The sequence below is a fragment of the Chiloscyllium plagiosum genome, unplaced genomic scaffold (genome assembly GCF_037043375.1).
Source record: "Chiloscyllium plagiosum isolate Xiang-an unplaced genomic scaffold, Cpla_swu_hap1 HiC_scaffold_48, whole genome shotgun sequence".
Taxonomy (NCBI): Eukaryota; Metazoa; Chordata; class Chondrichthyes; order Orectolobiformes; family Hemiscylliidae; genus Chiloscyllium; species Chiloscyllium plagiosum.
The window spans coordinates 3,360,052-3,420,999 of record NW_028270186.1 but is presented as its reverse complement, the minus strand read 5'-3'; the positions used below and the strand labels follow the sequence as shown (position 1 = coordinate 3,420,999).

Below are 60,948 nucleotides of genomic sequence, written 5' to 3'. Positions count from 1 at the left end.
GAGATGCAGAAATGGCATGTCCATTTCCTCCCCCCCCCGAGTAGGTTGTAGTGACACCAGTGAATGAGTCTTGACCTCCCAGAATAGGAATGATCGGGAAGCAGAAATCAGCAGGAGCTGAAGGACTTCAGCATCGAGTCCACCTCCTTCTCATTCATTGCCACGCAACAGGAAGGTGGGAGGGACGCATTTAAATGTACTTAACCTCGGCAAGCAAACATTCGGCCTGCTCCTTCCTCACACTTCCAAGCAAACACAGTTGTTTCCTCACGGATGGCATGTTTTAGCCCAGTCCAAAGGTTTCGGCCAGGTGGAGATGGAGGAATTATGCCGACAGCAGTGCAAACAGGTAGGTCCAAAACCAATCAGCTTTCCCATTACATTCCCCACTGGCAGTGACATTCAGCTCACTTCCTGGATGTTATCCTAGTGCCAGAGGGTGTGGGGAAATGGTCACCATGGCATACCTTGTGGCTAATTCACAGACCACCTGCTCTCACAAACCCCAACAGAGAAGGAACCACCCTCCTTTACCAAGGCAGATTGGTTCAGGGATAAAGATTGGCCCAGAACGCCAGGGACAAGTCCTCTGCTCTCTGCTGTTGTAGTGCTGAGGGACCCATCTCAACAGGCAGAGACCCACTACCACCAGCTGGTGGTGGGAGGTACTGAATTGCTTCTGTGGCAGTGGGAACTTCCAAAGAGATTGAACACTCACTGGAGTTTACAAACACAGAGGGGAGATTGAATTGATGGTCTAAAAGATTGTTGTAGATGCAGAAACGGTGTTTCCAAACCCGAGGCCCTCTCACACAGGAGCTCAGGCGTCTGCTAAACAAGGGTGGCCGGTTTTGTACAGAGCTGACAAGAAATATTTTCTTGAAGGCTGAGGGAACTGTGGCATTCCTTCACATAGCTATTAGGGACTGCATTCATTGTGAGCAGACAGACAGAGCCACCTTTAAATCAGAAATGGATTGAAGGGTTATTGAGAATAAGCAGGACGGTGGCTTTGAGGCTAAATGAGATGAGCGACTGGTTTCAAGTTGTGGAAGAGGTGCCAGGAGCAGGTGTGCCAATTCCTTCTAGTGCTTACCGTGTTGTGTTTTTCCCACCTTGACAGGTGGTGAGATCCACATTCCCACCACCCTTTACATGAAAACTTTTCCCTCATATCACCTTTCGCCCGCTGCCCTGATCTGAAACGTGGATCCTCCTGCTTATCGATTCCTCCAGTAAAGGGGATCAGTTCTTTCCTGACTGTACCCCTCATACATTTGATACATCTCAAATCATGTTCTGTCTCAAAATATTCTGAGCAAACAATTTACAGCCCAGAAACAGGTCCTTTGGTCCTCCAGTCCTGAGCTGATCCAAATCCACTGTCTAAACCTAACTGCCCAATTCCTAAGCATCTGTATCCCTCTGATCCCCCACCTACTCCTACATCTGTCCAGGCGCACCTTAAAACTCTGCTCCAACACACAACCAGAGTCTTGCCAATCTCTCCATGACTGAAATTCTCCAGCCCAGCTAACATTCGGGACAATCGCCCTCTGTACTCTCTCCAGCTCAATCACAGCCCTCTGATAAAAATGGAATTCCAGAATTGCACACCCTACTAGAGCTGTGGCTGCCCAGGTCCAGCGTTACCACCAGGCTCTGAAACACACTGCCTTGCGTAATCAAGACCAGTGTTAGACACTCCTTCCTAACCACTATCTCCCCATCCCCTACCTCAAGGCATTGGTGTACATGAACACCAAGGTCTCCAGGATATTCTGTGCTTCCCAGGGTTCTGCCCTTTACCATTAGTCCTGCTCAGTGCCTCACTGTGGAGGTGCCAGCGTTGGACTAGGATGGACAAAGTTAAAAACATCACACCACCAGGTTACAGTCCAACCATTCATGTGCAAGTACAAATTTGAGATCAGTTGAGCTAGGAACATTGCTCATCACAGTGGACATTTTGGCACTGTGCACAAACATCCCTCAGCATGACAGCATCACTGCAACAGTCTCAGCACTCAATATCACTGACCACCAAAGCTCCAGGCACCATCCTACAACTCATCCTTTATCCTTGACCACAACGACTTGACCTTTGACAACCAGCTCTTCATCCAGACACACAGAACAGCCATGGGGACCATATCTGCACCCCAAATAGGAGGAAAGCTTGTACTTCCAAACAAACCTGTTGGGCTGTAACCCGGTGTTGTATGTTAATTTTTAAACCTTTCTTAACCTCACACCTAACGGTGTTGGATTCCATTTGGCTCTGATCCGGTCCATCTGCTCAGTCTGTCAAATTCCTCCTAGTTATCCATAAATCCAACAGAAAATAGAATTGGAAAGACTTGAACCCTTTTCAGTCAGTGTGTTTTGACTTGGACAGTCAGGTTGGCACAGACTCCATGCCTCAGCCTGACAGGACTTGGGGATAATTTAGATCACTGTGTTGACAGCAGCTAAACACCACCAATATAGCATTCCTTGATCATGCCAACACACCCAGCATCAGGCCAGCTTGGCTGGTCAGAGAACAGGGCCTCACCTAACCACAGCCTCTGAAAGCAGCTTCTTGCTTAGAGTGTTTAGACAGGGCAGGATGCCATGCCCACCCCTAAAAGAGGACGGGTAAAATGTTTTTGAAACGGCCCGAGAGCATCACAGCTCAGTTCCAACATTCCCACTCAGTGACACTCCAGAATTTGTCACTGACTGCAATGGACAAGGGGAGGGGGAAGGCACCCAAACCATGGAGACAGCACCAGGGGCGCACATGATTGGTCACCCAAACCACGTGACTGAACCAGAATGGGAGCAAATCGCCCTTATGGCTGAGGCAGAGATACAGCTTGCCCGAGAGGGGGGGGGGAGGGGGGGGGGGGGGGGGGGGGGGGGGGAGGAAAGAGGGGAAGAGGAGATGGTGTGGCTACAATTCACCTTCAGGATGGATATAAAATCCCTGAAGTATGGAAGTAAACCATTCAGCCCATCATATGCTGTGAGAGGCACTTGCAAATGTTATTATTTCTGCTGAAATCACAAGGCTGAATCATGAGGATGTATACCAAGAAATAACTAACCGAAAAAGGGAGGTGGTTGACTGGTAGAAACAGATGTATTGACATGACCATTGCAATTGTCACGCACATAGGGAGGTTGTATGAACAAGATAACCAAATAAGACGGGGGTGGGGTGGGGGGTTGCATGCTAGCCACAGGCAGATATGTAAGGTGATTTGATTAACAGCTGCAAGGAGCAATACAACTGTCACAAATGAGGTAAAAGGGGGAGGTACAGAGAGGCTCATAGCAAACTGTATAAATGTGCAATAATATTATTCAGAAGTGCGCTTACTTTGTGGTCACCTGGGCTTGCAAGAACACATTAAAGACAGCTTCAGAATTTGACTGACTTTAATTAATAATCAGTGAGCTTGGTTTCTCACATATGCTAAAGAAAGGGGAGCTGTATCTCCTGATCCCACTGCCACCCACCCACCCACACGAACAACTCACCCACTTGGCCCTTTTAAACTGTGTCATCAGCTGCCAACAATGGCCCACATTCTGACCCAACACCACACTAAAAATCAACACAACATCAAGCCTTGGTTTTCCATCACAGAGAAATGTTTTCATGCAAAGTTGGTTCACACACAGTCTGTGCCTTGGCACGGTGTCTAATGGAAAGTAGCATTTCAATTGGAGAGCGCTCGGAAATCACACCAGGTCGATTGCAAAGACAAAACAGCATGTTGCCATCTTCAAAGTGGAACACAAGCTCACAAACATAGCTTCAAGGTTTTTAGGTGGAATGAATCCTTAATGAATTATCCACTCAGAGCTACTCATTTAAGACAATTCCAGTGATTTGTCAGTAAACCATCTGCTCACAGCATTCTCTTGTTTCAGATGTACTCTACACTTTGATCATTGAATCGTACCATCACTTACTTTCATCATTCTCTTCTTCACTGATCTTGGGCTCAGTATTCAGACTTCAAAAGAATCTCCAACCTCTCAGTGCTGAAGCAAGATGACACCATCCCAGAGAGTTGCTTCCTTCCCACCAGGTTCTTGATGCCGAATGGAATGGCCACAAGGAACACACACCGACAGAACCACCAATCAAAGCCAGCCGGCCTCACTCACTGCAGTTGGGGGAGACAGCATTTCACCAGCAATGTATTCTCAACCTATAGTGTTTCTTAAATAAAAATGCACCATGAGAGGAGGGTGTCACTGGCTCAGCCAGCATTTATTGCCCATCCCCAATTGCCCAGAGGGTAGTTAAAAATCAACCACATGGCTGTGGGTCTGGAGTCACATATTGCCCAGACCAGCTCAGGATGACAGATTTCCAAGGACAGATGGTTTCTCCTGCCAATGCACAGTGGTTTCATGATCATTATTAAACTCTGAAATGCAGTTTTACTTTAAAATTATATAATTCAAATACTACCATCCATTATGGTGGGATGAGAGTTCATGTTCCCAGAACATAGAGCTTCATGGATTCAGTGTTGAGCAATGATAACATGAGGCCATCACTTCTGCAAAGCACTAAGGATGACCAAACCTGACACAAAACTGTAGAAATGGCAACGGAGGCATTTCACATCAGAACGCATTTCTTTATTGGTTCACAAATCGGACTTTTATTTCTCATTGCTACAGAGTGCATGATTCAGTTGCAATACTGATTGCTTGGTCCACTTCCCTCCCCCACCAATAAAAACAGAAGCAAAAACGTTCCAGCGATCCAATTACAAACCAGAGGAAAACTGATTCTTGGTGGAATGGCTGGAGCTCGGTCTCAGAGCCAGAGCCAGATGAAGAGTTGCTCCTGTGCCCATCAGCTGTTTCTATTTGCACTGAAGAGAAAATACATTCATCTCACAAAAAGAATTAGATTTCTTCAAAAGGTAAGAGAGACAAGAGGCATAGCTGTCAGCCTGCATGTGATTAACACCAAGCAGCAACGAGGGACACATCCAGTGACAAAAAGGTGGGACAGGTTTCCAATGGTTTTCCCCTTGGAGATGGTACTGCCCTGCTGGGTTCCTTATTCTCCACCGCTAAGCTCCAGCAGAATCTTCTTATAATCACCAGAGCAATCCCCCTAGAAACAAGATTAAAAAAGGTTCAGTCCAGCTTGGCAGCAATGTCTGTTGGTTCCAGATAAATGAACACCATACCAAGTGGAACCATCTCCTTCCCACCATCCTTCTTCAGGGTATTGTGCATCCACCAATCAGCCAGACAGTTCCCAACTCAGCAATGTCGACACAGGAGATTGGAGAATCCTGACAGTGTGAAAGCGGGCCATTCAGCCCATCCAGGCCACACTGACCCTCCCAAAGAGGATCCTACACCAACTCAGCACTACCTCTCCCAACCCTGCAATTCCCATGACTAATCCACCTAACCTACACATCTTTACAATGTGGGAGGTAACCCACACAGACAGGGGGAGAATGTGCAAACTCTACTCAGAGGGTGGACTCAAACCCGGGTCCCTGGTGTTTTGAGGCAGCAGTGCTAACCACAGAGTCACCATGCTGCCCAGGTGAAGTGTTTTCTGCACATTTAAGCAAGGTGTCCCCCAGAAATGTCACCACCCTCAATCTGGTGGTCAAAAGATTCAAAGCTGTCCTCTCAGGACTGGAGATTCCAGACCAAGCTCAAAATACTGCAAGGCCTACATTCAGACCGCAGTGTGCACAACCCAAGCATTTGATGATTTCAAATGACTCAGCAGAACTGCAAAGTGCCACTTCCCACAGTAAGAGCGCACAAACAGCCATGTGATCGTGGCCATCACCGTTCAACCAGGGGAACATGTGATAAAGAGACCAAACAGACACCACCCCCAGCTGCTCTCTGAAAAGTGCCAAAATCTGCTAAACAATTCACATGACGTCTTTAATTCACACATTGAATGGATTCCCTCCCACAAAACTAAAAGTGGCACGGATTTAAAAAAAAGTAGTGTCATTTTCTTCTGGTCACCATTGTTACCTTGGAAGCTAACAGATGCTGGCCACTGTGCAAGTGGGTCAAGCTCAGTGGCTGATGGGATATCAGGAATCGATCACAGAGTGACACACACTGTTCTTGGACACTTGCTCACCCATGTTCATAGCAAGCCAGCCCAACTCGGTCAGGTTAGCTATGTGAATGGGGAAGGAGGAGAACATATCTTTTTGCAAAGAGGAGTTCACAGTTAGTGCCCTGTGGAGTGGGAGGCAGAGTGGGAGGCAGAGTGGGAGGCAGAGTGGGAGGCAGAGTGGGAGGCAGAGTGGGAGGCAGAGTGGGAGGCAGAGTGGGAGGCAGAGTGGGAGGCAGAGTGGGAGGCAGAGTGGGAGGCAGAGTGGGAGGCAGAGTGGGAGGCAGAGTGGGAGGCAGAGTATACAGTTTAGATTTTAGATTACTTACAGTATGGAAACAGGCCCTTCAGCCCAACAAGTCCACACCGACCCGCCGAAGCGTAACCCACCCATACCCCTACATTTACCCCTTACCTAACACTACGGGCAATTTAGCAGGGCCAATTCACCTGACCCTGCACATCTTTGGACTGTGGGAGGAAACCAGAGCACCCGGAGGAAACCCACGCAGACACGGGGAGAACGTGCAAACTCCACACAGTCAGTCGCCTGAGGCGGGAATTGAACCCAGGTCTCTGGTGCTACGAGGCAGCAGTGCTAACCACTGTGCTACCGTGGGAGACCTGAGATGTTCCAGGCTAGCAGATGGTGAGCGGAGGGGGTGGGGGTGATGTTAGTGGGAGGGATGGGGAAAAATGAGGCAGTGAAGGGGTTTGTAAGAGCATTTTTGTTGCGTGCTCAGAGAAAAAAAAAAGAGGAGTCTGTCATTGTCACTCAGCAAGCATGAGGGACACGAACTGATTCCCCAGCACTAGGCAGTTAAGCCTGACAAAACCTGGTCAAGTCCACATGAACGGTATCCAGCACGGAGGGGTATCTGCCTCATTGACAGCTTGGTTATTCCATCAGCTTCCATGTCCAACCCAAACCAGTACAGGTTACGGATCATTCCTGCTGTGTCTGAAAATTCATCAAGTCAGAGCTGAAAAATGCGTTGCTGGAAAACGCAGGTCAGGCAGCATCCAAGGAGCAGGGGGGGGAAAAAAAAATAATAATAATACAACATTTTGGGCATGAGCCCTTCTTCAGGAAGCCCTAATTCATCAAGTCAGCCAAGTGTATGGAAAATGAACAAAACCACAGTGCACAACGTCACAGTCCAGGAAAATTGAAATGCAGAACACAAGACCTCAAGACAAGTCTGGAATGAAAACTGTACAATTCCAACACAAAATCAACCAAAGAAATCAAGACCTTAATAATTCCAATTCCATTCTTCACTGAAAACTCGAATTGAATTCTTTTTTCTCCACACTGACTTTTTTTTTTAAAAAAAGTCATCTCAATGGTCTATTAACTTCAACCAGTGGTTACATTCTTCTACAATGTTCCTCATGAAACCTCTATTCCAAACACTGAGGCTGGCACTTGTACCCACATTCTAACCTGGCATTTGCCCCCCATGTGCAGACTGTCCTCTGCAAAACACAAAAAATGAGTTGAGATGGTCCCAGCGGCCACACCATAACCAGTCAAGTGTTGGGGCTTCGTCTCCCTCTCCTTGGCCTGGACAGGATTCTGTTACCAGACACTGAATTAGGTCACCTGTTTCTGGCTCAGCTCAGAGCCTGTGCTGTGGCAAGCTGCACGCCTGATGTTCTGCGCCAAATGCCTCCCTGTGCCCAGCCATACTCAGCCAGATCAACATTTCAGCTGGCTTCCCAACCACAATGGCAAACTGCTAACCCGAAACAGACTCCACATCCTCCCGAAAAGATCAAAAACACTATTTTGCTCCCAGAAATCAATAAACATTCCTTTCAATAAGACCACGCTCACGTGATGTTACAGGTCTCAGGCTAAGTTTCATGACACCCAGAGGGTTATCTAAGGAAGGACTCTGAAAAAAAAAGTGAACCAGTGCAAGCTGAGAAGTTTCGTTAACTCAGTGATGACTCTGTTAGTACCGATATTCCTGACTTGTCAACCCAACTTCAAAATGTTCACTTTCTGGCCTATACTGCCTTGGCATATTATACTCAACGGGTCATGATTCACCACCAACAGGTTTTGGTTAGAGTTACAATCACAAGAGCCTTCCTTCAGCTCCTTACCATTTTACAAGAACACTGTGCACTCACTCAGTCACATTCCACTCCACAGCAGTGAACACACAGTGTGCAATTGGTCTTCCTAACTGCAAGGATTCAGGGCGAGACTGCCTGACTACTTCACAGAGCACCTACGTCCTGTCTGTAATCCAGACCCTGAGCTTCCTGTTCCCTGGCCAACATCGCACAGTCTCACGCTTGCTGCAGTACTAGCTTGAAGAACAGCACCTCATCTTCCGCTTGGAAACTTTGCAGCCTTGTGGACTTGATATTTTCACGTTTGATGATCTTTCCCAGTCCTTTTCCCCATCTCACACACCAGGCCTGGTTATCACATGGGCTGCTCCTACAGACTCCCCATTGTCCCCGAGTAGCTACTCATTCTCCCAGGCTGATCTGGAACCTTTTCTTGGGCTGTCCAATTGTTTTACCCTCTCTCCAGCTTCACCTAGTGTTTACCCCTCCCCATCTTCTGCAGAGAAAAAAAAAATTGTTTTCCTCATTCCCAACAGTTCTGAAGGATCATTCAACCCAAGACATGGTTAACTTGGATTTGTGCCCACAAATGGTGACAGACCTGCTCAGCTTTTCCAGCTATTTCTGTTTTGCTCCGAGAAAGGATCGGCCTAGCGTTACAGCAAGAACTGAGTGAAGCTTGGAATCCAGGAATGGCTGGGCCCATCTCCATGCTGGAGTTTAGAATAGCAGCAAGGGGCTGCGATGGAGAGGATAGCATTCTGTACAGGCTTGACACTGGAGATTGGTTCCGTGTGGCTGTGGAAAATAGAGAACGCAGGGACCTGGGCTCAGCATAAAGGAGGGTCGCTGACACCCATTTTGAACAATATGCTTCCCCCAACTGCCCCTCTTCCAATGCTCTGAACCCCCTCCAAACATAATAAAGACAGAGACCCCTTGTGCTCACCTACCACCCCCCTCAATCTCCACATTCAAATCGATCACCCTTAAACACATTGGCCAACTCCAACTAGACCCCATGACCAAGAACATCTTCCCCCCTCCCCTCTCTGCCTTCTGCAAGGACTGTTCCCTTCACCAATCCTTGGTTTGTGGCACTCAGCAACCCCCACAACCCTAGTACCTTCCCCTACAAACAGAAAAGATGCTAAACCTGCCAGTACACCCCCCCCCCCCCCCCCCCCCCCTCACCTCCATGCAGGGCCCCAAACAGTCCTTCCAGGTAAGACAGAGGTTCACCTGCCTCTCCCCCGACTTAGTTTACTGTATCCAGTGTTCCTGATGTGGTCTTCTCTACATCAGGGAGCGTGAATGTAAACCTAGGGAACGGCTCACTGAACATCTCAGCCGGGCCTGCAGGAGCCAACCTGACCTCCCAGTCACCACCCATTTTCATTCTCCCAACAACTCCCTTTCTGACATGACCATCCTTGGCCTCCTCCATTGCCGCATTGTACCAAACTGCAAATTAGAGCAACACCACCTCATCTGGTGTCTGGGCAGCCTACAACTCGCAGGAGTCAGAGTTCTCCCGTTTCAAATAAACTCCCCTTCCTCCCTTACACCAACCAGATTCATTGCTCCCACTGACCTACCCTCCAAAAAGAGTATCCCAACCAGACCCATTCCCCTACCTTATTACTCGACATTTACCCCAGACTAAGTGCACCTAATCTACACATCCCTGGACACTATAGGCAATGAGGATGGCCAATCCACCTGACCTGCACATCTTTGGACTGTGGGAGGAAAACGGAGCACCCGGAGGAAACCCACACAGAAATGGGGAGGATGTCTGTGTGGAGTTTGCACAGTCACCCAAGGTTGGAATCAAACCAGAATACAATCCATTGGCAGTAAGTAGGTACTGACTTGTCAGAGCACACACTTACCTTGATGAAAGAATACAGGGACTTGCCATACATCCTGTGAAATTCATCTTTGATGTCCAGCATATCCACTTCACAGCGAGAGACCATGACTCTGATCAAGGTATTGTCATCTGTTCCCATCCCCTAAGATCAAAGCAGCACCAGGTTAGACAGTTAGAGCTCAATGTGGGGGATGGGGGAAAATGGGGGATGGATGGAAAAACAGACAGAAACTCTCCAGGAATCTAAGCTGACCTTTCAGGGCTATCCTGGAGGGAATGCCACAGTCAGCGAGGTCAACTTGGAGACCTGCTCTGGCCTCTAATGCTCATCTCTCACCATCCTGGGTTATTACATTGAAGATTCAGGAGTTATCATATATGCTGATTAGACCAACGTCATTTGAAGGATCTTGCATTCAGTTGTCTGTCAGGACAGCAGTGACTACAACTCAAACTTAAGCACAGAGACTGTGAAAGGGTATTACGGAAGTATAAGGCTTGGGTTTATTTTTCTGCATGCTTCAGCAATAACCCCATCATGATGGAGTTCAGAATCCTACTGAGTGCAGCACTCCCTCAGCACTGCACCTCTGACAAAGGGAAGCTCCCTCTGCATTGCACTAAGGAGGTTAAACAGACCGAACTTTCTGACTTGAACCCACACTTGGCCAGAGGAGAGCTGTCCACTGGACCCGTGTAGTCACTACCACCGTCCACGAACCCTTGACCTAACCAATACCAAGGGGTCAACTCCTTTCGAAGCTGTTGTCATCTGGTGCCAAGATGCATTTTTATATAAAAAAGTGTCCATTTGAACAGAGTCCCTCCTAAACACTCCCCACATGAGCCTCAGCAGAGGGACTGTCACTTGGCAAACTCCAACCCAGCTTCAGCAGTGTGCAGGGAAAAATAAGTTAAAATCAACGAGCTGGAAAGGCCAGTTGAGCCATGGTCATGGGAAATGCTTTCTGCAGGCAGAAACAACTACAGTTTCTCACTGACAGTAGCAGCTCAGTTTTAGTGAAGAAAACCCATCAACAGAAACATTATAAGCTGCACACTTTTAGGCAGAAGCACTTGTGCCTTCAAAGGTCCAGGCAGCCTGTAATCACATCGACCCAATCACCTTTCATATTCAACCTGCATTTCACAGAACCAGGGACAACCCAGCCACACAGTCCTTGTGTGTAGGGGAGTTGGTCAGTGCCTGGAACATGGATGGTATTGCAAGGACAGGGATTGGAGTCCAAAGTTTATCATTGCTGTGCTGTGCTGGCAATCTCCTGCAAAATTAGATAGTAAAGCAAGTTGCACAACTCCGGGATCAAATGCTTGCGGGTTTGCAACCGACATTGGGCTGTGTGGAGTGGGCTAAACTGCATACCAGCCTGGAGCACTGTAAGGTACTGTGCCATGTAGAACTGGGCAATGCCAGCGGAAAGAATCGACTTTATTTACCTTCATGGATTTGTGCAGCCTCTCAGCAAAGTATGCTGGTCGGTTCCTCATGTTCTTCACTGGGAGAGACAGAGAGAGAGATGAAAGCCATTAGTCCTGTGAGAAAGTGCACAGAGGGCAAGTACAGTCAGAGAGGGGGGAGAAAGAAAACAAAAAGATGCGCTAACTCACCGACTGCTAATAAAGCACTCTCCAGAGAGCCAGACATCTCTCCTTTAATGCTGCTCTCAATGTCTTTGTTTGCAATGGTCTTGTATTCTTCAAAGACTGTTCAGGAAGAGAGCACACGAACGATGAGCAAGTGGAAATGCCTGTCGACAAATTAACATCAATCCTACACAGCAGGCAGGAAGCCACTGTGCTGGTCCTTCCACATAGGGAAGTGGGCACTTTACCTGCCTGCCTTCTCTCCCCAGCTCACCCTGCATCGTTACACACAGTCTTCAGTTCCTGGGGCCTCACACTAACGCTGTGTCCCAATGGCAGGGTGGCAGCACCTCATGGTGATGCCAGTCTCTCTCAGACACAGACAGGCAGAGGATTATTCAAAAATCAAGAAGAAATCACATTTTGCGCTGATCAGTGTCCTCAGGGAGGAGGCAGTGCTCTGCAGGCTCAAGGGTCATTCAGGACTGTTGATCATGGTGTGCTGGGTGTGCTGGGGACCCCCTCTGCCCACCAGGAGCTAGGCTGGTATAGAGTCCTGAATATCAGTGCAATTCAGGATGGCAAGTGCAGAAAAAAAAAAAACAAGAACAAAAACCCCCTTTCGGACCATCCCTCTGGGGTAGTGTTCATGTGAAAGGCACTAACAGTGGTCTGTGTCTGTCCACACTGTGGAATTGTGGGAAACACAGTTGCTCGATTGGAAAACTGGCCAACCCCCGATTATAAAACACAAGCAAAGACTAAAGCATTACTGACCTCAGCAGGATATGACACAGGCCAAGTCCACATAAATTCTTTAACCTTGGTAAACCTAGTCAGAACTTGATTAGTTGGCTCCACATAAATTCTGGAATATTAACTGAGCCTAAATAAGGACATTCCACAAAATCCTGAGCTCCCAACAAGGACTAGATTATAGGATGACGCAAGTGACACAAGGTTTGTGAAGACAGTACAGTACACATCAGAAATTGTAACAGATCATAATTCAACATACAGGTCTAATGGATGACCAATCTAGAGTGATAATTACTGATTAATAGCAGTAACATTTACACACAAGATTCCTGCTTTCTCTCTGTAAGCACCAACTTGAGAGAAATTGAGAGCTGCGAGCACCTCCAAGTTTAGCCGTCTGCATGGAGTTCTATTGTCAATCGACAGATTGGCTGTTGGAACAAGCGGTGCTGAATTTTTGTTGACTTTGTTTAGCTCTCAGTCTCAGTCTTGTTGCTATTTTTAAAATCCACTTCTACATCGTGATCCAGCATTGTGGAATAAGACAGTGGCTCAGAGAGAGGGATCACCCTTTACCCCAGTATCCCTCGGGAAAGAGAGGCCATCCCTCACCACCATCCCATTGCAGAATGCGTGCCAAGAGCTCTGGACCTTCCTTCAGAAATTAATCCAGCCCACTAGGTCCGAAAGACAGCCTGAGGGAGTGATCAGGATTCCCAGGAAGAAACAAAGCCACGTGTCTCCCTCCTGCATTGTTGCTCCTTGGGGAATTTGAGAAGGATATGAATGAGAAGATTCCAAGCTGACAGTGACAGGGAGGGAGTTCAACCCTATCAAATTGCTCAGCTTGTCCAAGCTTGTGTGTGAAATGCCTGCCCTCAAACACTAAGTGGCTTGCCAGACATTTGCAGCAACTGTAGAGCCCATGAGCAACGATCAGGGGGGAGTTAAGGGAGGTGTCTGGATCAGGGCTTTGGCGGTCTGAGATCCCAGGAGCCAGCCCAACACGGTGATGCAGGTTCCCGGTGAGAGAGCAGGGGAGATGGACTCAGGAAGGGGAAAAGGATACTCAAGCAATGGAGATGGGATGTGCAGGCCCCACATGGTCCATCACTTAAACTGCCAAGTGTGATATTCTGGTTTGATTTATTTACTTACTTAAAAACCAGATAGTCAGGTGACTGTAAAGTTTAAGTTTTAAACTTGGTTCTTTCTCTTTTCTGCCTTCTTGTTCAGTTTTTGTCCCTTGGTCCTTGTACTCAAGATTGTGCAGTGTCACCACATGTAGCACTTTTCACCACACTTTGGTCCTGGAGTACAAGTGACAATAAAGTCTGTATCTTAAATGATCAGTGGGCGAGTTGGGACACAGATCATCATTGAGCTCCTCAGGCCAATGAAGTGACAGCCTACTGACGTAGCATTACCCCTCAGTTCCAATCTCCTTTCCAGTCCAACGTTCACCAGCACCAGCCAGTGGAGTCGGCTGCTCACCATCACTTGTGGCATTGTACCGTGTCCAAATCAGAACCAACAGCTAAAGCCGCAAGAAACTCCGGCGAGGACGATAGTTTCACCGTTGGCACAGATACTCCAAACAAACATCACAAGAATTATAACAGTCAGTCAGTCATTGCTGGTGCTGCTAACTGCTCAGGTGAGAAGCCAAGGAGTGTGTGTGTGCGCGTGGCATGGAGAGTCAATATTCCCAGGAAACTCAATCTAATGTTCCATTGGGACCCCACAACAACATGAATCCCTTCCTTGGTACGGTATGGTGGAAAAGACCCCTTTCTGACTGCAGGCAATACCTGGACATGCAATTTTTGTTCAATTACACTTCATGATGTGAAGGCTGAGCTGTGACTGCCTCAAGGCATCTGATACAGCTTTGCAACAATGTGAACAAACTCTTAAACTGACAAAACCTTTTCTATTCAGACAGTTAAAGAAGAGGTTGGTGTGTGACTGGCCACTCCCAGCTCCCTTTGCCAACAGGCACAGATTTGGGATTTGTGCCCCTCCCAGCCAGTGAGAGCTGCTCTGTGTGGTGTTCTCCTTGAACACATTTGAAGATGCAGTCCTATTTCTAACCAACAGGCTGCGATAAAGCAGCAGATTTGGTCAGACCTTCAAGGACACAATGTGAGATTCACACCGGGAGTGAGAGTGAGTCAGTGTTTCGCTGCCATGGGAACACAGTACAGCAGAGTCAACAACTGCCACTCGATACAGAAAACTCAGCGGTGGCCCAGTATACAGCACTCAGGCCTCAGAGTCAGCAGGTTGTGGGTTCATGTCCCACTCCAGACAGACTCATGCACAGAATTCACAAACATAGCCAGGACTGGACTGAGGCACCTTTCAGATGAAAGGTACAGATTCCATCACATGACTGATCGCTGCCCTGAACACATGACCCCCTGGAGGCTGCAGGCTCCACACCCAGCTTCTGTGGGAATGTCTGTTTTTACACATCTAACTGCTCTTAAACACCGTGGGCGGCACGGTGGCACAGTGGTTAGCACTGCTGCCTCACAGTGCCGGAAACCCGGGTTCATTTCCCGCCTCAGGCGACTGACTGTGTGGAGTTTGCACATTCTCCCCGTGTCTGCGTGGGTTTCCTCCGGGTGCTCCGGTTTCCTCCCACAGTCCAAAAGATGTGCAGGGTCAGGTGAATTGGCCATGCTAAAATTGCCCGTAGTGTTAGGTAAGGGGTAAATGTAGGGGTATGGGTGGGTTTCGCTTTGGCGGGTCGGTGTGGACTTGTTGGGCCGAAGGGCCTGTTTCTACACTGTAATGTAATCTAATGACTGGATTTATTTGTAATGCACATCCAACAGTATCTATGCCAAACTGGACAAATAGATTTCCCAGACATTTTTGTTACAATTAGCACTGCTGCCTCATCACACCAGGGACCTGGGTTCAATTCCAGCCTCAGAAAACTGTCTGTGTGGGGTTAGCACACTGCCCCTGTGTATGTGTGGGTTTCTTCGCGCAGATACTGAGATGTGCAGGTTCGGTGGATTGGCCACAGCAAAGTCAGGGTTACAGGGATAGGATGGGGTGGGACACTCTTTGGAAGGTGGGCTGAAAACAATCCATTAAGTGGGAAAGCAGGGCTATGATTCGGTGTAACCCAGTGGACAGCCAAAAAGGAGCACAAAAGGGGAGCAGACACCATAGATAGGGAAGGGATCGTCTGTCAGCGGGGACACAGTGGCAGCATCACAGCCTTCAGATCCTTGGCCTGTTTCTGTGAAAGAATAACCCAACTGGCAGGACAGGACTTCCCAAAGGATTCCCTGGGTCAGCACATCCCCCATTCTCATCAACACCAGCAAAACTCTGCTGTCAGTGCCTCTTATCAGAAAAGATTCAAGGGTCAAAAGCAACAGAGAGAACAGGAAAAGGCTTCTCTGGTTGGATGTCAGCACCACATTGGTGTTGTCAGGAAGAGACAAGCTGCGTGGAAGCACAATCAACTGGGTTGGAGGCCCAACTGGTGTACCCTGCAACTCCAGCACAACCTCCTTACTCAGATACTCCTGGTCTCCTTTCATACGCGAGAGGGTCTAACGTGGGAAACAAAGGAGCATGCAAGCTCGGGAAAGGAAATCGGCCATTTGGCCCCTCAAACCTGCACCACCATTCATTATCATGGCTAGCATAGAGCTCAGTACCCTCAATCTGCATCCCCCCGATCCCACACCTCCGCAGCCCTGCAGTCCCAAGAGCTGGAGCGGCCTCCTTTTTGATAACAATGTTCTGGCCACAACATCTTTCCAGTAGGGAATTCCACATGCTGAGTACTCTCTGGGTGAAGAGACACCGGAACATCCTTCCTGTGTTCACCCTGACTGGTCCGGTCAGAATTTTCACCATTTCTAGGCAAATCACCCTCTGCTCAATCTTTCCTCATCTCCAGTTAGCAGAATTCTGACTAACTCGGTCTCTCCTCCTCGGTCAGTCCCGCCACCAACTGCACTCCCTCCATCACCAGAACATCCTTCCTCAGAGACCGAGACCAAAACCCCACACAGTATATCAGGAGTGGCATCGCCAAGTGCAGCCAGACATTCCTGTTGCAGGAAATCGAACCCTCTCACTATCAAAGGCCCATGTGCAGTTTGGCATCTTCACTGCCCACAGTACCTGCACACTCCCTTTCAGAGACTGGAGTACCCCGGGCTCACTAAACATTCCCCCATCTCAGTATACAGCCAAATAATCATCCGAGTCTCTATTTTTGCTACCCAACTGAACCACCTCACATTTATCCACATTAACAAGCACTCGGCCTGACCAAGTGACACTGCATCATGTCTGCACCCTCCTCACAGCTCACCCTCTCACCCAGCTGTGAGTGAGTGCGTTAAGAATCCCTTCAGCGTGGAAACAAGCCCTTCAGCCAAATACATCCACACCAACCCTCCAAATCTATTAGCTGCAAATCTGGAGAGCTTCCCTTTACTTCCCCCATCTAGATAGTCAGCATAGACTGACTTGGGATGGACCGAGCACTGATCCCTGTGGGACGCCTGTGGTTCAGAAACAGACTGGATTTATTCCTGTCTGCTAACCAATATTGTAACTTCTCTATGCCCTACTCCCAATCTCACAGGATTTAAATTTTACACATTCATCTCTTACTTGGGACTTGGTCAAAACCTTTACAAAAAAAGTCCAAATAAACAACATCCACCCCTAGCTGCCCTTGATCAATTCTACTCGACAAAATCCTTCTATTGATTTGTCAGGCATGACTTACCTGCTGACTGTGAAACGGTCTCCGAAATGCTCTGCTATAAAATCCTTCCCCATGGACTGGAGCATTATCCTCACCACCAGCATCAGCCTCATTAGTCAACAATCACGTGTTCTCTTTGCAAAAAGCGGGGTTATGTTTGCTACCCTCCAATCTGTCTGCACTATTCCAGAGTCCAAATCATCTTCGGAAGGTGAACACGAAGACATCTATTACTTTGTACAAACGTTTCCTGAACTATTGTGGGATGATCAGGTCCTGGGGATTGGTCAGCCCTCAATCCCATCAATTTCTCCAGGACTGTTTCTCAGCAGCTGCTCGATGGCCTCCAGTTCCTCGCTCCCCCAGGAAACCCTGTGTTCCCCGTCATTTCTGGGACGTGACTCATGTCCTCCTTTTGTGGAGGCAGAGGCGAAGTACAGGTACACAATCTTTTATCCAAAATCCTTGGGGCCAGTTGTTTTTCGGATTTTGGAATAAATGACATTTTCACAACAAAGTAAAATAAAGGTGACCAACAGCAGACCCACGTGTCAATAGCACAGAATTAATGCCTGTCAGTGCTGGGCCGTGCTGCCATGTCACATCGCAGTGGTTTGACTCGGTGTGGAGTTGGCTCACCTGTTCCTACGCCAAAATGACCCTCCACGAGAAACATTTCCAAATTTGGATAACGAATCATGTACCTGCACAAATTCACTTAGTCAGCCATTTATTTATTCTCCGTGATAAATCCCCGGACTGTGAGACATCTGCACTAACTTTCACAGAGGTTTTTCGCGTCAGGAACTTGTCGATCAGTTCATATGTTCCCCACAGGCTTTTTCCTCGCATTGTTTTCCCCTTCTTAAATGAATCCCTCCGTGGCTGAAATCTAAACGGTTGTCCATTGTCCTGTCAGTTGTCCATGCTTTCCCAGTTGGTATGCCTCTAATACGGTGTCTCCCATCCCTCCGCTGCCATAGTTTAAGTACCGCTCTCTCCACACTGTTGTGCCACACAGAGAACCAAGTTTCAACTTCACTCATTCCATCTTTGAAGGTTTGCTATTGCCTACCCATGTGTGGTCATTCCTTTCAGGAACATCTCCCAGTCAGTCACTGCTGACTCAAACCTCAGACCATTTTAATTTCCCTAGAGATTCAGAATCAGTCTCTGTATCAACTCCCTCCCCCACCATCTCAGTGAAGAATTCTAATCAACTTAGAGTCATTCCTCCCCAAGGCATGTCTTACAGCTACATTACCAATTACTCCTTTCTCACAGTATCACCCCCCCAGTCTGTGACAGCCTGTTCTCTAGCTGGTTCCTCACTGTATCAGTCCCAGTGAGCTATCCCTGTGTACACTCAAGCATAGTGATTCACTCGGTTCATCCAATCCAAATGCAGATTAAAAAGTTAATAATTTACCACAGGTACCTTGGATTTGCTGTTTAATGCCATTCCCCACTTCACTACAGACTGGTGGTCTCAATGTCACCCACACAGGTTTTTGGCTGTTTCTTACTTCCTCAATGCTACTCACACAGTTTTGACACTGTTCCAGTGTTTTCCATCTGACAATGTTGTGTTGCTATCTCCTCTAACTGGTAATCCAACCACACTGTCTCTTCCTTTGTGTCTGTCCTTCTGAAATACTGAGAATGCCTGGATGTTGGGTTCCCATGCCGACTCACCTTGCAAACATCTCCATAATCCCTATCTCCTATCTTTTTGCAGAATGAATTCATCCAATTTATTTCAAATTATCTGTACATACCTTGCCCCATTTCCACTTTATGAAATGTGGCTTTGTTGGATGCTGGCCTTTTATCCCTCTGCCTAGCACATCTCTTATACCCTTTGCTGTTTTTTTGTTTTAGTCAGTCATTCCCCTTCCTCCAACTCATTGCACAGGTCACCAACCCCTTGACAGTTTAGTTTAAACCCTCCCTAATCAATTCCCTAAACCTCCCCCCACCACCTCCCCTGTAGTATATCAGTCACAGTGCTGCCCTAGTCTGACTTGTCCACTTTACACTACTCCCAGTACTCCAGGAACCTGTAACCCTCTGCCCACACCATCTGACATCTCCTAACCTCTGTCCAGCAGCAGTAGCTGCAGCACCCTCAGCTCACGACTTTAATAGGCCTCATTTTCAGCTTATTTCCTAACTCCTTATGTTCTGTTTGGACATGATCCTTGTGTCATTGGCACCAATTGATATCATGGCCAATACCTCTTCATGCAGGACGTCCTGTAGGCTTTGTTAACTGCTCTCTCCATTTGTCCTTCCACCTTCCATGACATGTGCACATCTTTATCCAGGTCCCTGCAATCCTGCACCTTGGATGTAATACTGTCTCTCCGGGATCTTTACATTGTGAAAGAATGTGAGGTGATACATTGGCAATGAACCTGATCCACCACCTGGCCCAATATGCCCATGTCCCTCTGAAATACTATTCAAATTACAACACTTCAACTTATCTGCAAGTTGGCGTTCCAGCTAGTGAAAGGCTTACCTCTCCGCAAATGGACTGGGTTCCGGACACACAGAACACTCAGGAAAGCAACTTCATCTGTGCCCCACTGCTTCTCTCCTGCTTCATACAGCACCTGGTTTACAATCAAAAGCAACACAAAACACATTGCAGTGAGACAGTACAGAGAATTAGCCTTCCTGGTCAGAGGTCACCCACTGGAGAACAATGGCTGAATAATGTCTCTGAAGACAGCAAGAGGCCCACAGTCAGGCACACACTCGTGAACAGGCTTTGGAAGTGCTCACGATAACGTGGAGGCATTGTTTTGTTCTTAACAAAACAGGCATTTCATTTGGCATTTCAGAAGGGCCCACTGGACGAGTTAAAGTGTGGGAAGCCACTGTCAGACAGGAGTGAGTGAGTGAGTGAGTGAAAAAAAAAATGAAGCATTTCTGCTCATTCTGACTGGGGAAGGAGGACACACACACACACACACACCACTCAGGTCCTGTTTTAAACCACCCAATACCAAGATAATTGGACACAGAACAGTGGACTCAAGGGAGGGAGGCAGCTTGTCGACTCAGACCCTACAGAACCCAGATTGTCAGCTACTGACATGATCGGTGTTCACGGTGCACAGTGCTGTTCCAGATGTATTGATTGCTCTGTGCTGCTGCTTCAGGAAGTAGTGCAAGGCTGGGGGCAGGGTGGTTGCATTAAATTAACACGCCCCCCGAGCAGTCATTCCTATCAGGCAGAATACAACCACATTGCTGAAATCAGAGCCACAGTCATGCTTTTCAAGAGCAAAAATGTAGATAAATTAAATTTGTAGCTCACAACATTAAACTCCAACTCAGTCAGTGTACACAATTCCTCAAGGCAACAGCTCTCTGCATCCCATTACAACACCTTCCAGTGGAACAGAGTCTAGTGGAGTTGCCAGCAAACAGGACTCATCGCACCATGGACAGTGCTTTGACCTTTTGGGACTGCGTGCTCCTGCCAATGTCTTAGCTGCTGTGATCAAAACCTTGCAAAGAGGATTATGTCAGAGGGGGAGCGGGGTGGTTGGAAACATAGGTTAAAGAAACAGCACAGCACAAGATTCAACTCGGAACAATATCCAGCTGTTGGGAACAGGACAGAGGCAGAGGGAAGCGAGAGTGCAGAGGATCAGGACATCTTTGTGCATCAATCACACGTGGGGATGCAGCTACACTATCTGGAATTAACACAGTCAAACCATGACCATGAATCCACTGTCCATTATCAGAAAAACCAACCTGAATTCACCAAAGTCCTTTTGGCAAGGAAATCAGCCACCCTTCTGGGTCTGGCCCTTAATTGCCCTTTGGCTAATGCAGGATGGGCAAGTGACCCCCTTGTCTCATGATTGATCATTAAAAAAAAAGTGTACAGTAGGAAAAGGTAAATGGAATCCTGGCATTTATTGCCCATGGACTGGATTATAAAAAAAGTGTTGTTACAATTATATAAGATATTGGTTAGACCACACCTGGAGGAGTGTGGACAGTTTTGGTCTCCTTATTTGAGGAAGGATGTGGTGACACTGGAGGCAGTTCAGAAAAGGTTAATCAGATTGATTCCAAGGATGAAAGGGATGTCATACAAGGAGCATTTGAACAGCTTGGGTTTGTACTCACTCGAGTTCAGAAGAATGAGGGGGGATCTGATTTAAGTATATAAAATGCAAAAGGGTTTGATAAGGTGAAACATCTGTTCAGAGTTCACCTTGAGAGATTATTTATGACCTCTTGTTCAAGTCAGAGGAATAAAGTTCAAAACTGAGATGAGGAGAAACTGCTTCTCAGAGGGTTGGGAATCTGTGGAAATTGTCACAAAGCTGCTCCTTTTTTCTGAAAGCTGTTCCTTTTCTCAAGGTCACTGTGTCCTTGTTGTTTTTCAGAGGGGTTGTAAACAGCTCCTGGTTCCTATTAGACTGGTTTGGTGGAGAGGTTAAAGGGTACTCAGAGGCCTTTTTGTAAACAGATGAGACTTCAGGCCAAAGTGGTCATGTTTTAGAAGTGACCTGTATAATGGAAAGGGAGTGGTCAACTCTCGAGCTGGGCAGTTCAGCCCAGAACTGGTTGGGAGTTCAGCAGTGAGTTCTGTGAAAACAGGCTCTCTCTCTTTCTGCCCTTTCAACTTCAAACTAGAAGGATGTGTTCTATTTTTTAAAATTGTTTTTAAGGGGGTTTGCGTCTTGGGACTGTTGTCTAAATTTGGCACAGCACAATTAAGTCTCATTTAGATAAACTGAGTTCTGTTGGGCTGCTTTATTCTGCTGTGTTTCATTGCATAAATTTTGTGAATAAATCTCTGTCTATTTTAAAACCTGGTAGTCAACCTACCTAATTTCCTCCAGCTAATTTTGACTGGACACTTACCAAAACAAGTGACAAAAGTTATGGTGTGGGCTGCCTGCTCAACGATGGTTTGAGTGGTCTGGCCTAGTCCATAACACAATCACTGCCCCAGACTGCAGTGGCAGCAAACAACAAAAAAACTCAACCAACAGATTCAAGATAGAAACAGATATGTTGTTTCAGATGGATAAAGGGCTAGAGGGAACATGCGGGAAGGTGAGTTGAGAGCAGGCGAACATCAGCACTGATTGTGTTCATAGTAGAGTCAGGCTTGAAGGGACGAAGTGTCTCTTCCCACTATGTTGCTTTGTAAACATGGAGAGAGAGGATGCAGTTGACCTAGTTATCCAGCTCTGCTTCAGACCCAGTCACCTATCAAACCTGACCACAGGCTCCCAGCAGCAGCAGCAAACTGGCCATCTGCTCAGTCCCTCCAAGATTCAGCCTGGTCATTTCCACACCATGCCCGTTGGTCTGTTCAATCTCACCTCGTACCTAAATGATACACAGAGGGGTGTGTGCGCGCGCGCAAGAGACCCTCAGCAGTGGGTGAACTACATGAACAGTTCCTCCACCACAAAGCTTGGGAAGCAGGAAGAATCTATGGAAAACTGCAAGAGGACAAGAGGCCATGGGAGGGAGGAGAGTTCAATAATAGGCAGAGGACAGACAGGAACAGAAACAACAGCCACTACAGCAGGAGCCAAGCTAGGTGATCATGAACCACTCTAGCTTCACACCAAACATCAGAATCATCAACTTCCTGGTGGGAACAGAGGAGAATATTCCTGCTCCTGTGCTAGTTAAGCATCAGTCTAGATTAAAGACTCCGATGTAATTTGTGTTGTTTCAGTGTATCACTGAGTGTGACCTCCTGACCACATGACGTACAAAGAAGGGGCCGCAGACAGAGGGGTGGGGAAAGCTGACAACAGCAATAGTTAAAAAGTTCTTTGTCGTTGATCGCCTGGAAGCAATGGCCAAAGTGGATCTGGTCTGATCAACATCAGAACCAAAAATAATTGCATCAGTGAAGACAAGTCACTGGTTGTCATGGCAATGTATCTGCAGAGGTGTTAACAAAAACCAAGAACAAATACCCAGTCTCCTGAACTGTAGAGCTGGGGTCTCAACTGGAAGCTTTTCCCTCATTATTCCAGCCCCTTGATTGGCTGGACACAGCTATCCCAATCACTCCAATTTGCCCATGGTGCTTTCCCCAACTAACCAGTTACCTGTGCATCCTGCCTGGCTCGTTGCTCATCCACAGAATTTCCTTCATCGCGGTTTCCCTGTGAGACAGCAAACACAGTTTCGGTCAGCAGCACACATGGCTTGTTACAGGATGCAAGTACCCGACTGTGCAAAACAAAAAAGGTTCATTTCCTGGCACTCAGAAGTCACACAGACAGGAAGTAACCACATGGTAACCCTAGACTCTGGCAGGGTGCAGTTTCATGTCCACGCACAGAGCTGCGATTCACCCCAACATCAGCTCTGGGACAATTACACCCAATAGCTGCAGCCACTGGCAGTCAGAACTTCAGGCTGACCACAGAGCTGTGGCCACTCACTGGACCACACTCTCCCATTCCTGATGCTGCACAATATTCGACTCTGGTCTTAGCCCCCAGGTTTTACCTGTGACAGATGGCAAACACACAACTGGCCTGGTTGGGAGGTGGGGGCTGTCCTATGTAGAAATGAACAATCTGATGAGTCTGGATTCTCTCCAGTATTGCAACCCAAGAGGTGATTGCACTGGGACACAAGATTTTCAAGCAGTTTCACTGATAAACTCAGCAGAGGTCCCTTCCTGCTGGGTGGGAAACTTCAAAACACAGGAGCACCTTTTAGCTCAGCTTAGAACAGTTGATCACTTTGGACAGTGAGGAAGAGAAACTTCACTCGGGGATTGTCAAGCTTGAGAATTCTCTCCGTCAGAGGGTGGTGGCAGTGAAGAGGCAAGAATATGCAGTTCTAACCCAACACTAGTCAGTCATAATCCCATGGAAGGGACTTGGGATGCAAGAGAGAGGAACAATTAAGATAAACTTGGACAGAGGTTTGCAGTACATCGCAACAGCAACACCAAAATATGATACATGTAAGGTGAAGAAATCTTTAGTATTTCCTTTAGCGTCTGTAGTCATTAGGAGCAATAAGAACTTGCTGGAAAATATGGATGGCAGACAACAGGTTAAGTGTTACTGACCTAGTCAGAGTGCATCATTTGCAGACAGTGAGGCAAGGCCCTGCCTTTGAAGAACAGCAGTGATACAGTCAAATACAAAGCCATCCAACTCACCAACCTGACTTGGAAATGTACTGCCGTTTCTTCACAGTCGTTGGGTCAAAATCCTGGGATTCCCTCCCTACCCGCATTGTGGGTCAACCCACAGCAAGGGGACTGCAGTAATTCTAGGAGGCAGCTCACCACCACCTTCTCAAGGGGTAAATAGGGATGGGTTATCAATGCTGGCCAAATGGCCTCGCCCAAGTCCCACAAAACCAATTAAAAAAAAACAAACAACTTTATGGGTCAGACTAAACAGATCACTTTCCAGATTCTTTATACAAACAGGCATCACAACAACTGCACCGAAAAGACAGAGTTGTATGCATCACTGATGAGGTGGTTTTAGGAGCCCTTCCCTAACACTACACATGGGCTGATGTTACATTGCTCACTCCCCTGCCAATGTTCAAACTGCACTTGGTCACCCTGGCTTCACGTCCAATGGAAACACTGGCCAGTTCTTTCTGTCAAGATGACGACTGGATTTTCTGTAGCTTCAGTCAAAGCAGATCCCAAGGACAGAAGCAGCTTTCTTGTCACAGCACAAAGTTGGTGTTGGTGAGTGAAAGCGCGCGGTCTACCCAATCCAGCACCTCTGAAGCCTCACTGAAGGGCAGGCAGATCTCTGCTGGCTGCTCCTTACCGTTGCCAGGGACACCAGCACTCTTTGGAACATAGCGGAAGTGTCCCCACAGATGTCGTCTTCAAGACTCTTGCCAAACTCTGCAAAAGGGGAAGAAAAAAAAAAACTTCAAGTAGGAGCTGGACAAAGGGATAAAACAAACTAAATACCGAAAACATGTCAGGCCCCCACCCTCCTTAGACTACAACCAGCATACTCAACCTGTCCAAGAAAGATGGCCAACAATAACGAAGCAACTGCTGTTCAGAAGGTGCCATCGAAAAAAATCATCAATCCAGAGTTCAAATCCTGTCGTCATCTCGGCCAGAAGATGGTATATAATAGGTTATTCGTTACTGACCTAGTCAGAGTGCATCATTTGCAGACAGAGAGGCAAGGCCCTGGCTTTACCCAAATTCTCACATCCTGCAATTTACAACCCAGAGCTATTTTGGTCATCTTCCAATCCAACATCTCATCCTCACTCACCCAGACCCTGTCCTAACTCAACGATGGCACAACTCAATAACTCCCATCCCAGGATGGAATCTGTTTGACAGAGCAGGTGTTTGGTTGATTTTCTTCAGTGAGCTAACATGGTCATCAGTCATTGAGACACATTTCTACAAGAGCTTGGATTTTCTTGAACAGAAGCTTGTTTCACAAATCAAGTTTAAATACAGCAGACAGTTCTCCAGATTCAAAACAGTCACAGCAAAAGCACAAAACCACTGGTTGCCATGATTTAAGAGCAGAAAGAATTGACCCACTCTCTCAACTCTTCAAGTTCCACCTCACTGCTCACAGCTTCCTTGTTAATCACACAATGAATCCTTTGCCAAGCAGATGTGAACCAGTCATCAACCTCCATGTTCCAAAAACCTGAAGCTTTCTACAACAACTCTCACGACTAGAAAGCTGCATCAATGAATCCCTTCTGCAAGAGGTGACTGGTTCTTCAATTGCTTCCATAGGATAAGCTAAACTGGCTTTGAAGGCCAACAGTGGTATCCTCTAAACTAACTCATAAACCAGGACATTTGTTTCCATCAGGTACAAAGGAAGTGAATGGCCTTAGACATTCACTCAATCATAAACAGGATTATCAACTTCCCATTGACACCACAGAGTCCACAGTCACCTACTTCCCCCCCAAAAAAACTGAATTTCGTCACTGTTCCACTCAGATTCTCTGACCTGGCTATCTTTTCTTTTTTAAAAAATAAAAGAAAATCATCACGCAGCATGTCTCCAGCCATTATAACATTGCAATTTCACAAAATTATATTCATTGAAATAATGTATCTATGACGACAACCCGAAGCCCTCCTATTCATAGCGTCATATGACACAGAAACAGATCCTTTGGTCCAACTCATCCACACCAACTAGATATCCCAATCTGACCTTACGCTTCCCCCCCAGCATTTGCCAGCAGTTGGCCCATACCCCTCAAAACTCCTCCTGCTCATATACCCATCCAGATGCCTTGCTAATGCTGGAATTGTACCAGCCTTGCCCCACCTCCTCTGGCAAACCTCTCTGACTGCACTACTCACTCTCCCTGGTAAAGGTCTGACTAAGCTCTTGGTCATAGCCCACAGTGTATTAAAGTCTGGTTACATTCTCAGTGCAAGAATTCTTCAAAAAGATGACATGTTGCGGATACATCAGCATCACTCGACCGCTTCACAGCATCTCACTGTTCACATATTTAGCAACTCATCTGAAGTTTGGAAGGGGGCAAGAGGACAGAAATATTTCTCACACACTATACAGCTGTTTCATTCTTGAGGAATAAGACGAGGACTTTACCTTTCTTGTAAGCAGTCACGATTTGCCGGATTTCGGCGTTGTTCCGTGAAGCCAGAATTTCAATTAAGCAGCCTTCATCAGTCCCAGCACCCTAGGGACAAAACAGCATTAGTTAGTCCTAGCTTGCTTTCAGATCTCAGAAACGTAACTGTACTGATGATGGATTTACTGTTCAGTTCAAGACGGAAGGTAGAAAGAGCCCTGAAGACACTCCAAGACACTCAGAATCAATTCAAATTGAATATAGCCTTTGCAGCTTCTGTATCACAGCAGGTATCCCAGGCTGAGATTAAAAAGCAAGCATAACATGACAAAAGGAAAGGATTCCATTCAAACGGAGCAACTGTAACATGGCTGAGAGAGACACAGGGTTAGGTTTCAAAGTCCAGTGTATAATTAATCACTCCTGGAACAGTGATTGGTCCTTCACTAAGTGAAACAGCCAATTTAACCCAACAAACAATGATGGCACAGACTGAATTCATGGATTGCTCTTTTGGTGCAGTGTTGGAAGGAGCCTTGGCTCGGTTCAGAAAGGACAGTGTGTTCACAGAGTTGACTTTCAGGGTTCATGATTCCCAACAGTGCTTCACAGGACAATAGGACAGGAGACAGCTTGGATTTGGTGTGGAGGTTAAATTCGAACCGAGAGCAGGCATGATGAATGAGCTGGTTTCTGTGCTAACTCTCACGCAGAAAACCCACCAGCTGAGTGTGTGGACAGGGAACCCAATAGTGATGTAGGATAATGTACCATTTCTGGTCATGCACTCAGATCAAAGACTCCTCAGCCAGAGAGAAACAAGATTCAGTGCAACATCTGAACCTAGAGGACAGGCGATGAATAGTTGAGTCAACCCTGTTGGAGCCAACCTTGCAAGACCACATTTCTTATTTAACAATCAACTGATTGTAACTTCAAATATCAATTGGACTGTTTTGTGTCTAGGGCCCTGAACGGAAGGGTAATGTACCACATGCTAGCAATCTTTAACCAGAGGCTGCACTAGCTCCCACTGGGGGAAGCAAGCATCACCCACAGCACAAACATGACTCAACAGCAGCCATGCCAAGAAACTCAAATCACTTTTCCAACAAGTCTTCAAGCACACTACAGGTTTTTGGCCAAGATAAACACGCTTGGATCTCAGAAGGAACAATTTATTCAATCTTGAACAGCAAAGGCACTCCTCAAACTTCAGGAAGTAAACCACCCCCAGGGAAGGCAGTTGATGGTCTGAAAGTTATCAGCTGGCCTTCAACTTCTGAGAAGGAAGGGCGAATGGTGGGTGGGGGGAGGGGGAAAATGTCACCGAGATACCATCGTCTCACAGCTGTCCCGACAAGATGGGTCTTCAGTTTTCCTGACCCTGATTGTTGGGGTCGGGTTCTCAAACTGTTCAGTCTGATCTGGTACAACTAGCAGCAACCATACTGAAGAGAAGCAAAGGAAGTGGCCATTCAGCCCCTTCAGACTGTCCTACTATTCACCAAGAGTAATGTTGATCAGTGGCCCGAGTACCTGCAGCTGCCCACCATCAGAGTGAATATCTTGGATGAAGAGAAATACAGAAAGCAGAGATTTCAACCCAAGGTGTTTCCATTTGTGGAAGGGGAACTTCCATACTGAACAAGTTCAGAAATTTGACTGGAGAAAGATCTGGCTTTGATTAATTTTGAAAACAGGGCCATCCCTACCCTATTGTGGGTACTTCATCTCACCTTTGAAGATTTGGACAGATCAATAATTAATCAATCCCAGCTGCTCAGAGTCAGAAAACATGGCAGCCATGTTTGATACAGCAAAGACTTTAGATATCACACCAAGGAGGGATGGATTTGGCTTTTTATTGAACCCCTCGAAGAATGGTATTAAATTTCTTAGAACGCTTCCGTCCCTCCAAATTGACCATTTAAAAAAAAAAAAGAGCAAACGCAGGGTGATCAGAAGCAAAATTCCATCTCCTACTGTCTCCACATCACATGGAGAATCAACTCTTCAGGCACACCCCAAGAAAGAGATACAAATCTACTTTCCCAACGCTTATGTACTACTGATTCTGGTAAACATTAACATACTGGCAAGCCTCAATGGCGGCCTGATAAGCTCCACTGCCTGGATAGGAATTATAGACATCTCAACAGAAATGTCAGAGCCCACTGGGAATAATATGCCCTTTGTCTGCAGGCACCCACCCACACACACAATGTGCCTCCCACAATGGTTAAATATTTACTGAATGTTCACACCAGGTCACATACCTTGATGGCCTTTTTTAATTCGTGCACATCGTACATGACAGGTGTCATCATCAAGCCAAGCACAACCTGTTCAAAATTGCCAGATATTTCTGACTTCAGGTCGCTGATCAGGTCCTGCAGCAAGATAGAAATTAAACAGAAAAATTGGACACCATGTTCCAGAGTGGTCCACGAGTGCTGAAGACACACGCGCACACACACACAATCCTGAACAAAGACAGTGCTCCCAAATATGGGCACCACGACAAAGTGATGTGAAGGGATGGAATGAGAAGGATCAAAATCAACACAGGGGAGTTCCTCAGTTAGTTTTCTCCAACACAGTCAGAATGCTGCAAATCTGACTCCAGCAAATGGCATTGACATGAAGCTCCCTCAGCTCCTATAACACCTCATTGATTTCCTTATGTTGTATCCCTGTGAGAGTGACAACATAGGAGGTGTGTGTAAGGGTCCTAACTACAAAACACTGCTTCTGAATGTTTGCATGTCAGTTAGACTGCTGTAAATATCGTCAAAACCTCTTGACGCTCATTCTGAACAGCCGAAAAAAAAGGGGGGGGAAAAAAAAAAAAGAGCGCTGTCAATATTGACTTGTGGACATAAATGGAAAGCTACTGGTAAGCAATTACCAAAAGCACATGGAGATGATGAACTCTATGATCTCCGAGAGAGATCAGAATCACTCCTTTGTGCGCGCTTCTCCTTCTGTATCTCTCTTGTGGAGCAAAGCTCCTATTTCTGATACTTGTTCACAATCTCTCAAACGCACCCTACCCAATTACAGACACACTGAATGGCTGTACAGGGTCTCTCATCCAGAGGCTCCACGGTGATACTGCCTCATCACTCAGCTGCAGTTCACACTGCCTTCGGTAAAGAGATGTGATGCACAAACTAGAATGTAGAGTAGGAGAGATGGAGCAGGCTGGCAATCTGAGTCACCAGGCTGAGGGATGACTTGGACACATTTAAAAACTGTCGAGGGTGGAGGTTTGATAGGGTCGACTTAGAGAAGGAAGTCTTTCCACTTTTGGCGGAAGTCCATATCAGCAGCCATCAAAACAAGGCAGCGGCATGCCTAAATACAAAATCAGCAAGAGGGCCACCAAGTTAGGTCACAACCTGACATTTTCCATCATCGGGAGGAAAAACTGCATTCACCCATAGGGGTGGTGGAAACCTGGAGCTCACTTCCTGTCAGGGTGGGAGAGACAGAAACCCTCAGTGTGGAAGGATTGAGATCGACACTCAATGCCAAAGGCAGACAAAGCAATGGACCGAGTTCTGGGAACTGGGTTTTGACTAGAGAGGTGGTTGACTTTTCACAGCATAGACTAGATGGGCCAAATGGACTTGTTCAGTGCTCTTGATGACTGCGGGGCGAGAGCGAAGGAGAGCGAGCTGATGAGGAGGGGTGACAAGGGCTGAGGAACTGATCTTGTTGTGTACAAACAAACAGACTCTGCAGGCCAAAAGGCAGAGACATTTGACATGCCCAAAAATAAAGTGATGAGAACGTCAAAATTAAAACATTGGACTTGGCTGTTAACTGACAGCAATGAACAAACAAGTCAGCTTCCCGGACAACGTGAGCCCAGGGACAATTCCCCTTTGTTCAAATCACAACACAAAACAGTAACAGGTTGCTGTTCATTGGAAAGGGAGCATGCAATGGTGGGAAATGGGAAGATTGGCCTGTATCCAGTGGGGAGGATCAGTGAAAGGAGACAGACTGCACTTGGTCACAACACACTGTACACAGACAGACAGCAGGAAGTGAATGATCACATGGACTCCAGTATCAGCTAAAGGTGGGGGGGGGAAAATAAAAAAAAAATGAGGGGGAAGAGCCAAGGTAACAAAAGGTCAAATGTTGGGGGTTACAATGAGGATTGTGTGAACACCATGCACAGGTTCTGTGTACGTGAAGGAGTTCAGGAGCTGGTGGTTAACCACATTGCTTTATTACTCTAACAGGTCATTCCTTGCCCCGACATCCTCATTTGGTTTTCTCTCCACTATAGCCATCTAGGACTGCAGAATGTTTCAAATTCAGAGTTTCAGTTCCGTTTCTTGGGGATTCTCTGAAACCTCAGTGAGCTGACCTTACGAAGTGAAGGACAGACTAAAACACAACTTCCTCTGCATTTGACAGGAGCAAGTGTTACACACGGGCATCTCCCAGCTCTGTCCAAATGCTCTGTGGACAGTGGGATACTTCTGTTAAGTGCCCAAGGATTCAACTGGATGTGAACAGGATTTGATGGGATAGGAGAGAGGGAGAAAACTACAACAGCTACTCCAGTGCATAACCTTCAGGTCAGCAGACAAACCAACAGTCCCCAATCTCCCAGGATAGACAATAGCACTAATGGGCCTGTTGTGTTGACTTTATCATCAATGTGGCTTTGGCCTGCAAGAAAGGATTAATGGAGACCTCACACTGGAAGCAAGCCTATGAATGGAGATATTTCCTTTGTATAACTAACTAAGAGCTCCACCAAGTCTGAAACACATTGAAGCCAGTCAGATGGTGTGGCAACCCCAGGTAATTAGCTGGAGACCCGCAGCGGATGAAGAGGATTGTCGTGTACATCACCCAGTCATACATTTCTCATGGAATTCACAAAGCTGCAGTCAAAAAACCATACCCTGCCAAAAGCAGTCTTGAAGTCTGCTTTGATCTGCTGCCTCTGGGCAATAGTTCTTCTGGTCAGGACCTCAATGATGGCATCCTCATCAGTACCTACACAGCAACAGAACAGTTTCAAAACCAGCTGGTCATTACCTGCTCTCAAAATGTGTGTCATCTTCAACTTTTTGGAGATGCCGGTGTTGGACTGGGGTGGCCAAAGTTAAAAATCACACAACACCAGGTTATAGTCCAACAGGTTTATTTGGAAGCACTAGCTTTCGGAGCGACGCTGATGGTACAACCTTCTGATGAAGGAGCAGTGCTCTGAAAGCTAGTGCTGCCAAATAAACCTGTTGGACTATAACCTGGTGCTGTGATTTTTAAACTTGCAGATGAAATATTGCATGTTTGGCCGTGGAAGATCCACGTTAGTGGGAAGCTTGCATACTGTCATCAGACCAAGGAACGTGACCTTCACACCAAACATATTACAACAGAGCAAGAGGCTATCAAGCCACTCTGTTAGCACCTCACAGCGGTTGAGAACACAAACAGCTGCTCATGAAGTGACAAATGGTTTCTGCAGTAGGACTCAAATTTGGGTTCCTTGCAATTTGGGTCCCACACACACACACAGCCAGATAGTTATTCCCCATGTTTTTACGTGGCAGTCTTCCCCACGCTGCTCGTTCAGTTTGGGCGACAGGCTTACAAATTGGTCCATGAACATTCTGGTTTGCACTTTCAGAAACGATATAACGAATGCGATGTAATCAGAACACTCAGAAGGATTACTCATCATCGTGTGTGCAAAGTACACAAACATTCAGTCCCGGAGGCTGGGACACATTATTCCAACAGGGAGCCACATTCCAATCTGCATTTCTTCCAGGGCTGAACCACCACAACGTACAATGTGTTCCCCTTTGCCATGTGAGAAAATGACTCATTGTAAATTCATAATTTTTTTTATTAATGTGGACCTACAACATGCATTTTGAAAGTGTCATGGTTTGCAGATATGTGTGGTGGTTGTTAGTGAGGGCTGTCGGGTGGGGGGAGGAAGTTTGAGGTTCAAGGCCATCTGAAGGTTATCTGTCAGAGTGAGAAAGGAACACTGTCTGCCTTGTCACAAGTGACTGAGTGTTAGCAGCCACACAGGAAGTTGTGGACACGGAACCTTCAGGCAGACTAACACGATTCAATATGCTCTGACAAGTCTGCCTGCCTCCTTTAGAGGAAGAGATGGACCTCGTGTTGGCAGGGGAGGAGACGGAATGATCATTCCTTATTGTCCCAAGGTGGTCACAACCTTGGCAGAAATGATTCAGTGACCATGCAGAGGGTCACTAGAATGATCAGCTAACTGGCTGCAGGAACTAGACTGCATGCAGAACCTGAAGAGGAGGGGGGTCACATGGAGCTCAAAGGATTGGTCAGAACCTTCAAAATAGGAGGCCGGTTGGAATGCAGGGAGGTGGGGGATGAAAGGAAGCACTTATTCCAAAATCCTCTGCTAACCCAACATGCTGCTGTGCTGGGCAATAGTGGAGATGACTCAATGGGCTGAATGGCCTGTGACTTATGGTCAAAGTGTTCTCAAACCCACTAACCAATGGTTTGTTTGAAAAGGGTTTAATGGGTTCAGAATGCATGTGAAACATCAACCAATCACTGACTTTACATGGCAGAACAGGAGAGAGGGGCTGAATGGTCTCCTCCTGGTGCTGTAACACTGATGGAAAATACTAGAGAGCAAATTGCACACAGGCTGGTATCCTGTCAGTAAGCCACCCTCTGTTTACCAGTGCACACTACACTGGCTGTGACCAGCCTGCTTGGCGTCAGTCCCGGAACTGAGCAGACTCTAAATCTCCTGGTTATATCGGTCAGCCAGGGCTTCCTGATTGATTGGCCCAACTTGATAAACCCAATGACCTTATACTCAAAGAGGTCCACCCAGTCCCAAATCACAAAACGTCTGGTTTCCATCATGCATTGTGACAGAGGGGTGGAAGTGAACTGTCACTAAGGTGGGAGAATAACATCCCCCCCACATCACAGAGCTCTGTGACACCCTGAGAATGACACCTTTGTTAAGTAAAAAGGATTGGTTGAGATACAAACCGAGCCCCTTCATCGCCTTTCTCAGTTTGGCTGCATCCTCCTGGGAATTGAATCCAGGGTACTCTCGAACAGTGCCACGATGTCCAACCTGTTAAGAAAAAAAATAGCTGCCACCATTGCCACAGAGTCAGTTCTTCACTCATTTATTTGAAAAAGGCTACCTGCTTCCTCTTGTCTGCATGGCGTGTGACTGGTCAAGGGGTCTCAAGACTCCAATTTCTAACATCACGTGAGCGTCTCAATGTGACAAGTCCATCTTGAAAACTCGGTGCGTGCTGACAGGACAGCAGGTGTAGGATGGTGTGGGACTCAAACTACACGTCCCTGACTGCTTTCCCCTCCCCTTCCGACCAGCATGGCTGAGAGCATAGATGAATTAGCTTGTGCCAAGGTGCCATGTGAGACCTGGGGGTGATTACCCAGCAGGAACCTGGCAATGTCAGAGAACACACCCAACCAAGGAACAAAGCTGAAGACATGATTATGAATGAAGGAGTTCACAGACACAAGCCTTGGCTGGGTAAACAGACACAGAGACACTGTTGGGAACACGGAACTAAAGATGGAATAGAAACGCAGATCCGGATTTCACCAGAGCATGGGAGGTTGGTGTCATTCTCTGGGGAAGATGACGACAAGACGGAGAGGGGGGAGGGTTCCGGTTCAACTCCGCTGCTCAGTGCTAAGATAGGAGTGAAGCAGAAATGACGCTGCTGAACACTACAGGGTGGGCTGCTGGTGACAAGGAACTGGCATTTCATTACCCCTCAGGACAGCAGCTCTAGGTTCAAAATATCAAACTAAACTCAGCCAGAGAGAGCAGCCTTCTGCTGCTGTGTCCACAAACACAGAGGAAGCAAAAAGAGAGAGAGGGACACACACACACACAGGCATCAAGATATCTCACAACCAAGCATATGTGCAGTTGTAAACACCGCTATTGACCATCAAAACAAAGGTCAATTCTTGTCCAGCAGTCTGTCACACCATGGCAGAGTACAGTCAGTCAGTCACCAACAAAAGGCATCAGGACCTTTCAGAGGAAGCTCCTGCTGAAAGAAATGGCAGTGCTTCTTAAAAAGGTGAGTCCTGCAGCTTTCTCCCTCCTGTACTAGAGGATGGAGGTAGTTGCTCAGCTTCAGGATGGTCCCCCTGACAGTGCAGCACTCCTGCAATGCTGGGGCACTATTGTTAGCCTTGGTGATATGCTCAGAGTGGGACTCCCATCCATAACCGGCTCACTTTGACACCCAATGCCAATGGATGCAAGTGGGCCAATCACTGCTGGCCAACTCCCATTGTTTAGGAACCTAACCTGACAAGGAGGGTCACACTGCTGTTCCCTGCGCTGTCTTGTCTCCTCTGTTACATTCCACTGACTCAATACCAGTGCACTACTTGTCTCAACAAACTGCGCGTAGGCAAAACAAAATACAAATTTGCCAAACCTCTTTTCAGAGCCAGGTCACGGAGATCAGCCATTGTTAATACAGGCGTGGGGCAGCACAGTGGATCAATGGTTCGCATTGCTGCCTCACGGCACCAGGGTCCCAGGTTCAATTCCAGCCTCAGGCAATTGTGTGTAGAATTGACAGTGTCCCCATGTCTGTGTGGGTTTCCTCCCACAATCCAAAGATGTGCAAGTCAGGTGAATTGGGTGTGCTAAATTGCCCATGGTGTTTAGGGATGTGTAGGTTAGATATATTAGTCAGGGGCAAATATAGGATAATAGGGTAGGGGGTGGGTCTGGGTGGTTTACTCGTCAGAGGGTCAGTGTGGACTTGGTGGGCCAAAGGGCCTATTTCTATATTGTAGGGATTCCAGGCAAGCAAGAACATGGGTACAATTTCACAAAACATGGGTTGGGAATCACCAGAAATATAGTCTCCAAATCAGGGAATTACCAGTAATGATACAAACACCAGGTCTCCCATGTCAAAAATGACTCCATGAAGGGGGGAAAAAAAAATGATGCTCCCCAAAAGAAATCAAAACATTGAAAAGCTATCCAATTCATCCCAATCAGCTACTCTGGGCCCATGTGGAACTATCCTGTCCAATTCCTTTACCTGGGAAAAAGAATGCATTGAAATTCCTGCCACTGCTAGTAGCTTACTCCAAAGGTCCCATTTGTCCTTTGACTGGCCAGTCCACTGCACGAACCCTTCACCCATACTAGACCCTGACTCACATTATAACTTACACAGACCCAGTTCTCTGATCTCCCCGGCCCAAGTGAAACTGTGGCTCCGGTGCCAACAGTGACACATGAGATGGCACTGCCAGCAATCTGACTGACTGTGTCAGTGCAGTGTCGAGGGTGGATGAATCAAGGTCCTATCTCTGTTCCAGTGAATATCAAAACCTCTCAGTACTCTAACTGTAGGGAGTTCCCTATGGTAACCAGAGCAATGTAATGCTGAAACCAGTCATGATAAAAATAGTCAGGGTGAACCCACAATGTGGTTGGCCCATCCCACAACCACCCCAGAGAAACAGCAAAGGCAGCCTGTGTTAATAACTTCAAAATACACATCAGCTGGCTTGAACAGATCAATGTTAGCCTGGCGTTTACCCCGTGGCCAGTTGCCAGGGTTCAGAGACTGGCGATTCTGTGTCACTTGGTTGACACTCTGTCTCACTGCAGGAACAATGGGCATAGCTCGCACGGGCCGGAGTTTTAAATCAGAGAGTTTCTATTTTGTTCCTCTTTCAGAATGAGGGAACGCATCATGACTAAACTGATGAACAACAGCATTGAAAATTAAAACCTCTCCCAGGTTAGCTCAACGCAACAAAGCTGGTCGAGGACTAGGTGTTGGCATTAACAAGCATAGCTGGAAGCTGTGAATGGTCAAACACTCAACCCAGATGGCACTCCTGTTCTAGCACAGACTGGTCAGCCAAGGTGGCACAGAGAAGTGAGCAGCAGTTCCCATTCACTCAAGCTGGCACACCTTGCTTATTTGGGAAGGTGCAATGCACTGGTTCTCCCTCACAGGACGGCTGCAGCTCAGTTTGAGATATCACCGAGTTCCAATGCAGCTCCATGTTCAGGGAACAGGCAGGGATTTGTGTTTTTTTTTTGAAAATAAAACGAGACATTTCTGTAGGGAAACATGCCATGGCACACACCAGAATTAACCAAACATGACACACACATCAATGCTAAGCCATCTGTAAACTCCATTCTGTGTGTAGATTGGCTGTCATGTTCATAACCCTGCTCCTTATCTCCACCTCCTCCCTCCCAAAGTGGGGTTGCAGAAGGCACAAGTTCAGATTTGCCTGGGAATAGGGACCTAACAGATACTGCCCAAGGCAACCACCAGGGAAAAGGCTTTTAGGTTTTTCTTACTAAAAACCTGTCATACAATGAAAATAGAGTAGCCTGTTCTCCCAGTGGAGGGATTTTGAGAGTTTGGTTTAGTTTTAGTCGGGGTCCTGGATAAGCTGCTGCAGTATAAAGAGGAACCAGGCTTCAGCAATGATCACTGGCTGATCCTCTCAGTCTCTCGGAGTTCTCCCCTCCAAAAACCTGGGTTTGAACTTATTTGTTGCCAGGGGGTTCTGTTTGTGGGGATGTTGCAGGAAATCTGATCAGCTTCTTTGTTAAATGGTGTGGGGGGGGGGGGGGGGGTGGGATATTTTGTTGGTTGGGTTTTCATATAGTTGTTATCCTAAATTCTGTTTTCTTTTGTTGACGTTTCCTTTAGCGGGGAGTAAATAAATTGGTGTTTCTGGGAGCCAAGTGGTTTGATGAGCGAGTGCATCACTCCTGGAATATCCACCTGAAAGTCTGCCAAAAACAAGCAGGGAAAATTAGGATCTGGGCGACTGTGAAAATGTTCTGAGGCGGTCTGGCCTGGTTACATTACATGTTCCCTCCACAACATGAGGAAGACACTTCCTTGGTCACAGCACTGTTTAGGAAAGTCCCCTATAGAGTCAACAGCATTCGAGTTTTGGCCTTTATCTTTTCTAAGGATCCAGCAGCAATGCGATGGGCCAAATGGCCTAGTGCTGTCAAGTGCAACGATTCGATTCCAAACATCTTCACATGTGCCTCAGTGAACTTTACTCCTTCCGAGGGAAAGCTGAACATGAACAAATTAAAACCAACTTCCTCTGCATTCCCATCACAACAGCTCACCAACAAGCACCTCTATAGGCAAAAAGCTAGATTTCTAAATTCAGACAATAGAAGCTACGAAACAAGCGGCTTTCACTGCAGGCTAATTTCAGGGACAAACAATTCTTTTGTCTTAAAGACAAAAAGGTATTACTGCTTTCTACCGAACCACACCAGCACTAAACAGGAAGCTACAGGTTCCAGTACAAATCTGCAAAGATCAAATACAGCAGGAGAAACAAACTAATTGTGACTTGATCTTAAAATGTGTGGAGGTTAATTTGGATTAAGCTGAAGAATAAAGGGTTTACATTTTCAGTTGGGTGAACTGACAGGCTCTCTTTCTAAAAGGGTCAGAAAGTGATTTGAAAACAGCAAACTCTGAGACAGCCTTTCAAAGAAATGTTGAGACTTGATAAAATCAAGTCACATCACTTATGTCAGGGGTTCGTTACTCAACGTTTGGGGAGGAGTGAAGTTTTACATTCAGAAACAGATGGCTAAAAGCCAATAGCAGTTAATTTGCAAATTTAGTATTTCCACCAATGGGTCAGCTTTTAAATTGCCTTCAGGAGGCAAAAAACTTAAACCAAACTCCACAGGAATCAGTTGAGAAGATGATGCCTGAATTGCTTCCTCAGTTCGAGGCTGATGCCTGGATCATCCAGCGTTCTTGTATCTCAGAGAGACAGAGAATCAATTGTGGTCAAAGTGCACAAGTTCAGCAAATGAGGAAACTGGTTTTGTAAAGGATATTGCAGCAAATTTAATCAGCTTCCCTGATCTTCACACAGAGATAAAGGTGACAACACGGTCAGGGACAAGAGCTGATGGTTTGGGGGGGGGGGGGGGGGGGGGGAAGATGGTGAACACAGTGTAGGAAGAGCAGCTCCTGGGCCAGGAGATGGTACTACGGCTGGTCACCATGAAACTTACCCTGTCCTCACCACACCAAACTCCCAGAGCAGCAGCATCCAAGTGCAGGCCACACAAAGACTCAGTTATACAGCCTTCATTAGGTCAGTACTGCACTGACGAAAGACAACGGTCGTCAAGACAAGGAAGAGAAAGAAACCTGGGCTCTCACCAAAGCCCAAAAATCAGCCCCAGGTCAGACATAGGGACGTCACATTGAAGAGACTCTGGAATGTCATGACAATGCAATCCAAACCAGTCCAAGTCTCAGACAAGACCAGAGACTAACGATTTAACTGGTCGGCAGTACAAATCACCATTTCACTCAACGGTTTCTGCACTGCATATATACACAGGCATACACACACGGGTCAAAGTCCCCAACCTGGTAAGCATTTTCTAAGTCTGGTCCAACACCACACCAACTTCCTGTGCAGTGGGGGCAATCCCAAACTGTACTCAGCCAGTGCCAAATAATTCCGATCGACAGGATCAGATGGTGGCCATCCCGGAGCTCCAGTCTGCTCCGTCAGTGTGATCATAACTGATCATCGAGCACAGCACCCGAATCCTGCTCCTGCCCCCATATGCCTGGATCCCTGCAGTCCCAAGAGCTGGAGCGGCCTCCTTTTTGGTAACAATGTTCTGGCCCCAACACCTTTGCAGTAGGGAATTCCACAGGCTGAGTACTCTCTGGGTGAAGAGACACCGGAACATCCTTCCTGTGTTCACCGACTGGTCCTGTCAGAATTTTCACCATTTCTAGGCAAATCACCCTCTGCTCAATCTTTCCTCATCTCCAGTCAGCAGAATTCTGACTAACTCGGTCTCTCCTCCTCGGTCAGTCCCGCCACCAGCTGCACTCCCTCCATCACCAGAACATCCTTCCTCAGAGACGGAGACCAAAACCCCGCAGTATTTCAGGAGTGGCATCGCCAAGTGCAGCCAGACATTCCTGTTGCACGGCTCAAACCCTCTCACTATCAAAGGCCCATGTGCAGTTTGACATCTTCACTGCCCACAGTACCTGCACACTCCCTTTCAGAGACTGGATTGCAAGGGTACCCCAGGCTCACTGAACATCCCCCCTCTCAATATACAGCCAAATAATCATTGGACTCTTATTTTTTGCTACCCAAGTGAACCACCTCACATTTATCCACGTTAACAAGCATCAGCCATGCACTGACCCACTCCCACTCAATGTCCAAATGATACTGCATCATGTCTGCACCCTCCCACCCAGCTTTCTATCTTACATTTACTTCCCTCATCTAAATCTTTAGTATGGCATCCTCCTATGGATCCATACTGTAACCCACGAGCCACTGCCTGCCAGTCAGAAAGACTCATTTATTCTGACCTGTATTTTCTTTCCTGTTTACTCACCAGGTTTCTATCCATTGCCTGGCCTTGCTTCATTACTGGCTGCACAGATTGTAGTGAGGTCAGTGCCATGAAACACACTTGGAGGGCTGATCAGGAAGCTGACGTGTGCAATGGAGTTTAAAATCACAGCACCAGGTTATAGTCCAACAGGCTTATGTGGAAACACTAGTTTTCTGAACACTGCTCACAACCACTTGATGAAGGAGCAGCGTTCCGAAAGGTAGTGCTTCCACATAAACCTGTTGGACTATAACCTGGTGTTGAGAGAATTTTAACTTGACCCACTCCAGTCCAACACCGGCGCCTCCACATCATGGTCAATTACCCAAGTGTGAACAACATGCTTACAACACCACTGCCATATCTGGATTCTTCAATGTGGTGTAACAATGGGGAAAAACCAGGTTGACTGTACCAGGATTTCTTTTGGGTCCATAGCCCATGTAGGAGATACCAGGGAAAAAAAAAATTAAATTTAGTGAGTCCCAAAAGCCATTCAGTAAGGTACCACATCCATGAGGACAATGACATCTGAGAGTTTAAGACAATTCACATTTGTGCAGATAGAGGATTGGATAACAGACAGGAAGACAAGAGCAAGATTAAATGGGCCTTCGTGTTGTCAGCTGGTGAGGGAGTAGATTTATTGCAAGTGTCAGTGCTCAGTTATCATCTGTGTGACTGAGAACCAGAGCTCATCAGAAAACCTTGATAGGAAAATAGATTGAAATACAATTGTGAGGAGATATGGACACATGAGGAACTGGGGAACAGAGCAGGGGGCAAAAGCCTTTTCCAGTTGGACTGCCCTCCTGTTTTCACCCAACACTCACTTGTGTTGCAGTGTTTTTTTTTCCCTGGCATTTCAGGGAAAAGAAAAAAGATTCAGGTACTATTCAGCCACGAATGCCAGATTACATTCCCTCCTTGAAGGGCGCATATTGATTTGAGCGAGAGCGCTCAAGTCTCCATGTTTAAACAAAAACTAAATACTTGCATTAGTCCAAGTACAGCGAAGATTCACTATTGCTCCCTGGGATAAGTAACTTCTCCAATGACAAGAGACTGGGCAATTGAGCCCGAAAGCCAAGGGATTTAAGAAATAGGGACGACGTCATTACAACCATTGAAATTTACTGTGGAAAACTAAGTGAATTCTTCAAGGAATAGTCCCCTCAAAGGGTCATTAAACCTTGACTTGTCCAACCCTCTGCTGATCAACAGCATGGGTTCATTGATCCCAGAACAGAGACAAACAGGTTTCATTAATAAAGTCAACAGCAGGCAGTATCACAGGAGCTGCTCACTGACTGGTACCATGTTTGAACAATGGATTTGTCTGCTGATAACATTTCACAATGTCCCAAACAAGTGATTACAGTTTAACTGGGAAGAAACCAAGTCAATGAAACCTTTGACTCTCTTATTGATCTCAGTCAATTCCACTAAACCTCATCTCATCAATTCATAAGCAGGCAGGGAACTGAAGAGACGGTGAAGGAAGGAAGGTTGTGTCTGCATCAGAGTACTTACAGCTGCCATGGTAACAGATCGAACAGAAACGGGTCCTCAGGGAAATCCTGACCTGCTGAGGGAGAAGGGAGATCAAAAAACAAAAGCTGTTAAAAAGGTTCATTTCAGACAGATAGTCAAGTTCCCACAACATTGAACAGCAAGGGTTGCTGACGTGACCCATGGGGAAGCATTCAATGACATGGTCAAGAATATACCTGTTACGGACAACCAACCAGGACAGTCCCATACGGTCATGGGAACACAGGTTGACCCACGCCCTGTCAGGTGGGGAGGGTGCTAGCCCAGGGACACCACCCCCCCCCCCCGGGGGGACGCACACAGGTTGTGAAAACATGACAACATGTATTGGACCTTCGGTTTAAGGATGAAGTGAAGGGTATTTCCAGTGGATTGGGTTGCAGGCTGTCTGCTGATGACCATGCTGCTGCTTGCAGGAACTTAATGCCAGCAAGTTGCACACTGGGATTCCTTTCATTTCTGCCAACCCAAACTACACACTTCTCTAAAACTAAATTTAAAATACGTGGAACCATTATTGAGCAGAACCAAAACTATCTCCCTGCTCCATTACCAAGTCAGCAATGGGATCTTTCCCCCTTCCCCCCCACCTGTCCTGGTCACCACCAGTAAAGTCAGTGCTGTACAATTGATTTATCTACCTGTAAAGCCCAGTGCAAGCCATCAAAAAAAAAATGCAGGGGATGAAAGTAGAGTTGAGTTGGAGGGGGAACAGTGTTGAGGCACAGTTCAGTGAAAAATTAAAAGCTGCCAGTTATACCAGACCACGGAGAGACAGACACCAGAGCTCAGCATGCCTCAGGCAAGGAGAGAGGTTGAGAAGCAGAGCCCTTCAGGGTAACCTGAGCCCAATACAGGAAACCACACACAGTTTCCATCACTCTGTATAGTGACCCAGATATCCAGCCAAACTGAGCTAAACCAACTGAATGTGTCCCAGCAGAATTCATGGAAACATGCATAACGCAGAAGCCATTCAACCCATCCCAGCATGGCCAGCCCTTGAAAGGGCAAACCAACCTCTTCTCCTGATGTTGTGATTGTCCCGAGGTCGGCCAAGCAGACCCTGTGGCATGGGAGATTGGTGACTGGAGCTGTTAATCTGGTCCAATCAGGGAGCCCTGGCTCAGATAGAAACAAGAGTGCCCCCCCTCCACACAAGCATTGTCCTTACCAGTCTCAGCTGGTTACTGGTTCACTGTCCACCTCCTGGTGGGAAAGACAGAATAAACATCTTGCACAATGGTATCTTTTGTTATGAGAGTCAGTGCACCCACATTGACACAGATAAAGACAGTGTCATTGGTTCTGGTCCCTCTCTGGGCATGCTTGGAGCTAGCTTGGTCAGTGCCATGCACTATGCATTGGTAATGAAGGGTCACTTGGTGGTGGCATAAGAGTCTGTGCAGTTTTTGGATTGACCAGCATGTAAATTCCAGGGGTGGACCCAGACTGAGCTGAACGCCTTGGTCTGATGCAGCAGTGATGCATCCATCATGTGTAGGCTCGGGGTCACTGAACGCGAGGTACAGTGGCCTCACAGATCTCAGTCACTGGACTGAGCTCCACATCCAGGCTCCTACACTTCACCACCATACAGTTCCAACATTGCCCATCAAAACACCACCACTGCCCGCCCCCCCCCCCCTCCCAGCCTTCAAACACCATGCAGAAAATGACCAGGATTCATACTTTGAGCCATGACCAGACTGCACCCACATGCATCAGTGTCTTTGGTCATGAAAGGATTCAACCTCAAAACACTCACCATCCATGCTCCACAAAACCCCTGGCTGTGTGGCAGGATACCTCTGCAAGGGCTCCCACCTTCTCCTACTGTTGCCAGGTGTCACAAATACTTGGGCATCACAGTGGCTCAATGGTTAGCACTGGTGCCTCACAGCACCAGGGACACGGGTTCAATTCCTGCCTCGGGCGAGTGTGCAGAGTTTGTACATTCTCCCCGTGTCTGTGTGGGTTTCCTCTGGGTGCTCCGGTTTCCTCCTACAGTCCAAAGATGTGCAGGTTAGGTGAATTGGCCATGCTAAATTGCCCATGATGTTCAGGGTTGTGTAGGTTGGGTGCATTAGTCAGGGGTAAATGTAGAATAATGGGCGAGGGGAAGTGGGTCTGGGTGGGCTCCTCTGCAGGGGAGACGATGTGGACTTGTTTCCACCCTGGAGGGATTCTGTAGGCTGTAAGGAGTAGCACCATGGCTTGAGAAGATAGGAGGGACGATAGAAATGGAAGCTTCACTTCAGTAATCAAATGGTTGGGAGAGTGGGAGTGTTTCCTAACAGTACATGACTGACCTCAAGAAAAGCAAATGAGGAGGACAATGGGAATCTTGTTTAAAATCTGAGATTTGAATACAATGAACAGAATGTGATGTTTAATAGCTAACTGAACGCCTCTGTTAGGAACACAGTCTGCCCCACTCCCTTACTGTACATAACTTCCCCAGTCATCAGATCTCCCTCACCTGGCACTGACCCTCAAAGCTGCCATTCACAGTGAGACAGACCCAACCCACCATTGCCAATGGCTCGATCCTTTCCATAATGAACTCGTTTGGCCTCAGTACACCAAGCATCCCTCCCTAAGCAACAACAGAAATTAAAGTGGACAGGAGTGGATTATCCTGATCACTGTTACTGCCACAAACTGGTTACTGTGTTGTTACTGGGAAAGATTCCAGAGAGTTGGAATTTGGAGAGGAGGCTACACCTCTGGATTACCAGTCCAGGAACAAGGTCAAGCTGTTTAAAATTCCCCAGTGACTCCAGACTTGCAGTCTGTATAGACATGTAGTGAACAGCAGGATTTCAAGAACAATTATTACTGTGACTGAAACAAAAAGAATTTAGTATTAAACTGAGCAGTGACATTCACTGCGAGACGACAAAAGCTACCCGCAAAATTGCTCCAGCATCATTGTCGTTTGCAAGTGAGATCCTTATTTCGATACATAACCACCACTTCCACAACTAATTCAGTGCAGGAACAGCAACACATAACGGAGGGCAAATGCTGAACATGCAACAAAACATCACTGCAAGAGAGGGAAGGGGCCAAATCACGATCAGTGCACATGGTCATTGCTCAGAACTGGCACGTTTTAAAGAGAAGATTAAAACCTACAACCATTCATCGAGCTTTGCTCACAGTTACTTGAAAACAGGATGAACTGCTCATTTTGATTGGGTCAGGCTAATTTCATGAGCTCATGTGTCATTGCTCAATCCAGAATTAGAGATGCTGACAACATGGCAATCCTCCTGACTGCAACAGATTGACCACCTTGGACAGCAACCCTGCCCTGTAAGGGAAGGATACTAGAATCATCCTCTCAGCCCCTGAACCTTCACTATTATAGTGGTGTTAGTCTAATACTGACCTCCAAGATATCATGGCTGAACCATTAGTGACTGTGCCTTGAGCAACCACACCCCAGGCTCTGGGTTACCAAATCTCTCCACCTCCCTGCTGAACACAAGCAGGAAATGCACAACACTACCATAGACAGAAAAATCCAACACTCACTCACCTCCTGACTCCTCAAATCCTGTCCCCAGGAACAAGCCACGAACATAATGGGATACTCCCTTCCTTGCCTGGAATGGATACAGCTCCAAAAAAACACTCAAGAAGCTGACACCATCTCAGAAAGCAGCCCCAGCTTGATTGCCACCACATCTACACACACATCCAGTGCCTCCACCAACTATGCTCAGTTGCAGCAGCGTGTACTGTGTACAAGATGCACTACAGAAACTGATCCAACTTACTCAGACTGCACCTTCCAAACCCACGGCCATTTCCATATGGAAGGAAAAGGGCAGCGGATGGCCAGAAACACCATCAGCTACAGTTTCTCCACCACCTCCCCCCACCCACCCCACCAACCCAGGCTGCACACCCTTCAGCATTGAACAGTGATAGGTTTCCAGACTCCGACACTCCCTAACAGTGTAACCCCACGGGCAGCAGGTTCTCAGAAAGGCAACTCACCTCACCACCACCCTCTAAGGTGATGAGGCACAACCAACAAATGCTGACCCAGCCAGCCTCACCCATGTTCTATTAAAACATTCAAAAAAAAAAAGCCACATATATAGCCCTTGCTCCTTTCCTAACTTCAGCTCCCGAATATGGCTGGGTATCAAATTTGGTTTGGTGATAGCTGATGAAAAACCAGGATGTTTCATTATGTGGTGATGTATAAATCTAAGCTGTTGATAGACAAAATGAGGGGTCACTGGAACAGGAGTATGCTGTTCAGCCCCCTGAGCCAGTTGGACCAGTGAGATCACGTCCTTAAATATCCCTGACAGGGTCTTCCAGAGGCCAGCTTGAACTAGCTTCCACAGGCCTCTGTGATAGACGATTCCAAAGATTCACCACCTTTAGTGAAGAAATTTCTGCTCATCTCAATCAGATGTCTTGTCCCTTCACGAGACACTAGAGTACTCAGCTAGAGGAAACCTTCTGTCTACATCTACCCTGTCACATCCTGCAAGAGTTCACGTTTCAGGGAAATGACCCATCAATTTAAAACAGTCAAGGGGAGTGCGGATCAAGCATTCTTAACAGAAAGCATTCCAGCTCAGGCAACATCCATGGGAGACAGAGTAAGCTAACCAGACTCACGGCGACTCCAATCATCACATTGCCCTCTGTCCATGGACACTGTCATTTTCAGTGCCGATTCCAGCACCATTTGCCCCAGCTTTCTTAATCTCTCCTCATGAGGGGAACTTGCCACCCCAAGGAGTGATCTGGTGAACCTCTGCTGCACTTTCTCTCGTGAAATATATCCGACTCCAAAGGAGATGTAAGCCAGTCTCCACATACCTGGACATTGCAATTTCTGAATTTAAACTGGTGTTTTAATTGTTTGTAAACTTTTAGTGACTCTCAGACACTTAGCTCTACCCAAACAAATCCTCCATCATGATTCTTCAAAGATCTTGTCAGATATACAGAGATTCAAATTCTATTCTTGATTTGGCACTCCACTCTAACTCCTTTGCCTTTCTGTGTGTCCTTGCTACAAGTAGATCTTGAATATTCAGGCCCAATCTCAGATAGCCGATTGCCACATTTCTGTGCTCACACTCAGACCCACAGTACGTAGTTCACACCACATTTTCAAAATGGAAGCCTTTATTGAAGCCATTTTAAAAAAAGGGTGGATCCTCCATCAATAAGCCCATTTGTCACTTGGCATTACTTTGTGCATTGTCTCCTCCTGCTCACGAGTCCTGTTATTGTCACTGAATCTCAGCTCCTGCTTGGGTCCCCATTCCTCTGCCGACCTGATTTAAACCCTCCTCAGCAAGATCAGCAAATTCTCTGTGAGGATGTTTGCCTGGGTCCTGTTAATTTACAACCCATCCCTGTGGTACAGGCTCCCACAGAGTCACAAGCCATGGTCAGACCTCAGAACCCCGATACCCTCCTTCCTCCATGACTTTACCAGCCACATGCTCAATCACCTGGTTCACGTCTGTGTGCTCACTGGCACACAGGACTGGTTACCATCTCAAAATTATTGCTGAGCATTCTCCTGCACAGAAATATACTTTGAGGACCTGATCCTCTGACTTGCTCAACTCATGGGTACCATGTTGAATTACCAACCTCTGGCTGTTCACACACCTCCCTCCCCCACACAGGGCAACATAGGCAGAGGGGGGGCATCTGGGATCCTGGCACAGGGAAAGAAACAAACCATCCTGAACTCACCAAAACAACTCCCTGTTGTCCTTGGAGCAATCTCCTATTAGTGATTGTTCTTGTATCTTCTCACCTCCTTCCTACCCAGCTGAACCATGGCGCAGTGCTGACCACAATCTCTGGAAGGTGCATGCCTATGCTGCTGAGAAAGTGGGTGTGTGTATATTGGTCAGCTTGCCTATCAATGATCTCTGCTGCAGGAAGGTCATGCCCAGGCCTCTGAGGTTTGCAAACAGACCACACTGAACTTGGGGCGATACTGACTTGCCTGGGCTTACTTTCCTGCTGGTACACCAAGTGGCTAAGTCATCTGCAAGTTTGGTAGGCCGAGGGTGCTCCCTCTAATAGCTGCTGCACGGCCTGACACTCACCCACTCCTGACCTTCCCACACGGCCCCTTGGTTCCATGAGGAATTACCCCAGAATAAACTGCACATGGCTTCAGGGTGGAGAAACCTGATGAGCATTATGGAAAGCGAAACCAGAGAGAATTTTCACAACACTTAATGACAGGTTTGAGATAATGGGAAACAGAGAGCCACGACAGCAAGCTCAAGAACACATAGCTCCACAGCTTGGAGAAGTTTCTATTCCGGGGGGGGGGGGGGGGGGGGGGGAGAAATACACTCAGTGTCCATTTCCTGGTCGGTGCCATTGTTAATCATGGACACTGTCAGGTCCAGTTGACGTGACTCTGTGATTTGCAAACCCTCTGCCTCAGAAGGCAGTCCAGGCAGGATCAATATATGTCTTGAAGCTGGAGGTGAATTGATTAACAAAATTAAAGCTTAAAAATGCAAAGACAAGATAGAGATGGCAAATTCAGAACACATCAGTCATGACCTTGCTGAATGGTGGGAAAGAGTCAAGGGGCTGAATGGTGTCCTTTTTCCAGAATTCCTCCATTCAGAAAACAGTCCCAGGTCTATTCTCAAACAGCTTGTGGGATACTTGTGTTTACATAAAGGAAGATTTGGGACAACTGATCAAACGTCGGCTCCCTGAGCTGGGTATTTTAACAAGGGGAAAGTGCTGTCGACAAGCTAAGAGATGGAGAGGAGCAAAGTGCAAAGCTTTGCACGAGATACCTGAAAGCACAGCTACTGCAGAGTAATTACATTTCATCAAACAGATGACCGGAAAGCCAACGAGAAGGATAGAGAGCTCCGAAGGTTTAGGGGGTTTGGAGGATGTGGTGTAGATCAGGAGAGTTGAGACAGTGCAGAGTTTTGAGAACAAGGTTGACCACATCAAAAATGGAGATGGTACATGATGGGGGAATCAGTCCAAGTCAGTGAGTACGGTTGTAATCGCAACGAGACAGTTTGGTTGTGGACAACAGAACGGAGATAACCTCAACGCAAGAACCTGTACAAGAGCAGCAGGAGGCTATTCAGCCCTTCGAGCATGCTTCAACATTCAGATGATGGCTGATTTCCTGAAAATAGAGAACAGAGTTGCTGCATGGCAACACAGCAAGTCCTCAGGTTCACTCCCAGCCATGACAAGGAGAGACATTGTCAATGCAGTCATTGATTTGGGGTAAATGGATAACAGCGCAGCGAGGAGATGTTTGGAAGGTGCTGGTTTCTCCGCAACTGATTTAGAGACTACTTTCAGTCTGAAGCTTTGCTTTGCCTCTCTGCGCATTCTGTCATCTGATACAGTAATGGCATTTGCACTAATTAAATACTCAAGCCTGACAACAACCGTTGACAGGGCATTAAATGTTGCTTTGAAACAAAGCAAGGCCTCAGTGATCAAGTGAACTTGTACATGACCTGGCCTTGCAGGCAAAAAAATTGACTCAAATCACATCATGAGCTTCTGAAAACATTTCTATGCAAGAAACACCAACCATGTTTCAGCATCTCCTCATCTGACTGACTGAAGATCACATGCAACGATTGAGATCCAAAATACTGGGGTCTCCCAATGACAGTTCAATGAAACCTCTCCCTGTCGTGGAGGGAGTCCTGAGCAGGGATATAGACTGAAGCTACAGGGTAAAGAAGGTACAGGGTTGGTGAGGAACAATCTTTTCACTTGAGGGTGATGGCAATCTGGAATTCGTTGGCTGTAAGGGTGATCCAGGCAGAAATTCTCAGTAAGTTTTTAGATGTACACATTCAATGCCAAGGCAGACAAGGCTATGAGCTGACTGCTGGAGACTGGGATTGGAATAGCAAAGTGGCTGTTTTTGATCAGTGCAGACTGAATGTGCTGTACACTACTGACTCAGAACATCTAATAAATCCCCAAACAGGACAACATGGAAATATACACAATGTCAGGGAGAGACAGTACAAGTCAATACTTTTTGCAATGTCCTGTAGATGATGCGTTTAAAAACAAAGTTTCCAGTTTATGGAACAGTCCATGTTAAAAATATTCTATATTCCACTCCCCACCCCCTGAGCGTGGACTGAATTATCTTAAACCAGATTTCCATCCTTCACAATCTTTTCCAGCCCGATAGGATTCCTTCAGAGTTTTCAAGTGAGGGATAACTAAAGGAAGACAGAATAAGCCAGGTTCCAGCCACACAGACCCTGCAACAGACCAAGTGCGATGGCAGCTGACATGAATGGTCAGGCACCTCCACTAAAACAAGGGACCCCTCACTCCTCCCAAATCCTCAGTCACTGGCACCACTCTGCAAACCAGATATCATGCCAAGGAAGATGCGAAGCTCACACACAAAACCTTGCAATATCAGCTACAGACTTTCAGCGCACAGATGACAACACACTGTACTGACTTGTGACAATACTGACCAAGAAAACCCTGCTGTGATCTCAGCTCAGCCCTCCTAGAGAGGGCCAGTATAAACTCCAGGACAAGAATGACTGCCATCTTCCCTGCATTTTGTAATTTTCTTTTTCAACATCAATTACTACACAGGGAGAAGAGCTTTGCAATCAAAGGCCCAGGAGTGACTAGCAGCTGGAATGGAGTCAGCACAGAAGCAGATCCTTCAGTCCAACTCGTCCATGCCGACCAGATATCCTAACCTAGTCCCATTTGCTAGCATTTGGCCCAGATCCCTGCAAACCCTTCCTATTTATACACCCATCCAGATGCCTTTTAGATGTTGGAATTGTACTAGCCTCCACCACTTCCTTTGGCAGCTCCTTCCAAGTATGCACCACCCTCTGCATGAGAAAGTTACCCCTTTGGTCCTTCTTAAATCTTTCCCATCTCACTGTAAACCCACACCCTGTAGTTCTGGACTCCCCCACTTCAAGCCTTAGCTGTTCACTTACTGTTCAAAGTGTCTTTAAAATATTCTAACTGTACTTGCATTCACCACTTTCTCTGGAAGTTCATTCCAGACACAAACCACTAAAAATGTTGCCCCTTCATGGTCTACTGTACATCTGTCCTCTCACCTTAAAATGTGCTCCCTCATCTTGAAATCCCCCACCTATAGAGAAGACACCTGCCGTTCACTTATCTGTACCCTGCACGATTTTATAAGTCTCTACAAGTTCACCTCAACCTCCCATGCACCAGTGGAAAAAAAAAGAGCCCCAGCCTATAGTTACAACTCCAACCTTCCATACCCAGCAACATCCTGGTAAATCTTTTCTGAACCCTCTCGCATTTAATAAGATATTTTAATTTGATTCATTTATCTACTTTTGTCACATGTACCTCAGTAGAGTGAGAAGTTTTGTTTTGCGTGCAGTGCAGCCCATATAAAGTGAAGGAACAGACTGAAGAGTACAATGTTTGGCTGCAGAGAGCATTCCTGGTCCAAAGACAGGGCAGCCACAACTCTGTACTGCACCCCAAAAGGGGCCCCCACCAACATCAAGTGTACACAGTCTGTGTGGTGTGATGTTTGAGGCTCTGCACTGATAGTGGTCAGCAACTGACTGGAAACCCACAAACAAATTTCTCTCTGCTAGGAATTTGCAAAAGCCAGTGCACGAGGCTCTTGGTGACTGGGCCATGAAACAGGTCAGCTTACTTCAGTGAAGCTACTCCCCAGTGAGGGATCAGGAGCAGCAGCACAGCGTGCTGACACAAAACTGGAAACTAATGGAGAAATACACAGTACCAGGGATTACAGGCACCAAATGCAGGACAGTCACATAGCTGGGTGTGGGAGCCAACTCAGGGTAAACTCGGGGCTGCTGCTTTTCCAACAGGGGCTGCATGTCAGTGAGCAGGTGGATCAAAGGCATTTTGAAAAGGTGAGGAACTCTGGAAGCTGATGTACAAGACAACCTATTCCTGATCTGGAATAATCAGAACCCATCCAATAAGAATAAAAAGTACATGACACAGTGAAAGCTGGGCATGAAACCATGTCGAATGAAGCTGAAACCACAGCAGGAAGAGTAGGGGCTTGATTAACATTTTAGACTGTTCAAAACTCACTCGCCCCAATGAGACCGAACATCGCGATAAGCTTGACCAAACTAGCAAGGTGACAAAGCCTTCCCATCTGCAAGGCTGTTCGAAGCAGAAACAAGAACAGGAAGTGCAGGAGAAACTCAACAGGTCTGGCAGAAACACTGCAGAGAAAGCAGGCTTAATGTTTCAGGTCCAGGGACCCTTCTATAAACCTAGCAACAGTTTGGAAAACAGCCAATGTTTTCCTCACCAGCATCTATGGGATAGGAAAGTGCTAGCTGCTCATTTTATACTCAATCAGTATAAAACCACCGTCACTATCACAAATATAACACAGGGAGCATTCACATCCCTGGCATGTTTTATGGCATAAGTCACAAATAATAGTCATGCAACTTTGTTTTAAATATTGGCATGCAGCTTTCTCACTCGCTCGCTGTCTCAACTGACCACTCTGACTTTGGGGAGGTTGTGATCATGCTGCAAACTTCTTGTCTTTCAGAAATGTCATTTTGGGTGGTTAAAACAAAGTTTGATGTAAATATGCTAAAGACAGGGACTGGCTGTTAAAGGTGAGAGAGCACAGGTGCATGTGGAGCTCAGAAGGAGAGAAGGCAAATATAGTGGATGAGTAATGTGAACTTGGGAAGGAGACTAGCTGCTAGTGGGAACAGTAAGCAGATGCAAAACAGGTTGGCTGCACTCTACAAGGTGTTCAGGCCTTAAAACGATTGAACCCAATCTTGAGTCCAGATGGCGACAGGATCCTGAAGCCCAAAACAAGATGCTACCCTCCCAGCTTGTGCTGAGCTCAAGTGGAGCACTGCAACAAGTCTCAGACCCAGGTGTTGGTCAGGGGACACACAGTATAAAAGCAAATTACTGCAGATGCTGGAATCTGAAACCAAAAGACAAAATGCTGGAAAATCTCAGCAGGTCTGGCAGCATCTGTAAGGAGAGAAGAGAGCTGATGTTTTAAGACTAACTGACCCTTTGACAAAGGGTCAGTTAGACTTGAAATGTCAGCTCTTTTCTCTCCTTACACACACACACAGTACGGTGTTGAAGGGGCAAGCAATTGGCAGCTGAGGGTCTTTGCTGTGGCCAGATACATGTGTGCTGTGCAAAGCAGTCACCCAGACTGTGTTGCACCTCCCTGATGTAGAGCAGACCACATGGGGAAACTGAGTAGTCCAGGCATCCATCTGCCAAGCTAGAAACGCACACCCACTTCCACGGGGCAGCAGGTGTATCTCACCTGCAATGCTGTAAAATACAATGGGAGAGAAGACTAGCAGGGGGAGAGAGAAAGAGATAGAAGAAAATTCAACATTCACAGGTGAAAATGGAAGGAAGGAAAGATGTCAGGTTTGAAGTCAACACAGTCCAAGTGCACAGCAGCAAAGTGTAACACAGACAACAAGGGAGTCGCCCTATTTCTGTCCCAATCACAACGAGAGTACAAACTGCTGTGTTTCAAAAACCAATCTCCGATCAAACAACCCATGAAGTGCACGGCCAGTTGAGAGAGAAAGGCCAGTTTGCCTGGACTTTGTCCCCCTGACTGGGGAAACTCTCCGGCTCACTTCGCCCTTTGGGAAAAGCGGAGTGAAAAACTTACCTGAAACTCCGACTGCTGTGGGCGGCTGGAGAGCTGGGAGTTTGTGTGTGTGTGAGTGAGTGAGTTCCTCACTGAAGATGGCTGCTGTCTTAAATGAAATGGGCGGAACCAGCCTTAAAGAGCCAACAGGCAGGAGTCAGTCCCAGATCCTGAATGATTCATTCCACTCACGGAAATAACTCGCTGCTCTGTTCCAAACTCAAACTGCAGCCAGCTCATTGGATGGACCCACCTATCAGTACAAATCATCAAACATTGTCCCACACTGAAATAAAACCATCTCATAGGAATGGTCATTGAAAGTGTTAAGCATTTATGTTGCAGTTAAACTTGCAATGTAGTACCTGTATTTATGTTTCAGTGAAATTGAGCAAAGGCTTCTCTTTTGCAATTTCTTTCAGGAAAGCATGGTGATGAGATTTCATGTTCTTAAAACAAATCATTTACTCACCCCAACTCCATTTAATTCCCAAATCATGCATCTCATGTAATCAAGAGGATGTGTAGAAACCTGCTATAATTCACTTTTGTAGGTGGCTCTTTGTGACTTTTATGTCCTTCATCTTGTCTTATGGGAGATTAAGGAACTTCTATTGGGATCATTTCACTACAGTGTGGATGGGTTTGGTAGCTCAGAATGAGGAATTGAATCCAGACCTTATTGCTACTATATCTGTTTGACTTGCATGATAATAAAATAACTTATTTGGAGATGGGGACTGTGTTTGTGCCTTCACAGAAGATACTTGAGAAATTAAAAGTTCTCAGAAATATTACAAATTGTAACCAAGCTAATGACTCATAGTATTTAGAGTTGGTGTGAACAATTCACAAAAACCTGCCAGCATTTAATTGCCAAGATTCACTTAAATTTAGTTAGTATTCAAATAATAATTATTCAATTTATAGGAAGAAGGAATACGCAGAAAGTTAGGAAAATCTGTGGATAGGTAGACAAAATCAAAATGTTTGAAAAGAAGCATTTATTGCTGTCAGATCGTGTCATCATGTTGTATGATTTTGTATTTTAACTTCCAATATTGAAAGTACCATACTTTGAAGCAGCATTCTACTCAAGTTAATAGCTGTTTTTATTGTCAGTTCTGATTTAATTCAAATGTTTATTAAAAAGAAAATCATGTAAGTTTAAAAATAAAACCATCTCATCCCGACAGGATGGAAGCAGCCCACTGGACCCACACCCACTCTCTGAAGGGCATCCCACTCAATCCCTACAGTTCCCATGGTAGTCAGCCCATTAGGGGTAATTGAAATCTGGCCCCATCATTGGGTTGTAGGAGTAAATCCACACAGACACGGGGAGATTGTGCAAACCTCCACACAGACCTGTGTGGTCAGAGGTTGGAAATGAACTCAGGTCCCTGGTGCTGTGAAGCAGCAGTGCTAACCACTGAGCCACCACCCCACCCCACCCCACCCCAAGAACTGGGGTTGCTGGAAATCTGAAACAAGAACAGAAATTACAGGCGAAACTCAGCAGGTCTGGCAGCATCCGTGCAGAGAGAAAGCAGAATTAACATTCTGGGTTGAGTGACCCTTCTTCATGGTCACTGAACCTGAAATGTTAACTCTGCTTTCTGTCTCCAGCAATGCTGCCAGATCTGCTGAGTTTCGCCAGCAATTCTTATTATTCCACAGTGAGTATCTCCCAGTCAGCTGAGAAATACTCACCAGAAGGTGAAATAGGAAGAAGGACATTGAGTAAAAGCACAGTCCCACTGGATAAGAACTTTCTTTTCCCCACTGCTGACCCGGGCCTGGCAGGAAGCAGAGTCTCAAACAGAAATTGCTCAGTGCTGCAGAATTCCCTGTCATCTCCTGACACTGCGACAAGCAGAACTGAGCAGCGAAATTACAGGGTCACTCAACAAAATCGTCAACATTTTGGGGAGAGAGAAAATGAGGACTGCAGACGCTGGAGATCAGAGTTGAGAGTGTAGTGCTGGAAAAGCACAGCAGGTCAGGCAGCATCTGAGGAGCAGAAAAATCAACATTTCGGGCAGGAGCCCTTCCTCAGGCATGAGGCTTGTCGGGGGTGGGGGGGGGGGGGGGGGTGGTGCTGACAGATAAATGGGGTGGGGGGTGAGGCTGGAGGATGGTAGGTGGGAATACAATAGGTAGATGATGGTTGGAGGGGTGATGGTGGTAGGTCAGAGAGAAGGGTAGAGTGGATAGATGGGAAAGGTGATGGACAGGTCAAGAGGGCGCTGCTGAGTTGGAGGCTTGGGACTGGGATAAGGTGGGGGGAGGGGAGATGAGGAAACTGGTGAAGTCAACATTGATGCCCTGGGGTTGGAGGGTCCCAAGGTGGAATATGAGGCGTTCTTCCTCCAGGCATCGGGTGATTAGGGAGTGGTGATGGAGGAGGCCCAGGACTTGCATGTCCTCGGCAGAGTGGGAGGGAGAGTTGAAATGTTCAGCCATGGGACGGTGGGGATAATTGGTGCGGGTGTCCCAGAGATGTTCTCTGAAACAATCTGCTAGGAGGCGTCCTCTCTTCCCAATGTAGAGGAGACCACATCAGGTGCAACAGATACAGTAAATGACATGTGTGGATGTGCAGGTAAATTTCTGAAAGATGTGGAAGGCTCCTTTGGGGCCTTGGATGGAGGTGAGAGGGGAGGTGTGGGTGGAGGTTTTGCAGTTCCTGCAGGGGAAGGTGCTGGCACAGGAGGGTGGGCTGGTGGGGGGACGTGGACCTGACAAGGGAGTCACAGGGGGAATAGCGGAGGGAAATATATTTCTGGTGGTGGGGGTGGGATAGAGAGGGAAGGCAAGATCATGGGGAGATTTGAAAAGTGTCAGAAGTGCTGGAACAGCTCTGCAGATATTGGTGAGTTCAGAAGGAGATTTACACTGGCTTCGAAATGTTACCTCTGTTTGTCCCTCCACAGACTGATTCATGAGGGGTCAAGGGTTTCGAGTCATAGAGTTGTACAGCACATAAGCAGACCCATCGGTCCAACTCGTCCATGCTAACCAAATATTCTACATCCCTCTCATCCCACTTGCCAGCACTTGGCCCATATCCCTCGCAACCCTTCCTATTCATACACCCATCCAGATGGGAAACGGCAGGAGAACAGGTTGAAGAAACATATCGGCCATAAGCATAGTGGAGCAGACTTGATGGGCCAAATGGCTTAATTCTGCTCCTTGTTTTATGATCTTAACATTTTTAATACATTTCTCCAGCACTTTCTGCTTTTATTCTGTCATCTCCAGGGCTTTGCTTTGATTTAACATCAGGATGAGAGTTGTTCAAGGGCGAGTGTGGGTCAGCGTTCATGTGGTGGGGCTATGGAGCAATGAGACTTGTTGCCAAGTCAGACATGTGCTGCAGAGTTTCGGACGATCTCCAGTTTAGCCACGAGTTTACAATGTGGGAGACCAGCCAGGGATGTGGAGGAATAGTCAGGTTCAGAGGTCACAAAGCCACAAGGGATTCAGGAGCAGCCGGGCTGAAACCGAGTGAAGTTGAGTGAAGACATGGAGATGGAAAGAGACAGTGTCAGTGATGCCACCAATCTGAGGTGCAGTAGCACATTGTGGGACCAAGTGTGACACCAACACGATTGGGGATTTAACAACTGACCGGTGCCATCACAAAGACAGATACTATTGTCCAAGAACAGCTTTTGGAAGGGGGAACCAGTTGTCCAAAATGAAAGTGGAGGGACTTTCACGAGAAGAAAACTCCAAGAATGTGTGCAAACTGAGTTGGTAACCCTGCTCTGGCATTCCCATGGGTGTATTGCACTGAAGCTGGCATTACAGTTGGTTCCACTGGCTTGGACCACATGGCCAACCGTGCCAATGAGCTGCAAAAGTCTATTCAGGATTATCAACACTGTGGGATTGTACAGGAATGAAGGAACCACCTGAGCACGACCAGACTTCTTTTATAAACGATGTCTTTTCTTTCCACTCTTCATCGATGACAACGTTGGAGATGTCAGGGAAAGTGTTGGCTGCTGGAAAAGCGCAGCAGGTCAGGCAGCATCAAAGGAACAGGAGAATCAACGTTTTGGGCATAAGCCCTTCTTCAGGATAATTCTTCAGCCCAGTGCCCAGTCCCACTGTCTGGCACATATCACATGCCACAGTGTTACCCAGTTCAGCAATTGACTCCCACAAAAACTCTCTCAGGCAGAAGGCTGGGTTTCCTGCCACCTCTAAAAGACTGGTGGTTCTCCTATGTGCACTTTGTCAATGATTTGCCTATAAATAAACAAAAAGGGACAATCTATATGAATGATTGGGCAAAACTGGCAGTGTGACTGCATGTGTGTACTGATCTCACACTGCGATATAGTGATGGGTGAAGCAGCTCATACTTTTCCTGCTCTCTACAGCTTGGTTTCTTGGGGGTATTCTCCAGACAGAGTGATCTTGTTGAAAATCAGGCCGTGGGGAGTAGGGGTAACATTACAAACTTCATCCACCTTAACATTGCCGTGTCTATCAGTGTTAGTGATTCACAAGTGAAATGTCACAACCACTTCCACTGATCACATTATGACCGTGAGCAGAGGTCACTCTCCCTTCTTTTATTAAACCCCTCCAGGATCAATTCCAACAATGGTTAAAAAATGTTCACTTCAATTTGTTTTAGTTAACCAGATCAAAACAGGGATCAAAACAGCCTCTATTCCTGATGAAGGGCTTTTGCCCGAAACGTCGATTTTCCTGCTCCTCAGATGCTGCCTGACCTGCTGTGCTTTTCCAGCACCACTCTAATCTAGACTCTGGTTTCCAGCACCTGCAGTCATTGTTTTTACCCAGATCAAAACAGGGGGACAGTCCCGAGGTTCTGACAAGTGAAAGGGGAGTGTTACGACCTGAAGGAAGAATAAAACATGACGAGGGACACGCAGATACAGGTAAGGAACTTGCCAAACAAAAAGCATGGATGGAGAGGTACCTGAAATGGGGAGGATGCTAAAGGCTGTTGTGCTGTCCAGTGTCTTTGCACTTGTGAGAGTGAAAAGTCCGGACTCCAACAGTTCCAGTTTCTGTCTTGTTTCCTCTGTTGATGTTGCTTTTTGGACGCCTTTTGTTGTAGCTGTAACATGGGGTCGAGCAATGTCTGTAATCAGATTACAGGTCATCCCTTCACTGGCTATCCAGCTGTTAACTCAGTCACACCATCTGATCATTTTGCAGAGACTTGTTATTCATCCTTTGGACACTCCACTCACACTATTTGTATGATCCTTTGATTTCTCTGCTGATAAATTCTGTGTCTGTTTGCTTCTGTACAGCACCTGATGAAAGGGCAGCGCTCTGAAAGCTTGTGATTTCAAATAAACCTTTTGGACTCTAACCTGATGTCGTGTGATTTCTGACCCAATTAGGCAAATAGTTTAAAAAAACACAACTTTGAACACTGTAGCAGATTTTGCATTAGTGGGGGAAAACTGTGTCAATGAGATTTCAAAGCAGGTAATAAAGAAGAATTTCTTGACTCAAAGTGATAAATCTTTTGGAACAAACTGTCAGTTCAGGTAACAGAGGAATTCCCCAGTGAAGATGGATGCTAAAAAGGCAGTGGTCTCGTTTCTGAGAGAAGACTTTCAATAGACTCAACCTGATGCCTGCTTCCTCCTATAAATAGAGTTGACAGAGAACAGGCATTGAGTAGTTGCAGCTGAAAATGTGTTGCTGGAAAAGTGCAGCAGGTCAGGCAGCATCCAGGGAACAGGAGAATTGACGTTTCGGGCATAAGCCCTTCTTCAGGAATTCCTGAAGAAGGGCTTATGCCCGAAACGTCGATTCTCCTGTTCCCTGGACGATGCCTGACCTGCTGCGCTTTTCCAGCAACACATTTTCAGCTCTGATCGCCAGCATCTGCAGTCCTCACTTTCTCCTCATTGAGTAGTTGCACAATGGCATACAGAGTGAATAAAGTACTTAGTATAAGAACAAGGATGACTTCCTCAATATGGGAACATTTTATTTTGTCCGTGCCTGACTGAATCTCCACAGTGGCTGTGTGCCAGGTTGTTTGGCCCATGTTATTGGTGACCATCACTTTCAATCTCTTCCTTGTTTCGCAGTGAACTTGATTTGATTTGAACCCCTCACCCTCTGCCCCTCCAGACATGCCGCAATCCCGGTGTAAAATTCCTGCATTGAGGCCGAAACCAATGTCAGCTGGCTCAGCATTCCAATGAAATAGCTGGCCCCTGATTATTCCTAGCTCCGTTGTGTTTGATGACACTTGGTTCGGCTGTTGGAACAATGATGTTCCTCAGGTGAACAGTTGAATCAGCCTTGCAGCTTGTGAACCCCTGAAAAGGAAGATGGCAGACCCCAGAAGGAGAAGCCTCCATCTTGTTGGCTTGCTCCTGTGCACTCTCCGACAGAATACAGCTCCCCTACGTGTGGATGGAGAGCAGCCAAACAAAATGTTTGCACGTGGTCCTCAGTCAATGTGGACCATCACCTGTGTAATGGCTCCCAGCCTTCTACCTTCTGATAGCTCCTCCAAATGTAGGGGGCAATCTGCATTCAGTACAGCCCAGGGCAGTAACCTGCGTGTGGAGGTTTTAACCATGGAGAGGCTGTTGGGCTGCAGTCACCCTCTGCTTTAAGCTGACCAGGACGCTGCCCTCTGCACGCACACAGACATACACCGACACACACACTGACACAGCTGCTGCCTCAGGCAGGTTGGAAGGATTTACACACTAATACTCATTCTGCTTGGCCAGGTTGTGAACACAGTGTCTGTGGCCATCGAATCCTGGAGTGAGACTTCAATGTGCAATCTCTGGCTCAGGTGGGGCCACATTGACCCAGTCTGACACAAGACCTTGTGTACTTCCAGTCCTGTGTGACACTCCGCTTCCAGGTGTGCACCTGAGGGGAAGAGCACAAACGGTTTGACCATACTGTTGCCAACACAGAATTGCCAATCCCAGAGGACCTTCAGAATCTTCCTACAATCTGACTCACATCACACAAAACCTTTCTGGAGAACACTGTTGAGAGACATGCATATTTTGCCAAAAAGGACAAACAGTACAGTTTCTGGTTCACACCAATAACACCGACAATGATCTGGTGAGTCATACAACAGTGAAGCCTCAAGCATTTGAGCTTCCTCAGAAAGAGTGGTCTCCACTCAGTAGGATCCTCACTCTCTGTCGGCTAGTGATATGAGGCTTTAAATTGTCATGGATGAGAGAGGATAGTACTGTCTGGCTCGGTGAGAGATAGAATAGGATTCTGTGCAACAATGTGGATAAAGCAGTTGTTACAGGTGTCTGAAAGGCAGACAGCATTCCTGACAAAGGGCCTTTGCCCGAAATATTGATTTCGCTGCTCCTCGGATGTTGCCTGAACTGCTGTGCTCTTCCAGCAC

General features: G+C 46.8%; 1 protein-coding gene across 2 annotated transcripts; it reads right to left on the bottom strand.

Annotated features, from left to right (window-relative positions):
• Positions 1-4,625: 4,625 nt before the first annotated feature.
• Positions 4,626-53,698, bottom strand: anxa4 (annexin A4). 2 transcript variants are annotated; one of them, XM_043681195.2, is made up of 13 exons: positions 53,559-53,698; positions 41,813-41,867; positions 33,844-33,931; positions 31,733-31,827; positions 29,079-29,192; positions 26,817-26,907; positions 25,023-25,102; positions 23,316-23,372; positions 19,727-19,820; positions 11,715-11,810; positions 11,544-11,602; positions 10,105-10,227; positions 4,626-5,134 (listed from the first exon to the last, which is right to left on the bottom strand). In XM_043681195.2, the coding sequence occupies exons 2-13, from the start codon at positions 41,819-41,821 to the stop codon at positions 5,078-5,080; spliced, it is 963 nt and encodes a 320-aa protein (XP_043537130.2). In that variant the 5' UTR covers positions 41,822-41,867; positions 53,559-53,698; the 3' UTR covers positions 4,626-5,077. The 2 variants fall into 2 exon arrangements, with proteins under 2 accessions (XP_043537130.2, XP_043537131.2); XM_043681196.2 differs by having other exon boundaries at positions 41,813-41,864; positions 53,559-53,694.
• Between the last annotated feature and the right edge of the window lie 7,250 nt (positions 53,699-60,948).

What these genes read in the sequence shown, in the direction of transcription:
- anxa4 (XM_043681195.2), bottom strand. An exon ending in AATTAAAAAAGGCCATCAAG is followed by an intron (nt 26,908 to 29,078) that starts GTATGTGACCTG and finishes TTTTGTCCCTAG; the next exon opens with GGTGCTGGGACTGATGAAGG. An exon ending in CCCTGTATTCTTTCATCAAG is followed by an intron (nt 5,135 to 10,104) that starts GTAAGTGTGTGC and finishes TCTTGTTTCTAG; the next exon opens with GGGGATTGCTCTGGTGATTA.